Here is a 71504-nt window from a genome sequence, read left to right as displayed (position 1 = left end):
CAAGAAAAGGCGGAACAGGCTCAACTTAAGGTTGAGGGACGCTGCCTGATGCTGGAATATAGTGGTTCCCTGTTAAAGCGGGTGATGTTGTTGCTCTCTCTAGATGTAGATAAAACTCTAGGGGGGGTTCCCCGTTAAAGCGGGTGATGTTGTTGCTCTCTCTAGATGTAGATAAGACTCTAGGGGGGGTTCCCCGTTGAAGCGGGTGATGTTGTTGCTCTCTCTAGATGTAGATAAGACTCTAGAGGGGGGCCCTGTTAAGGCGGGGCATGATGTCGCTCTCGGGCGGCATAGTTGTTGACAGCTTATAGAAAGCTTCAACAAAGATTGTGTAAGTTGAAAGAATCAGAATCCCTCAATGTTGTTACTTTACTTGAGGGTATTCCTGTTGGGAAAAGGGTAGTCCTGTTAGAAAAAGGAACTAGAGTAGGATGACAGAGTGATAGTTGCACAAGTGTCATCACAGGCAGCTGCAGATAAATACCAACATGTAACAGAATCTGCAGCTGGTAAAATAAATGTACTGGAGGAAGTAGCTGGGGAAGAGGCTCCTGTGATGACACATTTTGGATTGTTATCAGTGGAGCAGGGAGCTTCTGTAAATAAAAGGAAGCCAAACTCTGCCACTGATCATTGCACAAGAAATAGGACAATGTGCATTGAACTGGAATTGGAAGTGTTTAGCACAAATGTATTTTGTTCCATTTGAAAAGATTAGGAATAGCTGGGAACTTTCTTTAGGTTGTTACTGCTGTTTTTGTCCCTCTTAAGGAAAACCCCATATTTTTAATGATAAAATATGGATGGGAAAAAGGGGCAGAGAGTAACCTGACAGTGAATCTCAGCTTTTACTACTACGGTTTTTAATACAGTCTGTGTCTTTGTTGGTAGATTTCGGAGTATAATCTTGGAGTGCTGTGTTTAAACTTGTAAAGCAAATTCCTTAAAGTGACAGTATCTGACTGCACTGGCAGAATTGAAATGGTAATATAATCTGGACAAGACAGGTGGGTTAACGTTGTTTCTAGTGAATGTTTTATATGGTGAATCCGTTATAGCGAGTCCTGATTAATCGTGTATTCATATGTCTGGTTTTTGTTTAATTGAATGCATAGAGGAATGTTTTTTAAAAAAAAATGCATTTGTGCACGGGAGGTGAGTGCTCCTAGGGAATGTGTGTGAGCCAGTGAGTGTTTGAGATGCTGCTCTCCTCAACTGGGGGTGCTTGGCAAGCATTATTTTTTTTCATTCAGGAGTACATGCTGTAAAAAAAATATTGACCTTTAACTCTTACTTCATGGGATATGCGTCTTGTTTGATAAAATAAATGGTTAAAGAGGTGAGAAATAGTAAAGCAACTTTCTTGTGTGTGTGTGCGTTGTGTGTTTGGTGCAGCACTGTGCGTTGTGCTGGGTTTTGCTAGAACTTCCAAATCCCTGCAAATGCTCATTTTTTTTTTTTTTTGGGTTACAGGGTTAAATGTGATTATGGTGTCACGGTGACATCTCTGCCAGCAATTTTTCCCCTGGTTTCTAGCTATAATTGTGCAGGAGTGAAATTGTTTACCTGTTGAGCTAAGAAAGCTAGATTAGATGAGACCGTGTGAAAGAAATAGAATTGTGAAGTCTATTATGGCAATGTAGAATGAAAATATTGCGTAATTAGACTGGAAAACCTTTTTATATAATATGCCAGTGTCTCTGCGTCTATTCAGAGTTTTGTTTTGTTTTTTTTAGCACTGCACATGTGCAGGGAGGGGCGCAGAAACACAGGGGAAAAGTTGAGGGAGGATAGGGCCAGAGGCGGCTAGCGTGTGCGCAACGGTGTATGAGGGCACGCGCGTGGCGGGTGCATGTGCACAGCGGGCACATGCATGCGCAGCGAAAGGCCTAGCTTGTTTTTTTTTTAAACGGGCTAAGGTCATTAGTTACTAAATGAGATTTGTTTGTCTTGCAGAGAAATGTCTGGTTTCTCTAGGGTTGAATGTTGTACTGATTAGCTGAATGGCGTGAAGTGGCAGAATGTGTTGATGATGAAGTGTGAATTGAGTTGTTTCTAATGAATTGTATGAAGTTTGCTTTGAGACCTTACTGATATAGTGTATTATATGTTTAAGAATACCTCTGTTAAAGATGCTAGAATGTATGCATATGCTAGTTTAGAATAATACAAACAAACTGTGAAGATGACAGATTTTTGTTTATACCAGAAACTAGCTGGTGGGGTGGTTAAAGTAGAAACGATTTCTTATTGAAAAATGCATAAGGATGCGGTAGCTCCATATAGGGGAAAACCTGTATCAGCTGGGTTGGATTTGCATGCTTTAGAAGTTGTTATCATTAACCCCTCACAGGTTACAACCATTCCCACAGGTATAGGATGTAAAATACCTGACTAACATTATGGGCAAATAGCTACCCAATTCAGTTTTGCTCAGAAAGGAGCTATAGTAATAGGAGGAGTAATTGACTCCGACTATCAAGAATAAATTAAAGTGATCATGATTAACCTGGGAAATAGTGAGTTAATTATTGGAAGAGGAGAGAGGATGGGTTAAAGTTTTTAGGGGAGGACACTGTGTATACACAGGCCAAAGAGTTGTATAGCCCAGGTTCTCCTGAGGGCCCTTTTACACTTGATGCGCTGGTATGCATTAGTAGTAGTACGCATACAATTTTGTTGTTGTTTGTTTTTTCTTGTTTTTTGTTGTTGTTGTTTTTTCCCCAATGGCAATGCACTGTGAAAAGATTTCAATGTTTTTTCAGTGTATGGTGTGAAAGAGGCCATAGGGGGACACGGACGCTGGACTGTACATCAGTTGTTATTTTTTGATTACAGTTAACAGCAGCTGATTAAGTGTAGAGGGACCCTAATTCCTTTATTTGTAGAGAGGGAAGCCCATCAGTAAAGGGTGATGAATATTTTGGTTCTACTAATACAGTAAAGGTTGGAGCTAAAATGTGGGTCAGAATCCCCAAGGACCGCCTCCTCCAGCAGATGTGATTGCAGTAAGCAAGGACCGAACTCTGCTGGTAATGAGGCCAGAACAGGAAAAGTGGGAATATATCCCACAGGAAAAATGTTATTTGCAAGAATAAGTCACACTTGTTTGGGTTTTTTTTGCAGATTGATCTCCATGTCTATGGCATTGTCCTTGGAATCCTTGGTATCGTGTGGTTGGAAAGCTGTGGCGTTAATGCATGGACTTCAGGTATTCGAGTAACCGATACAGGCGATCCACAGTGACTTTCGTGTGGGGAAATAAAACCAAGGGTTGTCTACAGAGAAACTTTACCTGTAATGCTAGGCAAGCATGTGACGTTCTCAATGCTACTTTCAATGGAACATGTCTCGGTGGGGCCTACTTTGATATTTGTGGATATGATGGATGCTAAAGTGGACCCTGGGCATATAAAGAGACTACCTTCCACTTGTGCAAAGGTGGGGCAACATGCCTAAAGGACTGTGATTCATGCACGTTTCCAGCTGCCATAAACTGTTCTAAACCACACTAAATATGGAGAGAGTGGTATGACACTTTGTTAGGAGGATATGGGACATTGACTGGAACTCTTAATAGTCTTGATATTGAAACATTAGCAAATAGATTGCATAACGCTGGAAGTAAAATAAATGATGTCTTAACTTTACAAGCTAAATAGATGCCAACTATATGGGCGCCATTTAAAATTACAAGCTAAAATAGATGATGATTTGCTTGACTTAATTAACGCAAGTGCCTCTGTTATGTATGAAACAGATGTTGATATAACTAGAATTGTAAACTGGACTATCTGTTCCATGCAAACCTTACAACATCAACAACAGAAAGGGTTATTTCAAACTATGTTGTTGACTGGATGTGAGGAGGTTTGGAGGACCGTGTTCAGTTCCATGATAAGAACTGATCACTGGATAGATATCAAAGCACCTAAAGTGATGTGCAATGATACACTTTGCATGGGACAATTAACACTTTACAATGTTACTAAAAGTAGTATAATATGTAAGTATGTTATTTTGCCATTATTAATTGGGCCAGAAGGTGATCAGCACTTCTGGGTACCTACGTTTTATGGACAGGTTATTGATGACAGCAACAGAACACATGATTTGACTTTTTGTGATAATACTTTAAACAGTAAAATATGTAAGTTACAGTCTACTGTATATGAACCTTGTTTGTTACAGAACACTGTAAACAAATGTGGGTGGACCATAATGCCTATAACATACCGCCGGATGGTGGAAATAACACCTCAAGTGGTATGTATAGTGACAGATCGTCAGGTGGTCCCTAAAATGAGGGTGCCTTTTGCAGGATGCATACACAATATCACTGTATTCCAATGGGAAAATGAAACTTTTATGTTGATGCCCGATATAGCGTTAACTACAAAGGTTTCCTGGCAAGGCCAAGGTTTGGAAGTTCCCAATTGGGATCTAAACCTGACTAAACTAAAGCGGATTGTTGAAAAATCTAACGGAAGTGAAAAAGTGCTATTAAAAAGTTGAATAGAAGTATAATCGTACACCAGCTCAGTACTACCGTGATTGCAAACAAAATTGTTAAAGTGGGCTCTGCCATAGCAGATGCCACCTCTCACCACTGGTGGGATGTATTTATGGGTTATTCGCCATCAGCAGAAACAATGATGAAGTGGATAGTTCATCCTATTTTTGATTGTAATGATTGTTATAGTTATCCTATCCAGATGGAACTGGTATGTGGCATATGGGATCTGTTGTAAGGGAAAAAAGTTGTCATGGTTTCATATGTTAATGGTCATCACTAAGGACCGAATGTGATACAAGTCTGAAGAGTCTGTGTGAATGACTGGCTGTTAGGTAAGAAACACATTAGCAAGCTAGTCAGTAGGTAGAGAGGACATATTTTGCATCTTTTAGTAGTGATGGACCATTCTCCATAGAAAATCATTGGCAAGAACACAAGGTTACTGCAAGTTATAAAAACATACGGCTGTGCGCTGCGGTCACGCAGTGGGCATGAGGGATGAATCATACTTCCAAGTTGTGGATAGGCTGATGGTCGACTATACCCTCTGCAAACAAGTACTGAGCATGCGTGGCACGTGATATGGTTATATAACATTGTGTTGCAATAAGCGCGTAACCCTGAATTAACTGTTTCAGGAATTGCACGTTCACACGGGACTTAACCAGAACTAGTCCTGTTCATGAGAATATTGACTATAAGTCATCCAATCATAGCAAGGCTCATGCCTGAGCATCCCCAGGATGCAATAGGGAAAATGGGTGGAGCTATGAGTATAAGAAAGAGAGATTTCCCTTGCTCTGATGGGACTCTCCACTACTGACGAGTTGTGTGATGTTGTGTATGCGCTGCCTCCTGACGATCGCTGGTCCCCCGATACGGAGTGATGATGCAATATCCGGTAATGTATTGATTCTTTACTCTATTACTTATCCATGATTCACTGCTATACCTGTAAATAATGTAAATAATTGAATAAATATCCTAATACAGTGTGAAGTCGTAAGCTATGTATTTACCTAGTCTGTGTGCTAGTGTGAGTCGAGTGTGAGGCCTTAGCAACGCCAAAAACATAGCATTACAATCCCACCCACCTGTGATGTATCCCACCCACCTGTGATGTCTCCCACCCACCTGTGATGTATCCCACCCACCTGTACCCCACCTGTGCTGTATCCCACCCACCTGTACCCCACCTGTGATGTATCCCACCCACCTGTGATGTATCCCACCCACCTGTGATGTATCCCACCCACCTGTACCCCACCTGTGATGTATCCCACCCACCTGTACCCCACCTGTGATGTATCCCACCCACCTGTACCCCACCTGTGCTGTATCCCACCCACCTGTACCCCACCTGTGATGTATCCCACCCACCTGTGATGTATCCCACCCACCTGTACCCCACCTGTGATGTACCCCACCTGTGCTGTATCCCACCCACCTGTGATGTCTCCCACCCACCTGCGATGTACCCCACCTGTGCACATAAAACATACACAATGACCAATTATTAAACATCAATTTATTGTAAAAAATTAAGACATTTAAAATCACTTAAAAACTTGAAACTCCAAAATAAACACATTTCAACAAAACATTAAAAACCAAACATTCACCCTCGTCCTGGTGGTGTGGTAAAATAAAGTCTCAGTTGGTCCCTGTTCCGCAGTGACACTACCCTTGGCCTGGTTGCATACCTCCGCAGGGGCATTAGTGGAAGCACATTCGGGGGTTCCGGAGTCTCTCTTTCCTCCTGCCGCACAAAGTTGTGGAGGATGCATGCTGCCTTCACCACGACAACTGCGTTGCCCGGTTTCAGCAGCATGGGCGTGTGGAACACCCTCCACTTTGACACCAGGATCCCAAATGTGCACTCCACCATTCTCCTTGCACGGCTCAACCGAGCATTGAAGTGTAGCTGGCTGGCATCAAGTCCCCTGTCTGGGTACGGACGCATTACATGGTCGGACAGGGCGAAGGCCTCGTCCCCCACAAACACATAGGGGTAGGCTGGTGCCCTTGTCCCAGGCCAGGGTCTGTCACGGGGGAGACGCAGTCTGCCTTCCTCCATCAGCCGGCAAAGGGTCGTACGCTGGAAAATTCCAGAGTCATTGGAACTACCGTACGACCCCACGTCCATGTACACAAACTTGTAGTCCGCATCTGCCACTGCCATTAGAACAATGCTGAAGTATTTTTTATAGTTGAAATAATGGCTGCCACTCCCCACGGGTTTCTGAATCCGGATGTGTTTCCCATCCAGTGTGCCAACACAATTAGGAAACTTGCACTCGGTCCAGAAGCCCTGGGCGATCTCCTCCCATTTCGTGGTGTCCGGCACAGGCATGTATCTGGCCCTCAGTCGCGTCCAAAGGATCCTCGAAGTCCTCACGACGATGCCTGCCACCGTGCTCTTCCCAATACGAAATGTGACATGTAGCGATGTATATGTTTGTCCAGTTGCGATGTACCTACAAGAGAAATAATCGAAATCAATTTTTCATGTCGTTACAGGAGAAAGGTTCAAGACAAGGTGGCGCAATATACGTGATGCATACGTGAAATGGCTACGGAAGAAAAAACTTGCCGAACGAAGTGGCAGTGGCGGGGGAAAGCGACAAAAAGACTACCAATTTGCCAAGCAATTGTCTTTCATCAATGCAAGCCTGGAACCTAGACTGTAAGTACCACTACTGTGGGCAGGAACTGAGAGCTCATTTTAGCAGACAACTACCATGACTTCGGCCATGTATTGCTATAAACTGGCCTCAATTCCCATGGCTAGCGAACTTTTCTCACAAGCTTTATCAAATGTTTGGTAGAAACGGTTGATAAAGTGTTTGCTAGTGTTTGCTAGCTCTGTGAATTGACGCCACATGCTGTTTGGCACACCAATAAATATTGTTTTTATCTACAGGACTGAAGACAATTTGGAGCAAGAGGAACCGACCCAGGAGGCACGGTTCAGCAGTGAGGAGAGCTTGGTGGATGATGACGTCGCCGATGTAACCTATGTCCCCGAGGAGAGGAGTAGGAGGAGGGAGTCCTTAGCTATCCCAGCTCTCTCCTTTGATGATGACTTGGGAGAAGAGAGCTTGGATGTTGAGGTTGCAGGACCGAGTGTGGATGAAGCTGCACCTCCACAATCGACCGCTATGGAAGCTCCCGGGGAACAAGAACAAAGTGAGGAGCACCGAGAGACTGCAGCACAACCAGCGCGCAGGGCAACCCCGACACAGGCCAGAGGACGGGAAGATGCTGCCACACCACCAGTGAGGACCACCACACCAGTGAGGCGTCGAGGTACCCTCCCCCCAACAAGGAGAGAGACAGAGTCCGAGATGTCCGGGGCTGTCTCCGGACTTCTCGGGATTCTTCAGAGCCACCAAACTCTCATAACCCGGCAGTTGCAAGATGAGGACAGGGGCCATATCATGGAGCAGTACAAGTCCCACATCACTTCACTGCAATGTGAGCTCGACGCTGTACATGGGCACTACAGGGACGAGCTTAAAATGATGCATGAGATGCACAGAGGAGAAATCGACCAACTGCGTGCGCAGCATCATCAGTCGGTGGGCCAGCTGCAGAACATGATGCAGCAAATGCATCAACAAAGCAAGCAACTACTGAAATTGCAGGCACACCCGTGTTTTCACACTGTGATGTCTCTAATACCATATTTGGAAAAGGTGCCTTCCCAAAACTTGATGGCGTGCCATTCCACTTTGCTGGAGGTGATCAAACAGCACATGGACACGCCATTATTGCAACCACCAATTTTTAGACCCCCACAACCAACAGCGGTGCCCACCTGGCAATCATCACAGATGTACACCGGCTACAGAGGCAGTCAATATGGGCCACCGCTGTCAGGGTCCAGCTCATCCACGACCAGCACCCAAGAGAGTCCAGATTTCCAGGCAGCAACTCCCACCTTTTCTAGTAGTGGTGCCGATACAATTTGAAAAAAAAAGTCAAATTGTTCCTGGACATGCTCCTCTGAATACCTCCGATCCTCGGAGGAAGGATACCATCACAGGGCTTTTTAGCCCAACCTTTTCCCTGCCCCATCTCCTTCAACCAAGGTTCAGAGGTGTTCAGATGACCATGTCAGGGAACTTTTGGTTTTGCTGGATTTGAACTTTAGGGCCTGGTGTCCCCGAAAGACACTACCTGGGTCACAACCTTGTGCCTTTTGCACTGCACCTGTAGTCATGCACCTGTCCCTTTGATTCCTCTTGTTCCTTACTTTGTTGTTCCTAATCACTTGCACAAGACCCTTGGAGCCATGGGTGAAGGACACCTTGACTGGTCGGTGAGAGGCCTAGCCTTTTCACTGACCTGTGTCCTTCATCCATGGCTCAGAGGGTCATGTGCCAGTGGTTAGGTTTTTAAAGCACTTCAATTTATTAGGGCCTGGTGTCCCCGAAAGACACTACCTGGGTCACAACCTTGTGCCTGTTGCACTGCACCTGTATTCATGCACCTCTGCCATCGGTTCCTCTTGTTCCTTACTTTGTTGTTCCTAATCACTTGCACAAGACCCTTGGAGCCATGGGTGAAGGACACCTTGACTGGTCGGTGAGAGGCCTAGCCTTTTCACTGACCTGTGTCCTTCATCCATGGCTCAGAGGGTCATGTGCCAGTGGTTAGGTTTTTAAAGCACTTCAATTTATTAGGGCCTGGTGTCCCCGAAAGACACTACCTGGGTCACAACCTTGTGCCTGTTGCACTGCACCTGTAGTCATGCACCTCTGCCATCGGTTCCTCTTGCTCCTCACTTTGTTGTTCCTAATCACTTGCACAAGACCCTTGGAGCCATGGGTGAAGGACACCTTGACTGGTCGGTGAGAGGCCTAGCCTTTTCACTGACCTGTGTCCTTCATCCATGGCTCAGAGGGTCATGTGCCAGTGGTTAGGTTTTTAAAGCACTTCAATTTATTAGGGCCTGGTGTCCCCGAAAGACACTACCTGGGTCACAACCTTGTGCCTGTTGCACTGCACCTGTAGTCATGCACCTCTGCCATCGGTTCCTCTTGCTCCTCACTTTGTTCTTGTTCCTAACCACTTGCACAAGACCCTTTGAACCATGGATGAAGGACACCTTGACTGGTCGGTGAGAGGCCTAGCCTTTTCACTGACCTGTGTCCTTCATCCATGGCTCAGAGGGTCCTGTGCCAGTGGTTAGGTTTTTGAAGCACTAATAATTTAGGGCCTTTTGTCCCCAAAAGACACTACCTGTAGTCATGCTCCTCTGCCATCGGTTCCTCTTGCTCCTCACTTTGTTCTTGTTCCTAACCACTTGCACAAGACCCTTGGAGCCATGGATGAAGGACACCTTGACTGGTCGGTGAGAGGCCTAGCCTTTTCACTGACCTGTGTCCTTCATCCATGGCTCAGAGGGTCATGTGCCAGTGGTTAGGTTTTTAAAGCACAAGCACTTCAATTTTAGGGCCTGGTGTCCCCGAAAGACACTACCTGGGTCACAACCTTGTGCCTGTTGCACTGCACCTGTAGTCATGCACCTCTGCCATCGGTTCCTCTTGCTCCTCACTTTGTTCTTGTTCCTAACCACTTGCACAAGACCCTTGGATCCATGGATGAAGGACACCTTGACTGGTCGGTGAGAGGCCTAGCCTTTTCACTGACCTGTGTCCTTCATCCATGGCTCAGAGGGTCATGTGCCAGTGGTTAGGTTTTTAAAGCACTTCAATTTTAGGGCCTGGTGTCCCCGAAAGACACTACCTGGGTCACAACCTTGTGCCTGTTGCACTGCACCTGTAGTCATGCACCTCTGCCATCGGTTCCTCTTGCTCCTCACTTTGTTCTTGTTCCTAACCACTTGCACAAGACCCTTTGAACCATGGATGAAGGACACCTTGACTGGTCGGTGAGAGGCCTAGCCTTTTCACTGACCTGTGTCCTTCATCCATGGCTCAGAGGGTCCTGTGCCAGTGGTTAGGTTTTTAAAGCACTTCAATTTTAGGGCCTGGTGTCCCTGAAAGACACTACCTGGGTCACAACCTTGTGCCTGTTGCACTGCACCTGTAGTCATGCACCTCTGCCATCGGTTCCTCTTGCTCCTCACTTTGTTCTTGTTCCTAACCACTTGCACAAGACCCTTGGAGCCATGGATGAAGGACACCTTGACTGGTCGGTGAGAGGCCTAGCCTTTTCACTGACCTGTGTCCTTCATCCATGGCTCAGAGGGTCATGTGCCAGTGGTTAGGTTTTTAAAGCACTTCAATTTTAGGGCCTGGTGTCCCCGAAAGACACTACCTGGGTCACAACCTTGTGCCTGTTGCACTGCACCTGTAGTCCTGCTCCTCTGCCATCGGTTCCTCTTGCTCCTCACTTTGTTCTTGTTCCTAACCACTTGCACAAGACCCTTGAAACCATGGATGAAGGACACCTACACTGGTCGGTGAGAGGCCTAGCCTTTTCACTGACCTGTGTCCTTCATCCATGGCTCAGAGGGTCCTGTGCCAGTGGTTAGGTTTTTGAAGCACTTCAATTTATTAGGGCCTGGTGTCCCCGAAAGACACTTGGGCAGCTATGCCCTGCAACTCTTCCAGCACAAAGTTGGTGGTTGGTGTTCCTTAAAACTGACCGGGCTATACCATAGATATGTTATTTTTTTGTCTTCCATGTTGGAAGAATGTTTCCATGTTGGAAAGTGGTTGTTTTTGCAATAAAAAAATTTGTTTTTACATACCTCAGTGTGATGAGTAGTTGTTCTTGTGGTGTGACTGCTCTCCTGAACGTGGTATCCTTCTTCCTAAGGTCATCCTTCACCATCTCCAAAAGGGTATCAAACCTGTCAGGAGATGTAAAGGAAGAAGCTGTAAAGTATGTTGTGGGACAAGGTGTTGGGTGGAGGATGGGGGAGGTGTGTTTACAGAGGTTTGGGAGTGTTGTGGAGGGTGGGGGTGTAGTGTATAGCTAGGTATACAGGGGTGTGGGGGTCAGGGTGGTGTGTTTAGCTAGGTATACAGGGATGAGGTGTTGTGGGGGTGAGGGTGGGGTGTTTAGGAATGGTGGGGGTTGGTGTATTTAGGCCTATATACTTACAGGGGAATAGACATCCGAGTGTAGCTGTAGAACTTCTGTGGGTGTCGTCTGAGGTCCCGGTAGAGGGCCTGGAACTCTCCCTTCCTCTGCCTCCTGGCTAGTAGAGGGTGCACCCACCATCTCCTGCGAGGAGCACGCCTTCTCCCCACATAGTAGTAGGTAAACAACAGGAAGGAGAGAATTCCCAGGTAATAAGCGTAAAAAATGACTGGATCCATGGTCCCAACTGCTGTCTCTGTATCCAAGGATGGTCTCCACACGTCCAGCTGTCTCCAACAATGACCCCAGAGCTTCTGCTGACCTCCCAGAACCCCAGGTATTTATACAGGTTGTTATCTCTTTAAGAATCCGGATCCGGACCGCAACCGTGTTCATACCGCACGGAAACCGTATGCAACCGGACCGGATCCGGACCGGATCCGGACAGGAACCGTACGGTTCAGGTCCGATCCGGCTCCGGTGCGGTCCGGACATCCGGTGTGGTTTTCGCAAAACCGCAAGTGTGAACGGGGCCTATATCGATTGATATGTACAGAGTGCTTGAGGGGGCCCAATGTAGAAACTTGCACTGGGGCCCAGAGCACCGGAGCTACGCTATTGGCCTCAGCTCTATGTAAAACTTCCTAAATATAACAATAGGGGATATCACTTTAACTACACAGGATAACAGCACTATGTAACAACACTGCACACCTGCTGCCACTCTTACTTCCCACATCCAGAAGTCTGTACAGTCACAGTAATTAGAAGTCCCTTATTAAATAGGCTGGATTCTACGTGTGTCATGCTGCTGGATTCTAAGTGTGTTATCCTTTAAATGACATTAGCCCTGCATCACTAAAACAAGATTAGTAAACTCACCTGGATTCCTTTTGTTTCAGGTCCAGGCTGAAAATTACCTTGGGAGCATTGCATTTACAAAAGAAACCTTTCAAGCCTCCTGATGTACTGCAGTGTTATCGGTTTTCTAGGCCTGATCATGCACTGCAGTATACTGCGTTCAAAACAAAAAAGAAAATACACCTGGATGACCAGCAGAGGGCAGCCTTCACAAGAGAGTGTTTACTTTGCACCTGCAAACAGCGCTGTGAAATGTCAAATAAGACTTTCTAATAAAATGTATGAATAGCATGTGCCAGAAGGAAATATTGCAGTCAGTAACCATTCAAAAGCTCAATCTAAACAAAATGAAGATCACTGTAGAACAGCTTCTATTCTAAACATCCTTGTTTATTTTCCTGGATTTTTCATAGTAGGGCCAAATGAAAATTGTAAAATCGCAATCACTGAGGTAGGGTCACACTTGCTACATTTGTATGCTTTTTATTGGCGTTTTTGCAGAAACAACTGCGAGGCCTCATTCACACCTCAAATCAAAAAACCCAAAAGTTTTGCGTTTTTGTGCACTTTTTCCCCCCCTCCCGGCGCTCCACTGCGCGCTGTGTTTCTGGTAAAAGTGCTCTTCTAAACGCTTTTCCGTAATAGTTTTGTAATTCACTCCCTGATGCAAGTCAGGAAGTGAAATCTTTGACCGGGAAAAGAATAAATACATTGTATTTATTCTTAAAAACGCAAACACAATCGCTGCACAAAACGATTTTGTGAGCGTTTACATTTTCCTATACCTTCCATTGAGGCAAAATCGCCCCCCAAAATAATACAGGCACAGTGCACAAACCGCGCTGATATGAACCTTCTCAGAGAGATTCATTGCACAAGCGTTTTGTGGGTGAATTTAAAAAACGCCTGCGCTTGAAAAAAGGCCGAAAAGGCCCCTAGTGTGAACGAGCCCTGAGGCAGGGAAAACACTTGTCTTTCAGTTTTCTGTGCACTTTTTTTGCACACCAAGTGTGTTTCTATGGAGGAAAACGCGCGCATTTTTTCACAGCAGCTGATGTAATTGATAGAGAAAACTGACAAAATGTGCAGTCATCATGCAGAATGTCTGCGGGCAAAAACATATAAAGTGTGAGCTAGCCCATTGATTAACATGAGTTCTCAGTTTTTGTGCAGCAAACATGCACGAAAATAGTCAAGTGTGTTCCCTGCCTGACCCTTGCCTGAGAGCTCTTTCTAGCAATGTTTGTGTTTGCCTGGTGCTTTTGAAGTTAGTTTTAATTTAATGCTAGTGATTGTGATTTAGGCCTGGAACCCACTACAAATCGCAATTGCTAGCGTTTTTAAGTAGCGTTTTGTAAACAATTTCATGTAAGCTTTTTGCCAGCGATTGTGTAGCGATTTACGATTAGCGATTTGAAATTTTTGTTGGTCCTTTCAATGTATCATCATTTTTTTTTGGCAGTTTACAGTAATTCATAATTGCACTCAAATCGCTATGTGTAGCAATTTCGGAGCGATTACGCCATCATTTATATACTTTACATTGAAATGCAAACATTCCTAAAATGCTGCTTGTCCTGTGGTTGCGATTTTGCTAAACGCAATTGCTCCAGTGGAATTTGGCATTTAGGGAAATCGCTAGCGTTTTGAATCGCTCACTGTAGAATGTACTCTAGCCTATGTTAACTTATTTCTAGGTTAATGACCAGACACTTGAGGTCGTTTCAAAGGGGTTAAATAAAAGGGGTTTATTTACAATTATACATATGTACAAGTTAGATCATACAAAGTATGTGTCTCACATAATGGCTCTATATACCCTATGCACAGTCACACACTTGCATTAGCTGAGCCCCTTTCAATCTCACAGTCCATTGCAGCAGCATTCCAAGAGAGAGAGAAGCTTTTCAAGCATTGTCTTATATCTGGATCCCACAGGTATAGAGACTCCTCCTCTGTGTTTGCCCTTAGAAGCTGGGGGGGAAGGAACTTGTAGCTAATCCCATGGACCATTGTTGACAAACCAGATAACTCAGTTTCCTCTCACCTTGGGTAGCCAGTTCCTCAATGGCCATTTGCGGGGGCTGGGGTCAGTGTCAGAGGCCATTGTCTTTGCTGTGTTATTTACTCATATGCAGATGTGTGTGGTTGTAAAAAGTCCTTTATGAAACACAGGCTTTGTGCAAGGCCCCAGCTGATCAACTAGATTCACTGTAAATCTCTCATAGCAACATAAATGTCCAGACATACTTTTCCATTAAGGCACACCTGGAAATACACAGTTTATACCGATAAAATACAACACTCACTAAACGTTAAAAAAAAAAGAAATCGCTCTAGTGAGTTCCAGCCCTTATTCTTTTTGTTATGGGTGGTAAATAGCTGCAAAATCACCTTTGTGAAGCATTGTGATATGCTCCTCACACTATGCATTAAACTAACATGAGCATGAATTAGGCCTTTACCCTTATTTTCATCAATTCAATAAACATAAACAGAAGTCCTTTTGTAATTTAATATTATTATGAATTATTGTTTTACTTAAACTGGCAGACAGCTTTGGTTCTCCTTTTCCTCACCCCATCCCTGGACCCTTAATGTCTTCCTATAGGGGTCTAGTTTTAGGTTACCGTATTTTTCGGATTATAAGACGCTCTCAACCATACGACGCATCTAGGTTTAGAGGACAAAAATATACTAAACCTGGTGCATCTATGGTGCAGGGGCATCTTGCGGATGTTCTCCCCCCAATTATTATATCCCCCTTGTCTTTTGTCGCCCTTTGTCTCCCTTGGTGTTCTCCTCTGCCCCCCCTTGGTGTCCTGTGTACTAGTGTCCTCCGTTTGTGTCCCCATCTGCTACTCCATTTGTGTCCCCCGTTTGTGTGACCCGTCTGTGCTCCTCTGCTACCCCCCGGTGAACAGTAATTGGCATCGGTGCCTTTCTCACCTGACCCGAGGGAGGCTACGGCGATCAGCTGCTTCTCCTCTTCCTCACTCTCCCCCTAGTTCTGGTCGGCTAATGACGCGATCAGCAGAAGCAAGCACTAGGGGGAGAGTGAGGAAGTGGTAATCCCCGTGGGCTCCCTCGGGTCAGGTGAGAGACGTGCCAATGCCAATTACTGTTCACCAGGGGAGTGGAGGAGGATGGGGAGAAGCAAAGGAGGACAGGGGGACAAAGCAGGGGGACAATGCAGGGAGTCGCTGTTTTTGGACTTTAAGATGGTAATCATGAGAGCAGACAAAAATCTATTTTTGCAAAAATCTGTTGAAAGCAAAAATTATTTTGTACAAAATTCTGCCTTAGAAGCATACATTGAAGTTAAATGTTACATAATGTATATAGTAAATTCTCACTGGAGTCAAGTGGATCTTCCATCATTTTGTTTCCCGTTCAAGCAAGGGATATGAGAGAATTTTTTTTTACTCTTGTTCCCACTGTTTTTCTTAACATCCCCTGCAAATTTGGTGTTTCTAGCTTTTAAGGGTGCTTTGCTAGTAGACGTTAAAGTTGGTGGGCAGACATTTTCCAAATGACAGCAAAGCAGGGATTAAAATGATAACGTTCAGGCAGGACAAAAAAAAAAAAGCAAGTTTTAAAACGATAAATTACGTTCAGAAGGTCTGCGCCATTTTTTAACCTTAAAAACGATAAATATCGTCCAACAATGCAAGTTAATGGGGCGCCATTTTTACACATCGGCGCTGTGCGCCATTTTTAACTGATCCGATTCAGAAGTAACACGTGTGTGTTACAAACACTCCCATTTGGTTGCATTATTTTTTTCACAAGCTTTTTTTTTTTCTATGGCGAGAGAAGGCTCTGGATCCTATTGACCCCCCCCCCCCCCCCCCAAAAAAAAAAATTAAAAATGAGCTGATAAATGTCTCTCGGGATGTAATTACAGAGGTGTGCTGCTGAATCAAAACTCAGTCAATATTGCACACAGAAGCTGCGCACTATCAACCTACTGTCCATACAACGTGGGCTATTAGGTGTTCCTATGGCTTAGGTTTCAGCTGACCAAAGAGAGTTCACCACCACCACACCCCAAGCAGTGGGCACTCACCGTTATTTTTTTGACCCTCTATTAGATGGGTCCTCAGTAGAGTTGGGCCGAACCTCCGATTTTCGGTTCGCGAACCGGGTTCGCGAACTTTCGCGAAAGGTTCGGTTCGCGTTAAAGTTCGCGAACCGCAATAGACTTCAATGGGGATGCGAACTTTGAAAAAAAAAAATAATTATGCTGGCCACAAAAGTGATGGAAAAGATGTTTCAAGGGGTCTAACACCTGGAGGGGGGGATGGCGGAGTGGGATACATGCCAAAAGTCCCCGGGAAAAATCTGGATTTGACGCAAAGCAGCGTTTTAAGGGCAGAAATCACATTGAATGCTAAATGACAGGCCTAAAGTGCTTTCAAACATCTTGCATGTGTATACATCAATCAGGTAGTGTAATTAAGGTACTGCTTCACACTGACACACCAAACTCATCGTGTAACGCACCGCAAACAGCTGTTTGTGTAGTGACGGCCGTGCTTTACTGGTGCGCACCATGGCGAGAGTGCAGGTTTTGGTGGCTTTACAGCCCATATTGGCTACACTGGGCCTGCTGACTGTGATGTAGAGGGTCAAAGTTGACCCTCCATGTGCATTATGGGGCGAACCGAACTTCCGCAAAGGTTCGCCTGCGGGACGCGAACGCGAACCACTGAAGTTCGCATGGAACCGTTCGCAGGCGAACCGTTCGGCCCAACTCTAGTCCTCAGCGCCTATGGGGTCATCTGGCCGCCCCCTGCCACACAAGGCTGTTACTCTGTCACTCTTCTCTGGCTACAGCAGAACCAGATCACCTCAAGAAATATAATCAAAAGGTTCCTGTAGCGTAAAAATGTAGCGTCACTTTATACAAATATCCCGCAGGAGACGGGAATAGAAGCAGTAAAGTATTACATGGAACAGAGTGATGATCTATGCACTGAACAGATAAGAGTTCTTATTGCAAGTTTTGAGGTTTGCACTACAAAATAATTATTTTTGGCACGGGGATACTATTAAAGACAAAGCCGAGGTTGTGCGATGGGGGTGGGATTTGCACCCAGCATCGCCAGAGAAACCAAATGGATATATTTATTGGATACACTTAAGCCTAGGGGGCATAATATAGACATTGATCTAATCTGCTTTTTGAGTAATGATTGAAGATGTAGAGTGAAGAGCAAACTGCCTTAACTGGTTTGTAGTAAGTAGGACATCATTTACACTGTTAAGAAACAACAAGGTCTTGTGGGGGAGGGGTATGTTTTGTGAGGGGTGAGCACAAATTTGAATTGGCACTGTGCATAGTATCTATTAGTCACTTTAATAATAGCTTAATCACTTTTGGCCGTTTGAAAGGCCTAAAAACACCCTACCGGCCTCGGCAGAAATGCTCTAATCTCAAAAAAAAAAAAAAAGAACTAATTGTAAACAAAGAGAACTAACTGTAAACTAGAAAGAACTATGCAAAATTGGGGATAGCAAGTCATGAGATGGTATCAAAAACAAGTTCGAGTGTGAAGACATATACAGTAAGGCAGTAACAGTCAATAGATGAATATGAGGCTGGTGGTGAGGCCATAAGATCGCATAACAAAATGATATATATGCTATTTGATGCGACCTAAAAGTCACATGGAAAATGATATGAATGTTATTTATTTGAAACATGAACTGATATCTGTATAGGGGAACCCATCTTAAAACTGACGATGTAGCATGCAAGGGCGTACCCCACACGTCCAAAGGAGAGGCATACTCGATAAGGACAATATAAAGGTTATGTATAATAGCAGAACCGTCTGTGTACAGGCTGGAGGAGGAGCGGTTGCCTTGGTTACAAGTAGTAACACAGAGAACGAGGGAGGAGTCTTACGGGAGGGGACTGAAAGTGGTTGGTCTCTTGATCGCAGACTACCCGGTGGAAGGGATAGATGGGAGATCACTAGGGGCGGAGGGTTGCCAGGTGACTAGATGCTAGGAGCACTTCCACATTATGGGGACCACGGTATGGGGCGGAGGGTTGCCTGGTGATGAGACACTGAATATACATCCGGTGAGAGCCTGTCCCCATTGGCTGGAATGAGTAACTTCCGGGTTAGGGAGGAAAGGAATGGGCGGGGAAGACTTGTCCATTAACAGTGTGGCCACGCATGCTTCTGAGGAGTCGCTTAAAGCGACAAAACTAATAAAGCTAGCGGGGCCTCCTTCCAAGGCAGACGTGGGAACTTGAGGACGAGCGGGGAAAAGGCAGGGAGGACAGCGCAACCTAGACGACCCGGCGGCCAACGTGTGGGGTAGAGCCCAAAAAAAACTATACCATTAACCACGTCAATGGTTGTGAGTGCAAATTATTTTTATTATTAAACTGGTTTTACATTTTTACGCTATAGGAACCTTTTGATTATATTTCTTGAGGTGATATGGTTCTGCTGTAGCCAGAGAAGAGTGACAGAGTAACAGCCTTGTGTGGCAGGGGGCGGCCAGATGACCCCATAGGCGCTGAGGACCCATCTAATAGAGGGTCAAAAAAATAACGGTGAGTGCCCACTGCTTGGGGTGTGGTGGTGGTGAACTCGCTTTGGTCAGCTGAAACCTAAGCCATAGGAAGACTCTGAACACCTAATAGCCCACGTTGTATGGACAGTAAAATCATAGTGCGCAGCTGCTGTGTGCAATATTGACTGGATCCTATTGAGCCTTCCCTGTCCCCTCATTTCAGCGCTGCCCCCCAGTGAAGCTAGGCTTCTTTTCCACGAACTGTTGAGCTGTGTGTGCGGCAAGCAGTTATCAGCCAGCAGTGAGCAGTTACCAGGCAGCAGTGAGCAGTTGTGAGAGTTTGAGAGGCATTTCACTGCCTATCAACAGTTCGTGGAAAAGAGGCCTTATGCTGTCTTTGTGAGCCCTTGGAGGGCTTTGGAGAGCACTTCTGTCACCAGGTGCTCCTGAAAACAGGCGGTTCCATACTCCACATGCTGGAATGTGCACTCACACATGTGCACTACGGAGCCACCGGTCTTCGGGAGCATGAGTACTTCTGAAGCCTTTTTAGAGTGCAGAGAAGTTTATTAAACCTGGTCCAATACCTGTAACAAGGGTGACAACGCTGGAACAAGAGGACAGGGACAGCTCAATAGGATCAGGAGCCTTCCCTCTCCATAGGTTACTGACTTTCTTCTTCCCTTGCTTCAGTTTTACTTTAATGATGAGACCCAGCAGCACTCCTGACTGTCCCCTACTGTGACCCACACAATCATACCACCGTGCGCATGCACAGAGGACTTGATGAAGCCAGGGCTGGCACTGCCATTAAGGCAAGGGAGGCAATTGCCCCAGGACCCCCTACTGCTGCCGGGTCCTAAAATGTGGTCTCCCCTCAAATGCTCCTGTGTCCCCTGCACTGTGTGGTTGCATTGTAATAGCTCCTGTCCTGGTGTGCTGCCCTGCCTGTGCACAGTCTGCAGCCACACTGCCTGCCTCTTCATGCGGTGCATGTTATGCATAAATAACCTGGGATGGGCCATGGAGAAGAGGCAGGCAGCAAGGCTGAAGACAGCAGTGTGCCAGAACAGGCGAGATAAAACAATGCAGCCACACGCTGTCTATGGGCCAGGAGAGCAGCTCTCCCCGCCACTTAAATCTGAATGAATAAATGAATGAATGAATGAATGAATGAATGAATGAATGAATGAATGAATGAAGCTACCCTCGCGCAAGCACAAGTGGCACATGATGTGGTCGATTTAGGGACATTAATGCTGCCAAGATGACTGCTGTGCTAAGTGATGGTGCAAATGATCTGTGGGTACTACAATAATAGAAAGAACAGTAAACACAAGAATTATTAATAAACATTTTAATGCAGAAACAAGTTACCAGGACAAGCTATGTGCGTTTAATAACCTATCAGCACTCCGGCACATCTGTCCCATACAGTTTCTGGATCATGTCCTTTAACATGCTGTTGCAGAGTGCAGCATATGGGTTAAGCAAGATCAGCTGCTGCTTGGCAAAGCCACTGCCCTGGTCAGCCGCTCTCTTGAAATCATTCCTGGCTTCTTCATCATTTCCTTGGAGTCGCATAATTAATCCTCGTTGTACCAGAGCCTGGCATCCTGCAACTCCTTTCCCTCTACTCAGCTCCACTGCACGGTTCAGATCCTTCAGGGCACCTGGACAAAACAGAGAACCATGGGGTTTAATATCAAGTATTCATTTCATTAAATATTGAACAATACCATGACCAAGCGATCAGTTGACAAGACAGTGAAAAGGAAAAGAAAGAAAACGGAGTTGCATTGTAATCCTACATAAAGGATACTTGAGACGGGCAAACGGACTAAAAACAATTTCCTTTATGTACCGAGCTTGCCCAGCAGTGAACTGCGCCAACCCCCCCCCCCAAACCCCCCCCCCCCCCGCCCCATACTCCCCGCAGCTCCCGCATGGGACAGACTGCAAAAGGTCCTGACCAGCCAAGTCAGGACCTGTTACGGAGCATTTTACAAGCAAACCGAGGAGTACGGGGAAACAGATTTAGATTGTAAGCCTCTGGCAGGGTCCTCCATTTCCTAGTGTAATCTACAGGATCATGTGCTCCTGTCCTATGACAGCCTGTACTTGTATTACTGGGCCTACCTAACCAGCCCATATCGCATGATCATGTATTTTGTACAATTTGCATGTATAACTTTGCTCTATGTTGTATAACCTTGTTATGTCTGTCATCCTTGTATCTGTCAGAATCCGTTCTGTTGGCCTTGATTCCCTGGACAGTTTGGTTTCCTATGCAGGTTGCATAGTTCAGTCCAGGGAAGAGAGGCCTTTTTGTCATTTTGCCAGGCTGACTGATTTGCATTCACTCATCTTGCAATCTGCTTGTCTGCTTCCTTTGAAGGTTTTTAGTATAAATGTCACTTCCTCCCAGAATTCCTTGCTCGTCATAGGTTTTGTTTGGTGAAGACTGACTTTAGAGCCTCAGCTTCTTTGTATCTTATTGCTGAATATTCTAGTGTAGTTAATTATTGGGGAGTGCACTTTGCATTCCTATTAGTGCTGTCAGATTTGTGTAATATTTGTACTGTCTAGTTTTGTCTTGTCCTGTACTTGCGATTACACTGTCTCCAGTGGTGGTTGATAGGGAATAGTTTAGTTAGTTTTGTCTAGAGTAAACGCTTGCTGTTGTCTGGTGTTAGGCAACCGATTAGCAAGCGTTTTCGCTATCTGTTTGTCTCTGTTTTCCATGTTCATTTGTTAGTTAGGGTTGGTACGCTTGTCACTGTTGCGCTTAACGTGCGGTGACAGTACTATTAACGCGCTTGTCACTGTTGCGCATATCGTGCAGTGACCGCGTTTAGTTAGTTCATTTGTTATTTTCCTTGGCGTTCAGATTGTGGTTGTTTGCTGTGTCTTTTATTTCTCATTCATGCTTTGTCTTTGCTTAGTCTTATGTTTCTGACAGCAATCGCCTCTCTTGCGGTTGGCTTTCTTACTCTGGTCTGTTCAGTTGTGATATGTCTACCGTCGCCGGGTGGCGACTAGATTTGTGGACATTCATACACTCTGTCTTTGTTCTTACTCGTCTTGTGTTGCTGATAACAATCGCCTCTCTTGTGATTGGCTTTCTCACTCTGGTCTGTTCTTTTGTCATAGGTCTACCGTCGCCGGGTGGCGACTAGATTGGTAGACATTCATATAGTCTGTCTCTGTTCTTGCTCTCTTCTGAGTTGCTACTTTGTTTATATTTCCCAGTGTTGCTTAAACGTGCAATTTCAATCTGGCATCTGTGGCTGTACAGAGGACTTGTTCCTCTGTACTCCACAGCTCCACCTGCTGGCTGGAAATCTCCTCTACAAATATATACTGGGTGCTCTGCTTCTGTGATTGTGGGGGTTTCCATCTGCTTCGGTGCACTCGCTGTGCGCTGACGGTGGAAAGCGCCCCCCAGATCATTACAGTATCATTGTATATATTTATTGTCCAGCGCTGCGTAATATGTTGGCGCTTTATAAATACAATAATAATAATGATTAATAATAATAATAATAATAATAGTCCTCCACTGCTGAACAAGCTGGATACATGGTAGTGTTTTTAGTCCGTTTGCCAGCTTCATGCATCCTTTAAGGCCCTATTTATACTTAATATGTTGCGTTAAAGAGACTCTAACAACATTTTCAGCCTTATTTCTTCTATCCTATAAGTTCCTACACCTGTTCTAATGTGGTCTGTCTTACTGCAGCCTTTCCTAGTTGCACAGTGGCTGTATTATCTCCGTTATATAATCTAATCTTCTTTCCTTTGACGGCTTTGTCGGGCTCAGGCACTCAGGCAGGAATGTGCTGCTCTGCTTGTGATAGGTAGAAGCTATAAACACCCTCTCCACGCCCCATGCAGGCTCTGTATGAGTCACAGACTGAGCTTCTCTCAGCCTATCACATGCTGGTTAGCAGCCATGTTTTTTGTTTGGAAACACTGCCTAAAACTGGCAATTAAAAGCCAGGATTGCAGCAGGGAGTGGCAGAAATAGCACAGAGGGGCCCAGGAGAACATAATGAATAGAATGGTATGCTTTTTATTGTAAGAATTTTAGAGTACAGATTCTCTTTAAGTTGCTTTGCATGATGCAAATGGGATGCAACGCAATGTGACTCAACACAACGCTATTAAGTGTAAATGGGGCGTTAAAGGATACCCGAGGTGACATGTGACATGATGAGATAGACATGGGTATGTACAGTGCCTAGTACCCAAATAACTATGCTGTGTTCCTTTTTTCTTTCTCTGCCTGAAAGAGTTAAATATCAGATATGTAAGTGGCTGACTCAGTCCTGACTCACACAGGAAGTGACTACAGTGTGACCCTCACTGATAAGAAATTCCAACTATAAAACACTTTCCTAGCAGAAAACAGCTTCTGAGAGCAGGAAATTAATAAAAAGAGTCAATAGTTCATAGATTTTAGCTCTGGCATGCTTCAATGAATGTGTAAATGAGCAAAAATAATAAACCAGTTAAAACCTAAAAAGTAGATTAAAACATAAAATAAAAACTGTGGAATGTCTTAAAAAGTCATTTTTAGGAGAAAGAAGATAGATACAATTGTTTATTTCATTTGTTTATTTTCGCCTAGGGTGTCCTTTAAGAGAATATATAACCAGTGATCAGGGCCGGGCCGAGGCATAGGCTGGAGAGGCTCCAGCCTCAGGGCGCAGTGTAGGAGGGGGCGCACAATTCATTCAGCTGTCATTCCTAATTGTGTATGAAGCAGAAACAAATAAGAAAAGGGGATACATAGCAGTGACTGCAAGCCAGATAACTAGATATTAAGGTGTTGGGAGGTTGTGGGCCCTGTGGCCCTCTCAGTCTAATAGCAATCAGTGTGTGACGGCTGGGGTGGGAGGGATGGAGGGGCACACTTTGGCATCTCAGCCTTGGGTGCTGGAGGACCCTGTCCCTGCTCTGCCAGTGATGAACATGAATTTTGCATCGCAATTCACAATCTATCCTTTGTTTTTGACTCTGGGAACTATCATCTGCTACTGCAAACCATGCTTTTTGTTGACAAACACAGGGCACTGCCGCCTCATGGGTCTTCTGATATGTATCAGATCAGTCCTTCGAGGCTTAAGCTGGCCATACATCTCTTGACTTGGCAGCCAATCGACCATCCGGCAATTTTATCAAATCGGATGAAAACCAGTGCCACAAAGTGTATGCCCAATCGACAACGAGATCAATTTTGGGTTGAAATTGGTCTCGTGTTGAATGGACATGCTGTAAGATGTCAGGCCGTCGTGGTTAGTTGGGTGCACGACGCTAATGGCGAGTGAGATCAGGACAAGCAACGAAAATGACTAAGCCCCTAGTGTATAAATGTACCCCTCCCCTGTGTGTGCATTTATTACCTGTCCTGTGTCACCCACCGCTCGGGGCCCCTCAGTCTTCTGAATCCCCCGCTCTTCCATTAGTGGTATACACGCAGCCAGCATATAGCACATGGTGCCTGTGACATCACATGTGACATGCCAACGGCCTGTATACCGCTTATGAAAGAGCGGGGAATTCTGAAAACGGATGGCACCACGCAGTGGGCGATAAAGGACAGGTAATGTATAAATGCACACATGGGGGGTGGGGTACATTTATACACTAGGGGGGCAGCAGCGACATGGTGGACTCTGACAATGGCGAGAAAATCATGCTGAACTCAATCAGGAATCGGCCTGCAATTTAAGGACAGCCAACAGATTAGAATCAATTAGAGAGAGATTTGTCGGTTGAATATGCCCATTATTGCAAGATGTATGGCTACCTTTAGTTCAGTGTTGCCTCTTCCTCTGCGTACACTTGGTCTGGGCACTCGTCATTTTGAGCCGAATTACAGAACGCCCTGCTGCCACACAAATTACAGGTGGCGCTAATTACTATTCCTCCTCCGGGTCATAGCAGCTCGGAGGGAGAAGTAATTGAGAGTCCGATGATCGCTGGATCCCCAAATTAATTGTACATGGGGTACGGACTATAGCATTGCTCTGCACGCCGAGAAGCCCTGTCTCACTTCCCTGCCTTCACCTCTTTCTGTCTGTTCTCCAATCTCGGTATGATCCTTGGGCTCATTCATGGTGATGAAGAAGCAGCAGTCACTTGGTGCAAGGTCTGTGCTATTAGTATGAAAATACAGTGACCTCATTTTAGCTTAGTTTAGCCTCGGTTCCCTGGCTGATGTGTGGCTGTGCTGTGCACGGTCATGAACTACCAACACATTCAATACTGTTTCCATTTTTGTGCCCCAGTTTTTGTAGGGATTCACAATGCTAATTGCAGGTGATGGTCACACCTTTTGGAATCAGTTCAATCATGACTATGCCTCTGTCCATATTTTGTCTCCTGCTGCAATGAGGTAGATACATAAATAACTCAGTAACCATTCCCGTACTTGTCGCCTCAGTGCTATTAGAGTAACCAACTTTCAGCATCCATCCTTTATCAAAGCCCTAATTTACTCCCTAAAAAAAATGTTTTTGCATTACAATGCTCAGCCATTACTCATGCTCATTATTGGTGGCTGAGGCACATGGAAGATGAGGTCACTGTACATGCTGAGGTGCACCAGGCAGACGCTGGACACAGGAAATGGAGGCTGAACATGATAGAGAGAGGCTGTTGTACATGCGATAGGGCGGTTGCTATACATGAAAGAGAAAGGCTGAGGTTTATGGAAGAGACGATATAAGTGACAGATAGCGCAGTAGTGGAAAATAGCATAGATCAAGCCCTAATTTACTCCCAACACTATATTGCAATCATTATATAACTATATATTGCCAACAATGTCCACAGCCCTTTATAGAGTCTATAGTCATGTCCTTACCATAGTCAGAGAATGATATCCCTACCCCAGTATAGGACCCATGATTTGGGGTAACCAATTAAAGTGGTCCTGAACTCTTGCACAGGACAGAAGTAAAACAGAGAAATGCACCCTGTATGTATTTAGAGAGTTTAGCCTGTTTAATTCCCCCTCATTTGTGAATAATCCCAACTGTAATTTGATCTCTCAGCTGTGTCTGCTCAGGATTTTTTTCTGCCATGGTAGAACTGCTTATTGGTAAACACAGGCTGTTAACCCCATGTCGGCTTCCATGAAAGCAGGTAGTAGAACCACTGCAGATTTATTACAGGATTTGTATCCGCTGTAACAAAGAAATGTTTTTCTTTGAAGGTTATTATGCTGTTGTGTGTCTTTTAGAGCAGAGAGGAAGTTCTGAGTTCAGGTCCGCTTTACCTTAGGAGTACGTTTTTGGGATGTGGGAAGAGACTAGAGTTCCCGTAGGAAACCCACACAAACATATGGAGTACATACATACTCCATGCAGATAGTGTTCCACAAATCAAACCTTGGATAAGCGAGTAGTCCTACTTAGGCACTGCAAGGGCCAGAAACAGGTCTGGCACAGGGGCGTAGCAATAGGGTTTGCAGAGGTTGTGACCGCATCGGGGCCCTTGGGCCAGAGGGGTACCGAAGGGCCCTCCCTCAACTACAGTATTAGCTCTCTATTGGTCCTATGCTCATAATAATCACTTCTATAGATACTTTGAATAGTGATAATCATTAACAAACTGTTCCCATTCCCTTCTTGCACCTCAGACACTGTAGTTACCATTGGCAGGTTTTGGTGCGCCGTATCAATTGCTATGTATTGAGTGCTTGGGGGGCCCCATTGTAAAACTTGCCTCAGGGCCCACAGGTCCTTAGCTACGCCACTGGTCTGGCACCAATGATACATTGAGATTCAGACATTTGGAGTATTTTTTTTTTTAACATATTGTATCATTGCTAGTCTAGCAGAAGAAGGAGGTGAAAGGGGCTTTCACCATTGTAGTGTTTATAATCAATACATAAACAGCAGTTTTGCAAGTGCAGCGTAGTACCGGTAAGGTTTCCCTGTAGACGTAAAGCTTGAGCACGGTTGTTGTATGCAGAGGCATGATCAGGGAGTAAAGCGATGGCCTTATTGAAGTTTTGCAGAGCTGTGTTCAGATCTCCAGATTCTGCAGCTTTAACGCCAAGCAATTCCAAGTTACGAGCTTCTTCCTTTAGCACATCTGGTAAACCACCATCTGTTAGAGAATAAACATTTCTGCATCCATTATCATAGTCATATACGTTGGACATGCACATGGATGCATGCACATAGGTCTAATATAAGGTTTGCACAACTGCGTAGATATATCTTATATCACTCTACAACAGATGCTACTATTATTAATTTACACACTTGAGTCACATTATAATGATCACAGTTTACCTCTGACCTAAGGGATACACAGCCAATGGATGAATGCACAGGTCACATGCAAACTTTGAGGGCATTTAAAGGTGGATGTCAGAGAGTTGCCAATATAGCAACTGTGACAGTCATTAGGGCAACGTGCAATTTATCAGACATTGAAAAAGGATGGATAACTGGCTACAGTGCGAAGGGTGGGAGAATTTCATAAATGGCTGAGTTTGTGAACTGTTCATAGGCTGTTGGTGGTTGGTGTGTACCATGACTGGACATAAACAGGATTATATGTAGAGCTAGTATCAGGCCCAGATTTACATTACAGGAGCCCATAGGCCCAGATGTCCTAGCACCCTAGACTTCGCCCTTCATACACCTACAAACTCCCTTACTGTCACTTCTCCCTTATTTCCCTTGCTCATCATAGGTAACTACAGGTGTCCCTTAATACAGAGGAGGGTACCTATGGCCGCCTAATGCTAAGTAGATAGTGGTCCTAACAGTATGAGACAAGCACCCAGGGAGGAAAGGCCAACGTGCTTTGACTTTCAGTGTCTCCGCACCCTCGGACACCACTCCAAATCTCCTCCAGTAGAGTCAGCACCATTGTTGTATTTAAAGCGCTTTATGGTTTTAAAATATCATGATAGTGACAGCAGCTGTCACTATCATGATATTTTGACACAAAGAGCTTTAAATACAACAATGGTGCGGACTCTTACTGGAGGAGATTCAGTAGCTAGTGGTGCCCCCGACTAAAGGGAGATCTGGTGAGTGGAATGCCGAAAGCTAAGTGAGTAACCACTTTTTTACTCTGCATAGGGAAGAAGGGAGGGAGGGACTTGGGAAGGGGATTGAGCCACCTTTCCATCATCATTTGCCTACAGTGCATTATGGTAAATCCGGCCCTGGCTAGTATAAGTGAGACTAGTAACATCCCATTGTAGGACTAGCTGTGAAATCAGCACAAACAAGTATGCCCCACCCTGGGATACAGTCATCAAAAAAATTAACTCACCATTTGTGAGAAACGTGTAGTTTATTATGGACTTATCCAGAAAAAAAAAACATTTAAAAATCTCGCCTAATACTAAACGTCATCAGAACTCTCAAAGTGCCGGTTACAGTTATAATATTGCATGAAACTGATACATTTTGGGTAAGCAATTTTGTGGCACATTAATAGTGATAAGATTGCAAACAATCATCAAAAAAGGTGTACTGTACAGTGGGACAAGTAGTATGCAAGCTGAAAAATGTTTATTGAAGCCCGATTAGGAATATAGATAATCAAAATAATTACTGTAAGTGCAAGGAAAATGCAATAGTGTAGAAGGGCCAAATCACTGCAGTATGCTCAGTTAGAGATTCCCTATCACACCTTTTCCTCTGTCTGTTATTGACTTGGGTTATTTCTAGAATTTTTGCTGCCTGAGGCAAACTTGTGAGGATGCGCCCTCCCCCCAATTTGGAATGATCGCACAGCACTCAACAATTTACTCTGCATTACTAATCACATGACTTGCTGCAGCTCAACACAATAGCACACTGGCTGGCTGTGAGTCTTGTGCGCTTCCTATTCTGACCAGGGCCGGATTTCTGGCAAGGCCACATAGGCCATGGCCTAGGGCACCAGAAGTTTAGGGGCGGCTCAGTGAGGAGCAGTAAAGCTGTTCTTTGCAGCCATCCTATCTACAAAGACAGCTTTAACCTTTGAACTCTCTGTCCTGTACTTGTGTAGGCCCTGCAAGACCTGTAAGCTCTATCCTGCCCGGTATACATCAGCCTAACTCTTATAGTGACACAATGGGTCCATCATTAATGAGATGGCAAACATAACATAAAAGTTCTTAAGCAAAACATAATTTATAATTGATACGCATATTACTAAAATAGTTATTGTCTGTGACATCCAATGATGGAAAGTAAGTAGAATTGTCATGGGGGCGGGCACGCAGAGATAACAACCATACAGACAGTATAGTTGGCCTTGGGCGGTAAAATGTACAAATCCGGCCCTGATTCTGACTACATTCTGTTAGTGTAAGCACAGTACAAAAATGCTCCCTCTAATCTCTGCTGCTTGATGCAAATGTTTCACCTTGCCTCATGATAGAGCCGGCCCTGGATATTTGATAGGACAAGAGCTAGAGAATGTTCTGGCATGTTCTCTAAAGCTGGAGGAAGGAGGCAGAAAAGCACATGGCAGGTAGAGAAGCACATGCCACATATGACAAGACCCAGGGCCGGCCTTTGACCTGAGCGGTCGCTCAGGGCGCCAGCTCTCAAGGGCGCATTCGCCCTGTCACACCTTGCCACCCCGCTGTCTCTCCCTGCGTCCCCTCCATCTGTAATTAGAGCAGGACTACAAGAACATGGTCGCTGATGTCCACAAATGCGTACAATCGGCGGCCATTTTCTTGTAGCCCTGCTCTAACTACAGATGGAGAGGAGGCGGGGAGAGAAGAGCGACGTCGGCACTGAAGCCTGGAAGTCGGGTGAGTCAGTCTCTGCCCGGCCCACTGCCGCAGAAGGGGGGGGGGGGGGGGGGAAGAGATTGACTGGGGGAAATTATGCTACTACACATGGGGCAATTATGCTACTACGCTGGGGGCATACTACCTACACTGGGGGCAACTATACTACCTATATGACGGGGGCAACTATACTACCTATATGGGGACAACTATGCTACTACACTGAGGGCAACTATACTACCCAACACTGGGGGCAACTATACTACCTACACTGGGGGCAACTATGCTACCTGTATGGGGCAACTATACTACCTAGACCGCACTGGAGGCAACTATGCTACCTATACCGGGACAACTATGCTACCTATATGGGGAAACTATACTACCTATAGTGGGGGCAACTATGCTACCTGTACTGGGGGAAACTATACTACGGGCTACTATACTAGCTACCTTTACTTGTGCCAACTATACTACCTATGCTTGGCTACCTACACTGAGGGCACCTACAGGATCTTCTCAAAAAATTAGCATATTGTGATAAAGTTCATTATTTTCTGTAATGTACTGATAAACATTAGACTTTCATATATTTTAGATTCATTACACTACAACTGAAGTAGTTCAAGCCTTTTATTGTTTTAATATTGATGATTTTGGCATACAGCTCATGAAAACCCAAATTTCCTATCTCAAAAAATTAGCATATTTCATCCGACCAATAAAAGAAAAGTGTTTTTAAAACAAAAAAAGTCAACCTTCAAATAATTATGTTCAGTTATGCACTCAATACTTGGTCGGGAATACTTTTGCAGAAATGACTGCTTCAATGCGGTGTGGCATGGAGGCAATCAGCCTGTGGCACTGCTCAGGTGTTATGGAGGCCCAGGATGCTTCGATAGCGGCCTTAAGCTCATCCAGAGTGTTGGGTCTTGTGTCTCTCAACTTTCTCTTCACAATATCCCACAGATTCTCTATGGGGTTCAGGTCAGGAGAGTTGGCAGGCCAATTGAGCACAGTAATACCATGGTCAGTAAACCATTTACCAGTGGTTTTGGCACTGTGAGCAGGTGCCAGGTCGTGCTGAAAAATGAAATCTTCATCTCCATAAAGCTTTTCATCAGATGGAAGCATGAACCCACTTTTGAACCAGAAACAGTGGCAGAAGCGCCTGACCTGGGCTACAGAGAAGCAGCACTGGACTGTTGCTCAGTGGTCCAAAGTACTTTTTTCGGATGAAAGCAACTTTTACATGTCATTCGGAAATCAAGGTGCCAGAGTCTGGAGGAAGACTGGGGAGAGGGAAATGCCAAAATGCCTGCAGTCCAGTGTCAAGTACCCACAGTCAGTGATAGTCTGGGGTGCCATGTCAGCTGCTGGTGTTGGTCCACAGTGTTTTATCAAGGGTAGGGTCAATGCAGCTAGCTATCAGGAGATTTTGGAGCACTTCATGCTTCCATCTGCTGAAAAGCTTTATGGAGATGAAGATTTCATTTTTCAGCACGACCTGGCATCTGCTCACAGTGCCAAAACCACTGGTAAATGGTCTACTGACCATGGTATTACTGTGCTCCATTGGTCTGCCAACTCTCCTGACCTGAACCCCATAGATAATCTGTGGGATATTGTGAAGAGAAAGTTGAGAGACACAAGACCCAACACTCTGGATGAGCTTAAGGCCGCTATCAAAGCATCCTGGGCCTCCATAACACCTGAGCAGTGCCACAGGCTGATTGCCTCCATGCCACGCCGCATTGAAGCAGTCATTTCTGCAAAAGGATTCCCGACCAAGTATTGAGTGCATAACTGAACATAATTATTTCAAGGTTGACTTTTTTGTTTTAAAAACACTTTTCTTTTATTGGTCGGATGAAATATGCTAATTTTTTGAGATAGGAAATTTGGGTTTTCATGAGCTGTATGCCAAAATCATCAATATTAAAACAATAAAAGGCTTGAACTACTTCAGTTGTGTGTATTTGAATCTAAAATATATGAAAGTATAATGTTTATCAGTACATTACAGAAAATAATGAACTTTATCACAATATGCTAATTTTTTGAGAAGATCCTGTACATGAGATCCTATACTAAGGGCACCTATACCTGGCTACCTACCTACCTATACTGAGTCTGAGGGCATTTTTTGGGGAGGGGGACACCACAGCTATAACGAGCGATGGAAATTCTTGGTGCTATATATGGGCCTGTGTGTGTGTGTGTGCGCGTGCAAAGAGGAGGGGGGGGGGGCACCAAAATCCGATTTCGCTCAGGGTGCAGTGAAACCTAAGGCCGGGCCTGACAAGACCTGCTGACAGACAGACAGTGTAGCTGCATCCACACCCATCTAGCACGCACAGGTATGTGTTTGCTGCATAGGACAAGAATAATTAAATACAGGCTTTTATTATCAGACAGGTACAAGACAATGGGGCAGATTTATCAACACAAGTGCATGCAAAATGCACCCCCCAATTTTATTTTATTTTTATTTTTTTGGGTTGTGATAAATCTGCTCCAATTAACGGATTCAGCTTGGTAAGTCCTGATCAGGTGTGCATATACAGTATATTTGTTCTCCCTGCTCAAAAGCCTTGTTCTAATCCTGATTTTCTCAATGAATTACCGTTTATTTTGCGGTTGAGCTTTTGTAAAGAAAAGATAATTTAGGGTGTATATACATATCCAATTTGGATTGGCCAATTATCTCCCATGTAGTATGAGGGATTACCTACTCAATTTGCTCAAAGTCATTACAGCCACACGACGCAAAGCCTCATCCACCTAATCGCACACACTAGTACCCACGTCATTGCAAGACTAGTTAATTTTGGCACATGTTTCTTCTCAAGCCTACATGTTTTTGCACAGGTGGATGTGCCAAGCACCTTCATTCAGCAGTAGCTCATCATTAACAAATAAAGGTTCTAACAGAAGGAATTGCTCTTTAGGTGCATACACACAATTTTGATTGGCCGATTTTGATTGGTCCTTATACATGCGTGCGCGCCCTTAAATCTGAAAATTATTTAAATGAGCCTGGACGCAGTGTCTATTCCTTGCAATTCATAGCAGCAGGGGTGGAAGTGTCACCATGGCAACCACAATGCATGCCCTGTAATTACATTAATGTAATATGTCTCCAACAAGTGTGCATTGCACTGGCCGGGGGGGACGGACACTTCCACTAGATGTAGTGTAGATGAGGAACAGCCTAAAGTAGACAGGGATGTGGGTGCTCTGCTATTTGTTGTTTGAGCAGGACTGTTAGGTCTCTTTTTTTTTTTTTAAAGAACAACTGTAACAACTAGGAAGTGGCGGCTGCTATTTTTATTTCCTTTTAAGCAATACCAGTTGCCTGACTATCCCGATTATCTTCTGCCTCTAATACATTTAGCCATAGACCCTGAACAAGAATGCAGCAGATCAGGCGTTTGACATTGTCAGATCTGACAAGATTAGTTAGCTGCATGCTTGTTTCCGGTGTGATTCAGACACTACTGCAGCCAAATAGACCAGCAGGGCTGCCAGGCAACTGGTATAGCTTAAAGGGAAATAAATATGGCAGCCTCCCTATTCTTCTGACTACAGTTGTCTTATAAATAAGAGTTAAAAAATAAAATCTTTAAAAAAGAAAAAAAAAAAAACACTTCTTTGGCTGCTGTTTTTTTTTTTTTTTTTTTTTTACAATTCAGGCCACTGCAGCTTTAAAAGACACCTGAGGTGAAAAACAAACCATTGTATCCATCTTCCTTCTCCTAAAAAATGACAAGATATTCCACAGTTTTAGTTTAAATCTACTTTTCAAGTTTTTACTGTTTTATTGTTTTTGCTCAATGACACATTCATTGAAGTATGCCAGAGCTAGAATCTATGAACTATTGACCCTTTTTATCTCTTTCCTGCTCTCAGAAGTAATTTTCTGCTAGGAAAGGGTTTTATAGTTGTAATTTCTTATCAGTGAGGGTTACACTGTTCATTTACTGTTTCAGTCAGGACTGAGTCAGCCACTTACATAACTGATTAACTCTTTCAGGCAGAGAAAGAAACAAAGGAACAGCACAGTTATTTGTGTGCTAGGCACTGTACATACCCATATCTCTCTCAAATCAAATTCACCTGAAAGCGGGTTGGGTGCGGGTAGCGGGGCTGCGGGTATGAAAAACTGGACCCGCAGGCATCTACCAGGGAGGCTTCCAGATGTGTCAAGAAAATGACTGAAGTGAACCCTGTTATGTAGGAGGCTTCAGAGCAGATTGCTGGTGACTGCACCAAGGATCATGAGGCTTCATTGCAAAAAAATAAAGCCCCCCCCCCCAATAGTTCCCCCTCATGAAAGTATGCATTACTCATTGACTCGCTTGTCCCAGTGGGTGGTGGCACAGTCTGTGTAGTCTTTAACCATGCTCAGGGCCGGATTTCTGGCAAGGCCACATAGGCCATGGCCTAGGGCACCAGAAATTTAGGGGCGGCTGAGTGAGGGACAGTGAAGCTGTTCTATGCAGCCATCCCTATCTACAAAGACAGCTTTAACCTTTGAACTCTCTGTCCTGTACTTGTATCGTCCCTGCAAGACCTGTAAGCTCTATCCTGCAGGTACACATCGGCCTAATTCTCATGGTGACACAATGGGTGCATCATTAATGAGATGGCAAACATAACATAAAAGTTCTTAAGGAAAACATAATTTATAATTTATATGCGTATTACTAAAATAAATATTGTCTTGTGGCATCCAATGATGGAAAGTAAGGAGAATTCTCAATGGGGCACGCAAAGATAACAACCATACAGACGGTATAGTTGGCCTTGGGCGGTAAAAAGTACAATCCGGCCCTGACCATGCTGCCTGCCTGTTCTCTGTCACGTGTTATGTGTAAACATGCATTGCATAGAGTAGAGGTGGACAGTGTGGTTGAAGGCTACCATGTAGCCACCACCCACCAGGTCCAGTGAGTATGCAGCTAATGTGCAGAGGCCCCGGGGAGCAGTGTGGGAGACCACTTGGCAGGGTCCAGCGGCCTCTGCAGAGGTAGGAGGCCCTGAGGCAATTGCCCCCCTTTGCCTCTATGGCAGCCCCGGCCACCACTAATTGTAAATGCACATAAATGTTACATTAATTGCAACAGTTAAAATAAACCATGTTACTCACCTGACTCTTGATCACTTGGTAGCTCTTCTTCAGGTTCATTTACATCACCGAATGGAATGGCAGGATTAATATGGCGTGCAGCACGGCTGCATCATTTGGAGTACTCATGATGGAGTTTGGAAGAAATGAACAGTAGGTGAAATAGTTCAGGCATTCTTATCTCACGGAAAGCAGAGAGGGGCAGAAGCATCCAATAGGATGGAGGGGTGGAAGTAACTTTGGCCAGATGCAATACAGCTGTCTGTGTTGAACTCAAAGGAAAACAGTATAAAATTAACAGAAGACAGATGGAAGTGAGGCAGATTGATTTTGCTGAATTTCAGCTACTTATTAGAAAGTAATACAATAGTTAGTTGAAGTCATTAATGAATGTACAAAGATTTGTGTGAAAGTACTTGTGACAGAGAGGGGTTAGTAAACGTAAAGGGAACCTAAACCGAGTAAAATTACTTGAAATAAACACATGCTGTCCCTGTAATGAATACTTCATACTTACCTCGCCGTCATTTCCTCTCAGAAGATCACCCTTTTCTTCTAGTTCAGACTAGATGTGGTCTGACCCTGGAAGCCTTAAGGTGGCCACACACACCATACAATTAAAAGATCCAATTTTCCACCAATTCAATAATTTAGATCGGTTGTCCTGAAAAAATGTAGAGTTTTTCCCCCCTTTTTTTTTTTACGTTTTTGGAGATTTGACATGTTGGAAATTTCAGACCAACTTTATCAAGAGTTGTATGGTGTGTGATGGATTGTCAATTACTCGATGTACAGTACCAATCAATCCCCCCCCCCCCCCCCCCCAAGCATGAATAAAATTGAAAGCTTAGAAAAAAAATTGAACATAGGGTGTAGCACATTGGTCAGATTTTTAAATTGATTGCTATCTTGAATGAACAGATATTTAAAAAAAATTGTATGGTGTGTGGCCACCTTTAGGCCTCTTTTACACTATATGCTGAAAAACTGATGCGTTAGCTTTCCTTAGCAGTGCATTGTGAAAAAGTTTTTCAGTTAAAACGCATATAGTGTGAACTGAGCCATAGGAAAACATGACATTACCTCGCACATCAGTTGGCCTTTCAGTTATAACAGAGCAACTGATTAAGTGTAAAAGGACCTTATGGGTCCTTTACTATGCAAGTTGCAGTGTAAAAGTAAAAACTATGATCGCACAACAACACACTGGTGTCCCATTCTCATTGTTACAATTGGTGCCTTAGTGTGTCAGGTTCCACTGTAATAAAGCGTTCTGAGCTGTGCGCTACTGGACAATACACACACATTACCAGGGCGGTTCTAGACTTTTTGCTGCCTGAGGCAAACTTGTGGGGATGTCCCCCCTCAATTTGGAATGATTGCACAGCATCAAACAATTTACTCTGCTTCATTTAATGTTCTCACATGACATGCAGCAGCTCTACACAATAGCACACTGGCTGGCTGCGTGTCTGTGACAAACTGCTCACCCTCAGCCACTCCATTCCTCCTCAGTCAGGACATCAGTGTCACCTCCTCCCTTCTGCTGTGCAAGTATATGAAAAACTGCTGCTCTCCTGCCTCCCCCCTCCTCACTCACTGTCAATCTGTTGTCATGTTCCGGATTTACATTTCGTCATAGTAAAATTTGCAATGGAAAGTGTTAGGCCACTTTTACACTGTATTGCAAGTGTGCGTTGCTCTACCCGTTTTACCGCAGGGTAGTGCAACAGCAAGTCAAGTCAATGGGGCCTTCTACACTTCCCTCACATTGTGCAGAAGTGTTTATCCCTCTACAATCCCGACACACAGCTTGCAGTAGGTTACCGCACAGTGCTTGGGATAATGGTCTTCAACGGGGGATGCAGTAAGTGTGAACCACAGAACACGGTGTGTTGTGGTGCGCATGAGAATCCTGGTGACCTACTTCCTGTCTAGCAAGGAGTACGTCACTGTGCGGCATGGCGCTATGCATAGGACTTTGTCAGTGTTTTCTGCTGCAGTGTTACAGATTTGTCATCCTTGTAGCATGATGCGGCAGGAGCCGCAAAAAGTGTGAAACGGCCTCAGTCTCCACTTACTAATTTTGGAAGGCAAGAAACTGGCAAAGCTAGCATTATAACCATGAAAAAGATGTACACATCAGGCATACCATTCTACATGATATTATTTATTCAGGCAGTCATTTTTAAAGGTATTACTAACAGTAGCACCATAGTAAAAACATATATATTTTATAACCCTTAAATTCAGATTCGATTGTCAAAGAACATAATATATATAGAAAATAAACAGAAAAAATATACATCGTATTTGGAAATGCTGTGTTATTAAGAACACACAGTTCTTATATATTCCTCAGGAGAGTAGATTGGCAGAAGTCCTCACATCCCAAACATCAACTCCATGAGTCCTGAAAATGCAAATATAATTTTTATACACCAGTAGAGCTGGATACAAATACCACAGGTATAGCTGGTCAAGAAAATACGACACAGAGAAAAAAAAAGGGTGGCCACGCTCCCCGTTGTGTACAAACAGCTGTACTGCGCAAGCTGAAGTCACTCATCCACGATCACCTCAGAGCAATTCTACAAGTGCGGCAGTATGGCTGCACTCATGCACAATGGGGAAGGTGGTCCCGGGCAATGGCAGGGGTCTTGTGACATGATGCTACAAAGCATTATGTACTCAGCATACCTGGCCTATTCATGCTCTTTCGTAGTACATGCACTAGCTCATCTGGTAAGGCTCGCATCTCCATGCGGAACTTCCTGCGACCCTGGCCCGTTAGCTTCCACAGGCAAGAACGCCGCTGTCCTCCATCAGCATTTTCCCACCCAGAGCTCTTTTCAAAGCTGCTACTGAAGCACAGGTTGTGGCGTACAGTGTTCTTCCAGCCATCCGGAGCAGCGCGGAAAAATGGAAAGTGCTCCCTGAGAAGAAAGGAGGACACATAGAACATGGTAATGTGGTGTAAGCAAATCCTCTCTGTTAATTCTGTAGAACACACATCTTTGGGCTCGCTACAGACTTACAGCCTTTAATCCTTCACATACACAGGGCCGGTTCTAGTCCTTTTTGCCGCCTGAGGCAAACTTGTGAGGATGCCCCCCCCAATAGGTAGTATAATTGCCCCCAGTATAGGTTGCCTGGAGGGGGTAGCAGCAATGGGGGGGGGGGAAGCAGCACAGTGAGGGGGGGGGGGGGGGAGAGGAGACAGAGTCTCCCCAGTCTGCACTCCCCCTCCAGCTATTAGCGCAGTGTAAAAGTATCAGGCAGTGGGTGGGAAAGTGATAACTCACCTCCTTCCACGTTTCAGCGCTGCATTCCACCGCTCATCACTTCCTGCAATGCCCACCTGCTTCTGCAAGTACAGTGGGCGGCATTGGAGGAAGTGATGAGCGGCAGAACGTAAGGAGGTGAGTCATTGCTTCCGCACCCCCTGCCTGATACTTGTACACTGCACTAATAGCTGGAGGAAAAGCGCAGCCCGGGGGGGATGCAGGTGAGGGGGGGGGGGCGGTCTGACCCCCCCCTCCCCATCGCTGTGCCCGCTGCCCCCCTTCCTGGCTGCTACCCCCTCCAGTTTTGGCAGCCCCCCACCCAAGGCGGGCGCTGCCCCCACTTCTGCTGTCTGAGGAACCTGCCTCACGGGCGGCCCAGGACTGCACATACATGAGGTGCGGCAGGCACCAACACCAGGAAAGCAGCAGGTCCTGATGGTGTCCAAGGAAGTGTGCTCCAGGCCTGCAATGGCCAACTAGTGGAAGTATTTACACACATATTTAACCTCTTTCTCTCTCCTTGGGTGTAGTCCCCTCATGTCTGAAATCCACAACCATTGGGCCAGTTCCAAGAAAACCCTAGGATATCCTAGACACATCAGACCATAGTCTTTGGAAAATGAAAGATCACAGACCAATTTTACCCCCTTCCATGTAGTATGAGAGCCATACTTACACAGTCTATTCTATGGAGCCAGGGCCGGATTTCTGGCAAGGCCACATAGGCCATGGCCTAGGGCACCAGAAGTTTAGGGGCGGCTCAGTGAGGAGCAGTAAAGCTGTTCTTTGCAGCCATCCTATCTACAAAGACAGCTTTAACCTTTGAACTCTCTGTCCTGTACTTGTGTAGGCCTGCAAGACCTGTAAGCTCTATCCTGCCCGGTATACATCAGCCTAACTCTTATAGTGACACAATGGGTCCATCATTAATGAGATGGCAAACATAACATAAAAGTTCTTAAGCAAAACATAATTTATAATTGATACGCATATTACTAAAATAGTTATTGTCTGTGACATCCAATGATGGAAAGTAAGTAGAATTGTCATGGGGGCGGGCACGCAGAGATAACAACCATACAGACAGTATAGTTGGCCTTGGGCGGTAAAATGTACAAATCCGCCCTGTATGGAGCTGAACTCCCCATCAGACAGAAATCTTTGCAAGATGCTGCACACAAAGATGCTGTAGACATTCAAAAGATCAGTATCTGCAAAAGATCTGTTCCTGCAAAAGATCCGTTTCTGCAAATGCATTCATAGCGTATGAGATCTGCAGATCATCATACACACCTTGTTTAACATACATTCATCTGCGGATTTTCAGATCTGCAGATGATTGTCTGATCTGCAGATGAATGTCAGTTAACCCCATTGCCATTCCAATTCTGACGGCAAGGGGCGGCGCAGCACTTTTTTTTTTGTAAATCATGTAGCGAGCCCAGGGCTCACTACAGGATAGTCGCTGACAAGCGGCATCCCCCTACCTAGTTTGATCGCTGCCGGCGATCTTTGCAAGCAGGAAATCCCGTTCAGAACGGAATTTCCTGCAGGGCTTCCCCTGTCACCATGGCGACGGGGCGGGATGATGTCACCGACGTCATGGACGTCAGAGGGAATAACGATCCACCCCTAAGCGCTGCCTGGCACTGATTGGCCAGGCTGCGCAAGGGGTCTGGAGGGGGTGGGGGGGGCGGCGAGCGGGATATGCACGCAGCTAGCAAAGTGCTAGCAGCGTGCAGTAAAAAAAAATAAAAAAAAAAATCGGCCCAGCGGGGCCGGAGAAATCCTTCTGCGCAGGTTACCCCGAGCTGAGCTCGAGATAACTGGCAAGAAGGTTAAACAAGGTGTGTATGATGATCTGCTAATCTCATAGACTATGAATGCAATTTGCAGGAATGGATCTTTGGCAGGAACAGATCTTTTGTAGATACTGATCTTTGTGTCTGTACAGCATCTGTGTGTGCAGCATCTTGCAAAGATTTTTTTCTGATGTGGAGTTCAGCTCCATAGAAAAGACTGTGAAGGTATAGATACTACATGGAAGGGGGTAAAATTGGGTCTGTGAACCTTTCATTTTCAAAGACTATGGTCTGATGTGTGTATGTGGCCTTAGGGCTGGTGCAAACGTAGAGAGCTTCTGAGCGCTTTTTAAAATGCTAGCGCTTATCCAATGCCTTTGTATGGAATGGATCACACCAGAGCAATGTGATTTTTTTCACAAACACAAACGCAGGTCCTGCAGCATTTCTGAAGCGATTCAGCCTCAATGTTAAGTATAGGGGAAAAAAATAAATAAATTGCTCTAAAAAAAAAAAAAAAAAAAAAAAAAAAAAAATGCTGAGCGAAACAAAGATTTAGTTTTTTTACAACGCTGTACACTTCCAGCTTTACTGTACAAAAAAATAAAAATTGCTACACAAAAACGCTCCAAATATCGCTAGACATAGTTAACTCAGACCGTCCTCTCTGCTCTAAAAGATACACAACAGCATATTAACCTTTAACTACCTAACGACCGCCTAACGCCAACTGTGTCAAGTCCTGAAGCTGTGGTTCCCAGGGAACGGCGGAGCGCATGCACGATCGTCCCCTGCCAGTTCACGGTGCAGAGCTCCGTGATTAGCCTGTTAGCCGCCGATCGTGGCTAACAGGCTGTTTGTAAACGAAAGGGGAAAGAAATCCCCTTTGTTTACATCCATACAGTGCTGCGGTCCTCCAGCAGCACTGTACGAGATCGGCGATCCCCGGCCTCTGATTGCCGGGGATCGCCATCCTCTCATATGAGAGGCGGAACAGGACGGATCGAGATCGGAGGGGAGGAGGGAAGGCGAGGGAGGGAGAGAGAAACAGCCTTATACAGGCTGAAGTAAAAAAATAAATAAATGAATAAAAAAAAAAAAAAACTGCCACAGCGATCGGACACCTCTGGCAGCATGCCCCCTTAGGGCCCATTTCCACTATTGCGAATTCGCATGCGTTTTTCGCATAGCAATACAAGTGAATGGGACTGTTTCCACTTGTCAGGATTCCTTTGCGTTTTTCTGTGCAGAAAAAAAATTTGCATGGCAGAGCCATCAGAATTCGCATACCGCTATGCGAATCGCATACAATGTATTTAATAGGAAATTCTCATGAGGTTTGGATATGCGAATTTTCATGCGAATTCGCATAGAAACAATGGAAAAGCACACCAGCACTGCTATGGTTAAATTCGCATACATCGTCACCCATGCGAATTTTTCATGCGAATTCGCATGAAAATTCGCATAGACCCGCATGCGAAATTCACATCCGCATGCAAATTTTTACAGCGGCGATTCGCACCGCACAAGTGGAAATGCAGCCTCAGGGACAAAAATAGGAGGAGAGTGATCGCTGGGCTCCTTAGCTGGGCTGTGCAGGAGTCTAAAAGCCTGCACAGCCCAGCAAAAAAAAAAAGGGCTGGACGTTAGGGGGGGGGGGGGGGGGGGGGGGGGGGTGTTTTAGTTTAGCACTGTAGTCCTCAAGTGGTTAAACAAAAAACATTTCTATGTTACAGCTGATACAAATCCTAAAATAAATCTGCACAGTTTCTACTTCCTGATTCATGGAAGCAGATATAACGTTAACATGCGGAGCTTTCATATTCGCTTATCTGCTGTGGCAGTCATGTGAAACGGGAGAGATCAAATTACAACTTGTGATTAGACACAACTGAGGGGGGGGGGGGGGGGGGGGGGGGGGGGGGGCAGGCTAAACTCTCTAAATGCATGCAGGGTGCATTTCTCTAGGTTTTCCTTCTGTCCTGTGCAAGAATCAGGTCCACTTTAACAATACAAGACAAGGTGGGTTACTTCTGATGCAGTAAATAAATAGACTACAGATTTTTACATATAGGTGGAAGATAGCTGTGCATAATACACAGCATTAAGAGACAGAAGGGGAAAGAGAGCCCTGACCAAAATGCGTTACAGTCTAAGGGATAGGACAGTAGGTGAAGGGAAGCGGTGTACGAGATGCTAAAAATGGTGGCCAGTGGCTGAAGTGCCCTAGTAGGAGAGTATACTTGCCTGAAAAGGGGAGTTTTCAGGTTGCGTCTAAAAAGGTTAAGTGTAGGTGAGTGGTGAATGTGTTGAGGAGGGGAGTTCCAGAGGAGGGGAGATGTTCGAGAAGTCTTGTAAGCGGGAGTGAGAAGAGGTGAACAGAGAAGAAGACAGGAGAATTTTGTTGCTGAAGTGGAGTTTGTGTGTAGGATGGTATCTATAAATTACAGTGTATGTTACATAAGGAGCTAGGTTGTAAAGAGCTTTGTAGGCAAAAGTCAGGATTTTCAAATGTATCCTTCATGTAACTGGCAGCCAGTGAACGGACTGACAGAGTGGGATAGGGCTGGAGAAGTGGGTGGAGATGTGGGAGGAGACGTCCTGCATCAACACAGAATTATTTGCATTTATTGCAAGGACAATTTTGTGGGGGAAACCAAATAACTTCCCAGTATTTTTGGTATAGGAAACCCTTAAACACTCAGAAATAACATACCAACTCCATGCAGCCATGAGTAGCTCCTGGTGTCAGGAACCGGCCCCGCGGCAAGCCTGCAGTTACGGTTCCCGACTGCGGGTTTGACCAGATCAAGCGGGGAGCAGGCTTATTCAAGCTAAAACAAGGCTGGGACCAGTCAGAACACTTCTCACTGCCACCACTAGCTGCCGCTAGACACTTCCACTCTGCTATCAAGTAATCTGCACGCAATCCGCGTTTTCCTATTCGGGTCAGCTTTGCACTTTAGGCCGATTACAAGAACGCCACGCACACACAGCACAATCATACATTAGCGAGACACAATCAGGCACTAAACTTTGTAACGCAAGTTACACTGTAGTCTCTTCTAGGCTATGAGTGTTGGCTTAGTACAGCAGAAGTCAAACTTATTAAATAAAATTTAATATTCCAGAAAAAAAGTGGAACAATGCAGAAAATAATATACCCGTGTATATACTCGCATATAAGCCGACCCGCATATAAGCCGACCCCCCAACTTTTCCCAGAAAAAGGAGGGGAAAATGATTAACTCCCATATAAGCCGGGGGTAGGAAATGCTGGATTAGTGCAGCCCCCCAGTGTGTCCCAGTATAGCTAGTATAGTGCCCAGTATAGGTAGGTAGTGTACAGTATAGCTAGTATAGTGCCCAGTATAGCTAGTAAAGTGCCCAGTATAGTGCCCAGTATGGGTAGGTAGTGCCTCAGTATAGCTAGTATAGTGACAGCTGGGCTGTCATGTGGACCAGTGTTTGTGATTTTAAATTTATTTTTTGCAGCTTCTAGGATGCGGTTGACAGGTGAGTGGTTAGGGAGGGGACCGTGTGGGAGATGTGCCTACACGGGGCGTCCCTGTAAACGACGCAATTCACGATTGCGTCCAACTGAAGCCTCCCACCTGAATGCTAATCTATGTAATTCCTGCTAGGTATGGTACAGCAGGCAAAGGGTGTATGACAGTGCACCTGATTGGCTGACTAGCGTCTGCTGGCCAGATAGAGGCAGGATATTGCTCTGACTGGAAGTTAGCAATTGTGTTTGTTGCAGTTGGCATTCAGTTTAGAGGTGGTGGGGTGAGTTCCCTGGAGGTGAGAGGTCCAGGGCTTGCCCGCACTTCCCTCTAGGTGTCGCATGGTGGTTTTGGGGCCCCAGTGAGTGAGAGAGACCTGGGGCCCCTGGGCTGTCATGTGGACCAGTGTTTGTGATTTTAGCTAGTATAGTGCCCAGTTTAGCTAGTATAGTGCCCCAGTATGGCTAGTATAGTGCCCCAGTATGGCTAGTATAGTGCCCAGTTTAGCCGGTATAATGCCCCAGTATGGGTAGTATAGTGCCCAAGTATGGCTAGTAAAGTGCCCAGTTTACCCAGTATAGTGCCCAGTATAGGTAGGTAGTGCTCCCCCCGCTCCCCGCTCCCCCCGCGGCCGCCGCTATTACCTGCTTAGGCAGCGGCCGATTCCTAATCCGCGTTCCTCTCTGAAGTTTCAGCGTGTATCACAGCAGCGCGCCCGGCGTGACGATGCAGAGTGCAGGAAAGAGCGCGGCTCCCTATAGCGGCGATCTGTATCGCCGTTACCAGGGGAACCTCCCTTTCCTGCCCCCTGCATCGTCACAGCAGCAGCGCCAGGTGTGCTGCTGTGATACACGCTGAATCTTCAGAGGGGAACGCGGATTAGGAAGCGGCCACTGCCTAAGCAGGTAATAGCAGCGGCGGCCGCGGGGGGAGCGGGGCGCGGACCACCCACCACTAGACTACCAGGGAAGACTCGCATACAAGCCAACCCCCGAACTTTTGACCCCCTTTTTGGGGGTCAAAAATTCGGCTTGTATGCGAGTATATACGGTATACAAAAGATTACAAAACAAAGTAAAAAGTTACAAAGATAAAAGTTACAACTATACACACAAGGATATTTGCATCAAAATAAAACGGGAATCAAAACGTTACCAACTTGAAGGTCTAAACATTGTTTGCGGGAGAACGCAGCTTCTGGTCAGACCAGGATAGCCCTAGCGTTTGCTATCTCCAAAGAGCTACAAGTTGTGACTATCCTAGGCCACTTATATAGTTCGTTGTGTGGCCCAGGGCCACTCAAATGTCCATATCCAGGAATAATACAATTTCCTACATAATGAGCGTCATATCCTTTCTGTGATATGCAACTTCAAAGCTTTCCTGTCTCAGCTTTTAAAGTTTGCAGAGATTTTAAAACCACTTCCAGCAGGCTGTCATATGTAAATTCCTGGCTCAGGCTGGTGTGGTCTGCAGCCAGTCTAGGCGACACATCTGAGACAGTATTTCACAGCAGATCAAAGGTGGGGACTTGACTGCTCTTGGCATAATAAGCCATTTCCTGGCCAGAAGCTAGTTAGCCAATTAGCAGTTCCTGCTTCTATTCACAATTGTTCACCTTCAGATGCAAATGTAGTTGTCATTGACATACAGACAATCCAAGCTTCCTTGAGCCAGGTGACAATACCTTCAAAAGCCAGCTGCCCGACTAGCCTCTTAACATACATACACATCTGAGGTAGTCCACAGTAGACAGAAAAATGAAAAAAATATGTTCCTGTATTATCCTTAACATCATAACTAACTGCTATCATGACACCTGGTACCCTAGAGGAAGAGTGCTAGATAAGTCTAAGCCAGGATCAAATATAAAAAGTTATCTGATCTTGGCACTATACCTTTAGAACGGTTTTGCTGTACACAAAGCGTCAGTAACTGGTGGGGAAATATGTACTCGCTTACCTAACAAAACTGTAAATTTGCTGCACATTCAGTCTCCCCTTTTCACTGTTCCTTAGTGCCACAGATATCAGGTTGCAGTAATTGATAGGTGGTCGGGGCCAGTTATTATGCTGAAGTATTCTTCTTTGTACTCTTATTTTCTGTCTAGTATGGCACCTCTGGACTACAGCTGCAGCTGGAATAGGGACATAGCAAGGATCGTCTTCTGCATACTGTGGAAGAACCCAGAAACCATCAACAGTGTCCAAAGAGAACCAACAATTACTTTACAATGCAACACTGGTCACAGGAATGTAAAATAAAACTTAAATAAAATATAAACCAAGGCAGGCTCTCCCCAGGGCTGATGAAACTTATCACTTAATGTATTGAAATTCCACCCACCAACGATTTATACAAAACATGAGCTGATATTAGAAGAATGCCATTTAGGTAAAAAGGAGGCTCAGGGTCAATGCTTTCGCACACCACTGCATCCCTGCAGCCAGGTGCTGCTTGGTATGAGAGTTTTCACCATTTCACTCAGTCCCTAGAGCATCCTCTTGGTTAGGCCATGTTCACAGTGGTGCGTTGCAGTGCGGTGTAACAGCCGCTTTGTAACTTGGCTTACCGCACTGTAGTGTGGTGGTAATAACAGCTTGCATCATTATAACGCACTGCATGCAGTACATTACCCCTGAACGCGCTTGTTAACAGTAGGCGTGCAGAATACTTTTCATTGACTGCATGTAGAATTTTTACTTGAGCTTAAGCCAAGAAATTCACTATACCTAACTATGTAGAGCAGTGGTTCTCAACATTTTTAGCACATTTTGTGTGTCATCCCTAAGCAAATGTACCACCTACCGAATGAAGCGGGCATGGCCATTACATGATGTGGGTGCACCCAAATACTAGCAAAATACAGGTAAAAAAAAAAAAAAAAAAAAGAGAAGGATAGGGACTGTGTCCATTCTTAACCTGAATTCATTCTCTTTTGTCCCCCTCACCGTACAGGTATCCAGGTATAGGTCCCCCAGTATAGTTAGCAAGGCATAGGTGCCCCCAGTATAGCTATCCAGCCATAGCTGCCCCAGTATAGGTTAGCAAGATACAGGTGCCCCCAGTATAGGTAGCAAGCTATAGGTGCCTCAGTATAAGAAGCCAGGTGCCATAGAGTAGGTAGCGAGCTATAGGTGCTCCAGTATAGATAGCCAGGAACAGGTGGTGCTCCAGTGTAGGTAGCAAGCCATAGGTGCCCCAGGATAGCCAGGTGGTGCCCCTACATAATCTTACATAGCCTCATTTCCGCGCGGACTCCTCTCGCCGGGCTTTCCTCCTCTTCGCGCTCTACTTTTTTTCGCAGTTTCCTCCCGCTATGGTTACGTCTGGCAGCACCTCTGACATCATGAGAGGCTGCCGGGTAACCATGGTGATAGGACGAGAGGAGAGCGTGGCGACAGGAGGAGATCCCAGCAAGAGGAGTCCTTGCAGGAATGGGGCTAAGCAAGTTACTGCCCCCCTTGCCACGGACACCGCCCACACTGCCTACCACTTCTCTCCTGGGGGCGAGATTCGCCATTTTGTCTTTGGCCCCTGGGGGACCCCCTGACAGGTGCCGATGTACCCCCAGGGGTCTGCGGACCCCAGGTTGAGAAACACTGATATACAGTATGTATACCCAGAATACAAGCTTTTTACCGGTTCACTGCCTGATGTTAGGTGGTCCTCTTCGGAATCTTCCGGAGTTGTATCGTCTGCAGTACGTACTGTCACATTCTCTGCAGTGGAATACTGTGATGGAGAAGTGACTGGTGACTCAGGACACAAAGGTCTGCACATAGAGTATGGTAAAACTATATTGGGATCTACTACAAGCCAAAGAGAGGCTTTAACGGAGGGCTCTGTAATAAAAGCAAAAAGTTGAATCACTTATAAGTTCTGTGTAAACAAGTATATTATATCAGTTTTAACCTACGACTTCTTTTACCGAACCAAGCAATACCCGTTCTCAAAACCTGAACGGAAGGTCCGGATCTGCTGCATTTTCACAGACCACAGATACACGGATGGGTAGTGAACAGCAATAAGAAAACACATCTCGAGCTCCACAGGCAAAATAGCAACAAAAAGTGATGAGAAAACGGATAGCCTGACATTTATTATTGGCCCCAAAAATCCTCCCACTCCTTCCTAATGATAGAGAGGTTTTGTGTCCGTGAAAAACTGAACGGAAACTGATGCACTTTGATCAGTTTGCAGTCCGGTGGTACTTCCCCTAATCTTCCCCTGATCCCAGACTGCAGTGTCCGTCCTGCAACCGTGCCTAGTGTGGACCTAGCCTTATTGCAGATCCCTAAATCACTGTTCCCAAGATCTATAATAAATGAGATTGTCATTCTGATGATTGATGACCTTTGGGAGCAATAGTTTCAAGACTATAATACAGCTCTAAATGTTCCTCTTTGGGTTGGCTCACACAGACCGCTCCCGAAGGCTGGTTTTGTTGCATCCAAACCGCTTTTCTGCTACCGCACAGAAAAAAGTGTTTAGGTGGCCACTCACCATACAATTAAAAAGATCAAATTTTTTACCAATTCGATAATTTCGATCGGTTGCCCCCCCCCCCCCCCCCCCAAAAAAAAAGAGAAATTGAAAGCTTTTCTTTGTTTTCGATCGATACATGTGATAGAATTTCCCTTTTTTTTTTTTCGATTTTTGGAGATTGGACATGTTGGAAATTTTAAATTTCAGACCAACTTTATCAAGAGTTGTATGGTGTGTGATGGATTGTCAGTTGCTTGATGTAGAGTTCAAATTTTTTTCTAAGCTTTCAATTATTTTATTCATGAATGGGTAAAAATTGAACATAGGTGTGTGGTACATTGTTCAGATTTTTTAATTGTTACAATCAGTCAGAAAAATTGATTGCTATTCTTGAATTGAACAGATACTTAAAAAAAAAAAATTGTATGGTGTGTTGCCACCTTTTGACTTTGTTGTCGTTGCGTCGGGCTTAGAGCCCTAGGGGATAGACTGTAACCGTGAACAACGCAGATTCCCAAAGCTACATGTAGTGTCCAGGATAGACTGTGGCGCTTGAGGGACGGCGAAGTGGCTTTCATGTGTCATCACGCAGCAACGGGGTGAGTGGAGAGAAGAAAGCTCTTGGCCAGCTCGATCCGCCCAGCAGATTACTGGCTGAGGCATTGGGGGCCGCTACACCCCCACACACACACACACGAGTTTAGTCTAGTGTGTGTTTGAGGCTTTGAAATGCTTATCACCCTAGCCCTCCTGTAGTGACCACTCACCTCCCCTAAATGTCAAAGACATGCTCCCCAGGTCCCCATAATCACAGTTTACCTCAAGGACCTTTGTAAGAACGGGCACCAAAAGTTTTGGCAATTGTAGCGAATGGTACTGTTGTCTTGTAGTGCTATGTCCCTGGTTAAAATTGAGCCAGGACACTATCTGTATGAAGTTTACATGTTCTCTCAATGTTTGCGTGGGTTTCCTCTGAGCACTCCAGTTTGCACCCATATTCTAGAAAGATAGGTTAATTGGCTTCCCTCAAACTGGCTTCAGACAATGATAGATATACTGTATAGGACTATGGTAGAGATGAGATTGTGAGCTTATCTGAGGGACAGCTAGTGACAAGACTGCTAACATTCAAATCTCTACACAATCTAGGCTCCAGATATCCGAAGAATTTGTTGAAAACTGCATCACACCTCCCACAACCACAGATCAACAGGCGCTAATATACTGACCAATCCCAGAGCCCAAATCACAACTTTTGAAGCCAGAGCCTTTTGTCATGCTGCCCCTACCCTGTACAATGCCTTGCCACACCCAATCAAGACAGCTCTAACCCTGGAGGGGTTAGACAAAAACGCCATCTATTTAGTCTGGCATTTGTGATCACATAACTTTCTCCTGTAACAAATCACAAACCGCAACTATGTACTGATCTAAGACAAGCCTGTGTGCTTTGGGTCCTGTGGGAGAAAAAGCACTTTCCAAATGGGTTGTTGTTGTAAATACTAAACAGATAAGAGTAGTAATGATCAAAGAGATGAAAATACTTCAGAGTTTATGCAAATGTATGTACATTTTTATGTAGTACAAGACACGAAGGAGGCTGGCACTGCAGTAAAGATAAGCTCTTTTATTCTGAAAAGTATAAAATCATGGGGCCATACGGCGACAGCCCGCTGTTTCAGGTGCGAATGCGTGGAAAGGCTTCACTTAACAAGTGCCAATGTTTTCTGAGAATGTTACCCACCTCTTGACTACTAGTACTGTAGGTGGATACGAAAGGGAGTCGGAATTGTCTATTGTTCTTGCGGGGTCTACATCTAGAACCTTCCTGTTGGAGAACCTGTCTGGGGTACCCTCTCGGTCTAAATTTAGTTTCCATATCTAGCTTGCGTGTTTGAAGACTAGCCTCATCCGACACTATTCTATTTAGCCTCATGAACTGTCCTTTAGGGATAGCATTCTTAACGTGTGGGGGGTGGAAACTATTATAGTGTAGAATTGAGTTACAATCAGTACTCTTAATAAAAAGATCAGACTTCAGACCTCCATCAATTATCTTAATACATGTGTCTAGAAAAGACACTTGATCAGAGCTGACATGACTAGTCAGTCTAATTTCACCACAGCATTGAGACAAATATATTTTTGACGCTGCGCGCTCTGATTGGCTCTCGGGCTGCCTGACCAATGGTACGCTTGGTGATGGAGCTGTGCGGGGAGCCTCGTTCTGACTTGGACAGCGTTGTGTTGTAGTCATATAACGTTTGGCTGTCATTTGCATGTCGGGCTGACAGTCTCCCACTGAGTCCGCCTGCACAAACTGGTAAGCTGATTGGCTGTTATGAAGTTTGATTTTATTGGCGCTACTGACACATTGACACTATTTAAGGGGTGTGTTTTGTGACGCATGTTATGGGCATTCTCGGCTTGAAAAAGGGTTGAGACCTGAAACAGCGGGCTGTCGCCGTAGGGCCCCATGATTTTATACTTTTCAGAATAAAAGAGCTTATCTTTACTGCAGTGCCAGCCTCCTTCGTGTCTTGTACTACATTGGGGACCAGGAGGTGCGGAGGTCCATTGAGGCTTGGGCACGCCTTCCATCTGAGAGAGTGCTACTCTTTTTATCACTTGGAAGTTTGGATTGTACATTTTTATGCAAATATATGCAGCTTGACATTGGACCAATCAGTTTAAACCTGGGTGGGAGCAATTTCAAGTAGCATATATTTGCATAAAAATGTACATACATTTGCATAAACTCTAAAGTATTTTCATCTCTTTGATCATCCCTAGCCACTACAACAATTCAGGATTGCAGGTTACTTTTTTCTTTTTAAAAATTCTTCTTAGTAAAACAGTAATGGTTTAAGAATGTACAGTAGTTTACAAAACAAAAATGGGCCCATCCCTTGTGTGGTTATTACAAATGCCCACGCCAAGGAGTACAACTGGTACTCCTGGTAGGCAGAATGTAAGCTGCTCTCCTCACCATGCATAGTTGCTTCCTTGGACACATCAGAAGTCTCCCCTAGGCTTCTCTTGCACATAACAGAGTATGAGTCCATCTTGCCATCAGAACCTAACAATATAAAATATGCAAATAATTTCCACAAAGAATATACATTTTAACTTTGGCATGGCAAATACCTATTCTGATTGGACCACTGTAAATGAACGGTGTCTGTGGCCGGACATAGGAAAGTCGTCTGAAGATATTACTATAGATCATAGGACCTTATCCAGGTAACATTCTCCTCTGGGTTTTCTCACAGAAGAGAATTTTCATCTTAACTTCTCAGCATTTAGCAATTGAAAACATATTTAACCTCTTGAGGACCGCGGTGTTAAACCCCCCTAGTGACCAGGCCATTTTTTTGTTAATAGGGCCACTGCAGCTTTAAGGCCAAGCTGCAGGGCCGCTCGACATAGCACACAAGTGATCCCCCCCCCTTTTCCCCCCACCAACAGGGCTTCCTGTTGGTGGGGTCTGATCATCACCTCCAGTGTTTTTTTTTTTTTTTTTAAATAATAATAATAAAAAAAAAAGTGTATATTTTTTTTCCTTTTTGAATACCCCCCCCCCCCCCACTGGCCAATCATTGTGATCGGATCACCGCCGACACTTTGGAGGGGACAGCTGTGTCACATGGCTGTCCCCAGTGCATTGCTGCCTTAGATAGCAGCGCTGTACTGCCCTAATAGATGGCAGTTTCGCCATCTAACTGTCTTACAAGCCAGCATACTGTCTATCATAAGCTGTGCTTAGCTTCAAACTGTATTGTGATTGAACTTACTATAGGATAGCTGTCTGTGTGGGTTATACACTGCATACAGGCCACAATCATTTGCCGCGGAGAGGACTGACATTTATGTCCTGAGAGTGTCAACTAATAACAACCCGTTGCGGCTTGTTGCGGTGCGTTAAACAGTGAGTTTGGTCTGTCAGTGTGAAGCAGTACACTACCTGATTGATGTATACACATACAAAATGTTTTAAAGCACTTTATGCCTCCAATTTAGGAAAGCAATGTGATTTCTGTCCGTTAGGGATTATAACCCTACTCTGTGTCAAATACGTAATTTTCTCAGGGACTTTTGGTATGTATCCCACATGCCTCCCTCCAGGTGTTAGACCTCTTGAAACAACTTTTCCATCACTTTTGTGGCTAGAAATAGACCCTGTATGTTTTAAAATTCGCCTGCCCATGGAAGTCTATGGCGGTTCGTGAACTTTTGCGGAAGTTTGCAAACCCAAAATCCGAAGTTCGGGCCATCTCTACTTAAATAGAGTCTTCAACCTTAAGCACTGTGTTTGCTTTTTTTTTCCCCATGGTTTCAGCATGCTTACTACACAATTACGCATGTTTCCCCAATTTTTTTTTTTCGAATTGTTCCCACGTGCGGAAAACATGCAGAAATATTTTTTAGTGAATGTGAGAAAAAAATGCAGAAATTACTACTACCGGTAATACAACAGTAAAAAACAAAACAAAACCCTTAGGCTGCTTTCACAGTTAGACGTTACAGGCGCACGTTAGTGCAGCCTGTAACCCAGCCCACCGCACAGCAATGAAAAATGAATGGGCTGTTCACAGTGCCCACGTTGCATTACAGTGTAACGCAGCAGGTAAAAACAAAGTACTGCATGCTGTGCGTTATAAGCGGCTAAGCCACGTTAGACTGTTTGCACATGCTCCGTGATGTTGGAGGAGGAGGTCTCCCCTCCTCCTCCTCGGCCAGCCACATGGCTAATTAATATTCACTGCATGGTGTGACGTGCAGGGTTTACTTCCTGGAGCGCCGCTCTGTGCGGCGATTGGCTGGCAGGAACACGTGATGCCGCATGCGTCCAAGAGTACGCATCACAGGACGCATGAAGAGCCGCTTAACGCGGCTCAATGTAACGTCCAGCTTCAATCCCACTATGCGTTGCGTTGTGTGACCTTAATGTGGCATCTTAATGCAACGTCTTAGTGGGAAAGAAGCCTTACTGCATGTGTGATTGTGAATAGAGCCCATTATGTACTATGCAATTGTATGTGGAACTAAACCAGGTGCATCTCCTGGAGCGTTAGGGCCAGCGTTAAGACCCTTCTCCCCCAAGCTGTCAAGTCTCCCTCCAGGACTCCAAACATCTCAGGAGGGGAGGGGGTTGGAAGGGGTGAGGCTGGGGTGCATGGGAAAAAGGGACTGAGGGCTGGAACCCACTAGACCGATTTTCTGAGCGGTTAGGGAGCGATTCAAAGAGCTAGCGATTTCCTTAAACGCTCAGCTAATGTTCATGGATGAGCCAAATTCCACTGGAGCGATTGCAATTACGAAATCGGAAAACGCAGGACATGCACCATTTTTAGATAAAAACAAGGAACACCAAGAGCCCCAATAGTGTAATATGTATTGGTAAATGGTTACTAGATAGAGTAAATATTAATACTCACAAACCAGGGTTACCATTAGGCAACCACTGTAAAGGCAGGTGGGGAGATTTTCCTGACCCCACTCAGGAATAAGAAGTCGCTTTCTGTAGATGAGAAAAAGGGGGTTCAACCCTCCACCCAGGGTGGACTTAATATTATGCAGGAGAACAGAGGCGCCAAAAGGATAAAAGGAAGCTAAATGAGCTTAAAAACCAAATTCTTGGTAAATAGAGGAGGTAGTGGTGGACTTACCTCCTCCAAGTAGACACACAACGACTGTAGTAAACACAGTTAATATATGCCTGGCTCTTCTACTGACCGCATACGCTATTGCTCCGTTGTTATTGCCTGATGAAGCGGGATCAAACCTGCGAAACGCGTTGCATATTTGGAGTTCATAAATAAAATATATTGACTGTGTTTACTACAGTCGTTGTGGGTCTACTTGGAGGAGGTAAGTCCACCACTACCTCCTCTATTTACCAAGAAATTGGTTTTTAAGCTCATTTAGCTTCCTTTTATCCTTTTGGCGCCTCTGTTCTCCTGCATACCATTTTTAGAGTTTCTGCAATGTAAGGTATATAAACGCTGGCATAATCGCTCATCAAAACCTATACAGAGCGATTTTGCTGGCATTTTGAAGTTACTGCACACTGTAAAAAAAATAAAATTAATTGAAAAGACCAATCAGAATTAAAAACTCTAATCGCTAAATAATCGCTGGCAAAAACCTTACACTTTTTAAAATCGCTACCAAAAACGCTCATACAAAAACGCTAGTGATTGCGATTAGGGATAGCGTTTTGTAGTGGGTTCCAGGCTTAAGGCCTCTTTTCCATGGACTGTTGAACTGTGTGCTCAGCAAGCAGTTACTAGGCAGCAGTGAGCAGTTGTGAGAGTTTGAAAGGCATTTCACTACCTATCAACACTCCGTGGGAAAGAGGCCTTAGGCCCCATTCACACTAGAGCGTTTTGCCGCGATTTTGGCAAAACGCTCAAACGCTAGCGCTTTTTGAAAGCGCTAGTGTAATTAAAGTCTATGGGCCTGTTCTTACTTGAGCGATTTGCGGGAATCGCAGCAAAACGCCCAGAAACGGCCAAAAACGGCAAACGCGTAGCCTGCACCATTTTCAGGCGATCGCGTTTCAGTGCTATAGAAGCGCTAAACGCGATTGCGGCAAAATCACCGCAGTGTTCAGTGATTTTTCCCGTGGGAAGTCGCGGAAAAATCACTCCTGCAAAACGTTTTGAAAACGCAGGAGTGAACAAAGCCTTAGAATTACCCCACGCCTTTTTCACACATATGCGTCCTCTACCTGGTAAGTAACTTTTTCTGCCCACAGATTGATGCAAATTTTTAGGCTTATGTCATACAGCTTGAAATTGACCAAATGGACCGTGGTGCGAATCCCTGACCCAGTTGTTGAAAATATGTCAAGCCACCTTCACAGTGGCCATTGTGTTGCCTGTGACAGCAAAGAAGCACTTTAGGTGTGCACCAGCCCTCAAACTCACAACTGCTTGCTGCAGCCTGGTAACTACTTGCTGAGCACACAGTTCAACTGCCTGTGGAAATGAGCCCTCAGTACTTTTTCAAGGTGCCTACATTTGCATAACCCTGTATTTGCAATTATTTTCATTTTATTGACCATCCCTGGTAAGAAAGCCTCTGTCCATGTGCAGCCAATTACTGCTGCAGCAGAGTGGGAATTTCTTGATAGTCTTGGGGTCTCTTTACAATGGTTGCTCTGGGGCACGTCATTATGCAAGTGACCCGCAGCGCACTATGGGCCCATTCGCACTTGCAAAACGCTAGCGCTTTTGCTAGCGTTTTGCTCTGGCGACTTTTGGCGATTAACGCAAAAACAATCACCATTCACACTTGCCATTTTTTTTCATGATCGCGTTTAGCACTAAATGCAATCGCGGGGAAATCGCCTGAAAATGGTGCAAGATACAAATTTTCTTTTGCCGATTTGCGTTAATCGCCGGCGAGAAGTGAGAACGGGCCCATAGGGTATTATGGCACTAGCGCTTTAACCTGCTGAGCGGTCTGGACGAGCTCAGCTCGTCCAACACCGCCAGAGGCTGCCGCTCAGGCCCTGCTGGGCCGATTTCCACCAAATAAAAAGCAGCACACGCAGCCGGCACTTTGCCAGCCACGTGTGCTGCCTGATCGCCGCTGCAGCGCGGCGATCCGCCGCGTGCAGCGGCGAAAGAGGGTCCCCCCAGCCGCCCGAGCCCAGCGTAGCCGGAACAAACAGTTCCGGCCAGCGCTAAGGGCTGGATCGGAGGCGGCTGACGTCAGGACGTCGGCTGACGTCCATGACGTCACTCCGCTCGTCGCCATGGCGACAAGGGAAGCGAAACACGGAGGGCCGCTCATTGCGGCCTTCCGTGTTATTTCTTGCCGCCGGAGGCGATCGGAAGATCGCCTCCGGAGCGCCCTCTAGTGGGCTTTCATGCAGCCAACTTTCAGTTGGCTGCATGAAATAGTTTTTTTTTTATTTAAAAAAAACCCTCCCGCAGCCACCCTGGCGATTTAATCAGAACGCCAGGGTGGTTAAAAAGCGCTAGCGCTTGATCGTTTTGCCTAAATTGTAAACAAAACCCTCAGATGCTAATTTGGATAAACGTTCTGTAGTGCAGTGCTGCATGCTTTTTAGTGTGCGTTGTGGACCCAATATATAGAAAAAGCAGATGAAAACTCACAGTAAAGGCACATACACACATCAGACCATAGTCTTTTGAAAATGAAAGATCACAGATCTGTTTTACCCCCTTCCATGTAGTATGAGAGCCATACTCTACACAGTCTATTCTATGGAGCTGAACTCCCCATCAGAAAAAAAACTTTGCAAGATGCTGCACACACAGATGCTGTACAGACACAAAAGATCAGTAGCTGCAAAAGATCTGTTCCTGCCAAAAATCCAACCCTGCAAATTGCAATGATAGTCTATGAGAACTGCAGATCATCGTACACACATGATTTAACTGACATTCATCTGCAGATCAGATCCACCAGGTTGGATTTTCAGATCTGCAGATCTGTCAGTTAAATCATGTGTGTATGATGATCTGCAGATCTCATAGACTATCATTGCAATTTGCAGGGTTGGATTTTTGGCAGGAACAGATCTTTTGCAGCTACTGATCTTTTGTGTCTGTACAGCATCTGTGTGTGCAGCATCTTGCAAAGTTTTTTTTCTGATGGGGAGTTCAGCTCCATAGAATATACTGTGTAGGTATGGCTCTCATACTACATGGAAGGGGGTAAAACTGGTCTGTGATCTTTCATTTTCCAAAGACCATGGTCTGATGTGTGTATGAGCCTTTACTGAATCAGCTAAAATGTATCAGGTTCTAATGTAGACCCAGCCTTGCAAAGATTTACATGAATTTTTTGCTGTATGAAAACCACAATGCTTTCCTATGGAGAATTGCAGGGAAGTGAGGGTAATGTTTGTTTTCCCGTTGTGGGGAAAAAAATGCTGGCGATTCCCTATTGCAAACATTTACGGTAGCTGCTGCCAGCCAAAGGTGTGCCAAGACTGCAGAATAGTCCGCAGCAAAACCCAGCCATTTACATGTACTCTAATCACTGTGCAGATTGCATTGCGATATGATCACAACGTTGCTGAAAAGTCACACTGCGGGTTAGATGTACGGTACGACTATACAATGAAGCGTACAATCAGGGCCAAATTTACCATGAGGCATTATAGTAACATGCCTACAGGCGCCTGAAGATGGAAAGGCGGCTCCCTCCCCTCCCCAGAGTCCTGAGCAGAGTGTAAATGAGAGGTTACTCACCCGGCCAGGCCCGGCCCTAGACTTTTTGCCGCCTGAGGCAAAATTCAAAAAAATCGCCGCCCCTCCCCCCCCCCAAGCCGTGTGTGTGTGGGGGGCCGCCCGAGCTGGAGGGGATAGCGGGCAGGAAGGGGGTATTGGGCCTAGCGGCGGGGAGGGGGGTCGGACCCCCCCCTCGCCTGGGTCCCCCGTCCTCCGCTCCCCTCCAGCTTTAGAAGTGAGGTCGCTGGCTGCAGCTATATTGTAAGAGGCAACGGGCGGGGATCACTCACCTCTTCCTCGTTCCAGCCCGAGCCTGCGCTCCAAGTGACGTCAGTGGAGCGCAGGCTCGGGCTGGAACGAGGAAGAGGTGAGTCCTCCCCGCCCGTTGCCTCTTACAATATAGCTGCAGCCAGCGACCTCACTTCTAAAGCTGGAGGGGAGCGGAGGACGGGGGACCCAGGCGAGGGGGGGGTCCGACCCCCCTCCCCGCCGCTAGGCCCAATACCCCCTTCCTGCCCGCTATCCCCTCCAGCTCGGGCGGCCCCCCACACACACAGACGGGCGGCTGCCGCCCCTCCAGAAGTGCCGCCTGAGGCAAAAGTTTCACCCCGCCTCATGGGCGGGCCGGCCCTGCACCCGGCCCTCGCATTCCACTGACCAGATCTCCCTTCAGTCGGGTGCACCACTAGCTAGTTAATATGGAGGTTCCTCTAGCAGCTACTTAACGCTAAGGGGCACCTGTAGCTACCTATGACAGGCAAGGAAAAGGGAGAAGTGACAGCTGGGTTAGCCGACACACTTGCGGTGCGGTTCAGCGGGGGATTGTAGTTTCATGGAGGGCAAAGTCTACGGTGCCAGGACATCTGGGCCTATAGGCAGGGGCGTAGCAATAGGGGGTGCAGAGGTAGCGACCGCATCGGGGCCCTTGGGCCAGAGGGGCCCCAAAGGGCCCTCCCTTAACTACAGTATTAGCTCTCTATTGGTCCTGTGCTCATAATAATCACTTCTATAGATACTTTGAAATGTGGTAATCATTAACAAACTGTTCCCCATCCCCCTGTTGCACCTCTGACACTGTAGTTGCCATTGGCAGGTTTTGGTGCGCCGTATCAATTGTTATGTATAGAGTGCTTGGGGGGCCCCATTGTAAAACTTGCATCAGGGCCCACAGCTCCTTAGCTACGCCACTGCCTATAGGCTCCAGTGATGTAAATCCAGGCCTGCATACAAAACAATAAGGTCTCTTTTCCAAAGTACATTTGAAATCAGCGCCGGTAGACTTGGGCACAGGATACAGCGGTATATAGCTGATCCTGCTTCTGCACAAGTCCGGGCCGTCTAATTACTATTCCCCCTCCAGGCCGCCATGGATAGTGGGGGAATGAAATAATTCGGCTTCCAGCGATTGCTGGAGGCCGAATTATTGTGTTTTTTAATCAACCTCAGAAGACGGAGCCGGCGTTACTCACTGAGCGCTGCAATAGGAATGATTCCTATTGTAGTCTATGGAGGCGCCGGCTGCGCCCAAATCTAGCTGCGCTAAAAAGCACTGCTCCGCCAACCCTGTCCTCAGGGCCCACCAACAGTACATGTTTTGCAGAAAACCACAAACATGCACAGGTGGGGTAATTAGTGTCTCAGCAAAGCTGATTAACTACCTTTCTGGATTTATACAAAACATGCTCTGTTGTTGGGCCTTGAGGACAGGGTTGTGGAACACTGCTGAGTCCTCCAATCACAGCACCCTCTGTGGGTGTGGTTTACTACAACCTATTGGAAACCTAGTAGTTTGAGAGGACGCTGTTCATCCAATCACATTAGTGGAATTTAACTATGAGGTTTCCTGCTGGGTCCTCTAAGGTCTCTTTTCCACGAACTGTTGAGCTGTGTGCTAGAGATGGGAAGTTCGGATCTTTTCAATGATCCGGATGATTCGAATCGGATCATTGAAGAGATCCGGATCTTTGATCCGAATCTCGGATCATTTTACTACCGGAAGCATTCGGGGGTGAAATGAACAGCAGGACAGGTCTGTGGACAGGAGAAGGGGAGGGGGGGTGGACACACAGAGAAGGGGAGAAGATGGACAGAGGGCAGGGAGTGGACAGAGAAGGGAGGAGGGACGAGCAGAGAGCAGAAATGTTTGCACGTAATACCCACATGCTGAAGTCATATGCTTTACATATATTTCACCTATATGTTCATCTGTACACTTTGAAAGAAAAGGTCGCACAGTGAAAGAAAGCATTCCCAGAAGATAAGTGCAGCTGTTTAGTGCCGAGTGCAGGAGGATTATATTGCCTTTCAATCACACTGTCTGCAAAGTTACTGAGCTGTGCTGAGCCAAAAGCTTCCCATGTGATCACTGTGCACAACTACGGAACAGCCAGCCTATAATGAGCAGCACATTGCAGCCAGTATGTGTGCTCTACACATATCTGGCAGTGGCACCCATGTCCCCTCTCTCTCATCTACCTGTCTCCCTGCAAGGCTGCCTCCCTTCCAACAGAGCGATCCATCTCAGCTCTGCTTTCAAGACCCCGCTGCCCGCTGAAAGGGGGCGTGTCGCTCCTGGCCCCGCCCCTTTTGCGATCCGAATCGTTCATTTTGATGATTCGGATGATCGACTCATAAAATAGATTCGGATCAAAGATCCGAATCGTTCATGATCCGGACAACACTACTGTGTGCTCAGCAAGCAGTTGTGAGAGTTTGAAAGGCATTTCACTGCCTGTAAACAGTTCATGGAAAAGAGGGTAGACTAGCGCCTATAGAAGCTTCACCTCCACTGTAAAGGCACGCATTACACAGTTAATGCACACAGTATGCTATGCATTACTGCATCAGAACCTGCTGCTTCATGTGAAAGCCTAATAGGAATATCATTGCATCATGTTACAGTGTGATGATATTTATATACTTAGTGTGAAAGGGTCCACATACAATAGAGATGATCAGGGGAATACAGGACATTTGAAAAACCAAACAGAGAACAAAAACCAGTATATGCTGCTCAAAAACTGCACTTTATTATAGATATTTAAAAAGGCACACACATATAGAGTCAAGACATGTCAGGAATTAACCTGTCATATACATTGTGTATTGTTAAATACAATACTATGTGCTGCAACTGTCAAGGACAGTAGGAGAAAGTCCCTATTGGATAGCAATATTCTCAAATTGTAGATCAGGTCACATCTAACTATCAAAAACTAATCAAAACAATTTGAGAATATTGCTATCCAATGAGCAGCATATACTGGTTTTTGTTCTCTGTTTGGTTTTTCATATTTTTGTTACCAGTGCTGGTACCTGCACATAAGGCTACACTTTACATTATTCAATTTCTGTTTTTTGAATACAGGACATTTGCATGCAAGCTTCAATTAGCATATTGCATGGAGCTTGAAATTGTCAGGAAGTGCATTTGATTGACCAATTGACCAATTCCAAGCTGCATGCAATGTGCATTAGGTTTGAATGCAAGACCAAAATATAAAAATCTCATTGGCCGTTTCTACATGGCAACTACTCTAATAAGGGCTTGGACCCACTAGGGCATTTTTGGATCGCTGACAATTGCCAGTGATTCCCAAAAACGCTTTGCCAATGTATTTGAGGGCCCACTTGAGCGCTTTGCCGCGATTTTGGCAAACCGCTCAAACGCTGGCGCTTTTTAAAAGCGCTAGTGTAATGAAACCCTATGGGCCAGTTCTTACCTGGGCGATTTGCGCTAATCGTCGCAAATCACCCAAAAATGCCAAACGCGTAGCCTGCACCATTTTTAGGCGATTTCCTGGCGATCGCGGTTCAGTGCTATAGAAGTGCTAAACAAATCGCCAAGTGTGAATGGCAATTTTTTTGCGTTAATCGAGAAAAATCGCTATAGCAAACGCTAGCAAAAGCGCTTGCATTTGCGATCAGCAAGTGTGAATGAGACTGAGCCCACTAGTAAGATTGGGGGTACTTATCCGTTAGCCGGGCGCATCCGGCAGGTGGCGCTAATTACTATTCCTCCTCCAGGCCGACATGGATAGTAGGGAAAGATGTAACTCTGGTGGAGTTTTGTCGCCACCTGCCGGATGCGCCCGGCTAACGGATAAGTACCAGATTGGGCTCTATTCACAATAAGCAGTTCGGTAAAAGCATTTTGGACAGTAAAATACCTCATGCTGTATTTTACACTTTTTTTTTTCCAAATTCACAAAAGTTTTCCCCCATGAGGCAGAAGTTCAGTAATTTACCGAACAAACATGCCTCAATTCACTAAGCCCTGGTTGGTAAGTGTCACTTACCAGCCTTCTAGCAGGGCAGCAGGCAGGCAGGCAGGGTACTGTGTGTGGAACTCAGAAGATTTCTGTCCTGTGCATACGGTCATCCCTTTAGATGTGCTGCAACCACCAGGGGAGCTCTTCTGTGTGCTAAAATACAAATATGCACATCTAAAGGGATGCAGCGTTGTCAGCTTGTCTCAGCTTTGCTACACTGAAAGACCCACCGGCATCCCTATTGCATCCAATCAGTGTGAGAAGCAGGCTGTGTGGCTCTCCCTATTGGCTGCCTGGCTCTCCCCAAAGGCTGTCTGTCAAGTTACCGCACAGAGACGCAGGGGGAGAGCTGGAGAAAAATTCCAAACACTTTTGGTCAGTAAGGCCTGCCCTTAGGCCTCTTTTCCATGTACTGTTGACATAGCTCCCAACTATCCCTTTTTCGGAGGGACAGTCCCTTTTGGGGAGCCCTGTCCCTTTGTCCCTCTTTCAGGACTTTGTCCCTCTTTCTATGTAAATGTATATATTTCTATACTAAAAATGTGTTTGACTCTAAACTTTATTCCCAACCTTTAAATTGATATATTACTAATTTTAAAATGTTACTATGAAGGAAAATGAACCAGGATAGAAAGGACCAGTGTGGTTTGAATTATAAAACAACATATGTGTCTTATTAAATCTTTATGGTATGCGTGACTAGAGGCATGGTGAGGGCGTGACCAGGGGGTGTGGCAGGGGCATGGCTTAAGTGTCCTTTTTTCTCATCTCAAAAAGTTGGGAGGTATGCTGTTGATAGGCAGTGAAATGCCTCTCAAACTTTCACACCTGCCTGCTGCTGTCTGGTAATTGCTTGCTGAGCACATAGCTCAGCAGTCCGTGGCAAAGAGGTCTCAATGACATGCAAAAAATTTACATTTCTAGAGGTAATTAACGCACAAGTTGGTAATTTGGCTCACTAGTCAGGAACAGGGATTTTATGTGCAGTGGTGGGTTTAGTGAATTGTAACTTGGAAAGGTGACCGGTAAAATCAGCTGTTTTGAGCATTAGGCCTCCTTTCCACAAACTGTTGAGCTGTGTGTTCAGCAAGCGGTTACCAGGCAGAAATAAGTAGTTATCATGCAGCAACAAGCAGTTACTAGGCAGCCGTGAGCAGTTGAGAGTTTGAGAGGCATTTCACTGCCTATCAGCAGTCTGTGGAAAGGAGACCCTACCAAACGTGGTAATGCTTTGTGAATAGAGCCCATTGTGATTAGCAATCGCAGAACATGCAGCATCATCCTCTGATTGGTTCTTTAGAAGCACCTATGACTTCTTCCTTTAGGGGGCGGTACTACAGAGGGAAGCTAAATACCTTGTGCGTATAATAAAATTTGTTAAGAAAAAAAAAATCTCTAATTGGAAGAGTTGTACAGTTTACTGTACATCGCTTCTACTCACCAAGAAACGCAATCTCCCTATGAAGCGTTGCGGCGATTTTAACACGCCACAGAGATTCCTAGTGGATGCCAACCCTAACAGAGTACAAAGAGTACTGGTATTAAAGCTGAAAAGAAATAACAGTGTTAATAGGTAGCCTGTTTTTTTTCAGTATGCCACTTACCAGCAGAGTATTGATCTATAGTTGTACACTGTTTAAACTCTTCCATCATACTCCAGTCTTCCAAAGCAGTTGATAAATGAAGATTTTCATACTTGCTTCTGTTAGTAAAGCGCAGATACATTATTGCTGCCCCTGTCTTTAGGTGTGGTAAGGTAGACTATCTGTGTTTTTAACAGGTGTTTTTAATGATTTATATCTAGACTACAGCTCTTTCTCTCAGATTTAAAGGGTCAGTGGGCCCTATTTATCAAGATTTGACTGTGAATCCTGGAACAAAAGTAGAGCATACGATCAAGCAGGGGTGATTCTTAGAGACTGTCTGTTCTCATCAGATATTTAAAACCTGAATAGTAAAACCTACAGAATACAAAAGAGATTAGCAAAAGACTCAATTGTTTTGCTTCTAATGGGGTGTCTTCTGTTCAGTCCCTCCTTCCCAATGTCACAAATGTAGAAGATGGAGGGTAAGGTTAAGTTCACAGTGGGAGCTGTCGCAAGCTATGCGACCATTACGTCACATGCAGTCAATGAAAAGTATGCTTCACTGCCAACATATACAAATGGGCTCTATTCTCAAAGAGCCAAAAGTACCGCAAAATTTTAGCGCTAAATTCCCGCCAGCGGTAAACTCCGCATTTTTTCAGCATTCACTAACATTTTCCGCATGTTTTCCGCATGCGGGAAAAAAGATGCGGAAACAGGCATTATTCATGCGGGAATCATGCGGTAAAAAGGTCGCATGAAAAAGTGTTTAAAAAAAAAAAGTTAAAGTCCACCAAGCACAGCCCTTAAGCCTCCACACTTCATTAAAGTCAATGGGATGCGGAATATATCACCTACTACTTGTAGGTGATAAAAATTCGGTAATTAACGAAGAAATGATGCGCCTGAACATCTTTGAGAATTGATCTTTTATTGCGGAAAATACCGACTTTTGTGGAAATTTTACCGCATGAATCCCGCACTTTTATCACACTTTTTCCGCATGCGGAAAAAACATGCGGAACATTTTGAGAATCCCAACTTGCCGGTATTTTGGGTGCAAACTTCCCGCATGTACTTTACCGCATGCGGGAAGTCTTTGAGAATAGAGCCCAATGGGCTCTATTCACAAAGATGCAAAAATACTGCAAAATTTCCGCCAGCGGTAATCTCCGCATTTTTTTCTGCATTCACTAAAATTTTCCGCATGTTTTCCGCATGCGGTAAAAAGAGTGTGGAAACAGCCATTAAACGTGCGGTAAACATGCGGTAAAAAGGTTACATGAAAATAGTTAACAAAAAAAGTCCAGCAAGCACAGCACCTAAGCCTCCAGATGTCATTAAAATCAATGGGATGCGAAATATATCACCTACTACTTGTAGGTGATAAAAAAAAAAAATCGGTAATTAACGCTGAAATAATGCGTTTGAAATGTTTTGTGAATGTGGATTTTTTGGCGGAAAATACCGACTTTTGCGGAACTTTTTCCGCATTACTACTGCACATTTACCGCATGCGGAAACATGTGGAAAATTTAGTGAATCTCAACATGGCGATGTTTTGGTCGCAAATTTCCCGCACTGACTTTACCGCATGCAGAAAGTCATTGAGAATAGAGCCCATTATATAGTAACACACTGCATGCTCTGCGTTGGAATACTGTAGTGTGTTGGATCGCATTGCACTGGATGCACACTGCATGTCAGTGTTGCATAGACTTAAGGCTCATACACACATCAGACCATAGGCCACATACACACATCAGACCATAGTCTTTTGAAAATGAAAGATCACAGACCAAATTTACTCCATTCCATGTAGTATGAGAGCCATACCTTCACAGTCTTTTCTATGGAGCTGAACTCCACATCAGAAAAAAATCTTTGCAAGATGCTGCACACACAGATGCTGTACAGACACAAAAGATCAGTATCTGCAAAAGATCTGTTCCTGCCAAAAATCCATTCCTGCAAATCGCAATGATAGTCTATGAGATCTGCAGATCATCATACAGACATGATTTAACTGACATTCATCTGCAGATCAAGCAATCATCTGCAGATCTGAAAATCCATCCTGGTGGATCTGATCTGCAGATGAATGTCAGTTAAATCATGTGTGTATGATGATCTGCAGATCTCATAGACTATCATTGCAATTTGCAGGAATGGATTTTTGTCAGGAACAGATCTGTTGCAGATACTGATCTTTTGTGTCTGTACAGCATCTGTGTGTGCAGCATCTTGCAAAGATTTCTATCTGATGGGGAGTTCAGCTCCATAGAAAAGACTGTGTAGAGTATGGCTCTCATACTACATGAAGGGTGGTAAGATTGGTCTGTGATCTTTCATTTTCAAAAGACTATGGTCTGATGTGTGTATGGGGCCTTAGTCTTTAGAAAATGAAAGATCACAGACCAATTTTACCCCCTTCCATGTAGTATGAGAGCCATACCTACACAGTCTATTCTATGGAGCTGAACTCTCCATCAGACAGAAATCTTTGCAAGATGCTGCACACAAAGATGCTGTAGACATTCAAAAGATCACCTCCTGCAAAATATCTGTTCCTGCAAAATGCAGTCATAGTCTATGATATCTGCAGATCATCATACACACCTTGTTTAACAGACATTCATCTGCAGATCAGATTCACCAGGATGGATTTTCAGATCTGCAGATGATTGTCTGATCTGCAGATGAATGTCAGTTAAACAAGGTGTGTATGATGATCTGCAGATCCCATAGACTATGAATGCAATTTGCAGGAACGGATCTTTGGCAGGAACAGATCTTTTGGTTGTGTCCGCTTTTTAGTTACACATCAATGTTACAGATGCTGAAAAGAGGACAGAAGTGGACACAACTGCGTTAGTGGTCTTAAAGAGAGTCTGAAGCAAGAATAAAACTTGCTTCAGCTCTTATATTCAGCAAGGGCATGTGTGCCTCTGCTAAAACGCCGCTATCCCGCGGCTGAACGGGGGTCCCTTACCTCCCAAATCCCCTCTGTTCTTTTTGGGGATCTCTTCCTGGTGAGGCAGGGCTAATGGCCGCAGCCCTGCCTCTCAGCGCGTCTATCAGCACGTATCTCCGCCTCTCGCCCGCCCCTCTCAGTCTTCCTTCACTGAGAGGGGCGGGGGAGAGGCGGAGATCCGCCGCTGATAGTCTCGCTGAGAGGCAGGGCTGCAGCTGTTAGCCCTGCCTCCAGCAGCAGCAAAATCTACGACCAAGTTGGTCGTAGATTTTGCAAGGGGGGATTTGGGGGGTAAGGGACCCCCGTTCAGCTGCGGGATATGCCCCTGCTGAATATAAGCTCTGAAGCGAGTTTTATTCTCGCTTCAGAGTCTCTTTCAGCTACGTACACACATGCGACAACGACCGTTCGTTGTGAATGACGAACGAACTTTTAATTGACGAAAGAAGAAACCTAAGTAAAGTTAATTTTTTAAAGTGTGTAACGATCTGATTGTTAGAACGAACGTTACATCACGTAAAGCAACTATTGCGCTTGCGCATAAAAATGAAAAGTTCCATGGAGAAATAGCGAAATGCGCATGTCAAGCCTAGTACGAACGACCATTTCCAACGATGTACTACTTTTGCAAACGATCGTCGTTGGAAAAAATCCGCCAAGCTAGATCGTTCGTTTTTACCGATCTAGCTCGTCCGTCGTTAGACTTAATGGTCGTTGGCTGCTTTTTTTTAATCGACCGTCGTTTGAAAATATCGGGGAAGGATAGTCGAAACAACTATAGTCGCATGTGTGTACTCACCTTTAGGCCCTTCCCGCAGTGGCAGTTTTCCTCTGAGCAGCTTTGTCAGCTGGTAAATCTCTCAGTTATAGGCCCCGGCCAGAGGAAGCCAGCGACCTTTGAACCAGATCTAGTTGGCTGTGGATGTGCAGTAGCTCAATGTCACCACTCTCTCCATGTGCCTGCAAAAGTAATATGGCACTGAGGTACTGCGCATGTGTGGCTGACAAGATCCAGTTCAAAGGTCGCTGACTTCCTCTGGCTGGGGCCTATACCAGATCGAATTACCAGTTGATGGAGCCACTCAGAGGAAAACCGCCACAGTGATATTGCTCAGGTACTTATGGCATACCTCTCAACTTTTTGAAATAAAAGGAACACTTAACCACTTGAGGACCGTGGGCTTTACCCCCCTTAAGGACCGGCCACTTTTTTTCCATTCAGACCACTGCAGCTTTCACGGTTTATTGCTCGCTCATACAACCTACCACCTAAATGAATTTTGGCTCCTTTTCTTGTCACTAATAAAGCTTTCTTTTGGTGCTATTTGATTGCTCCTGCGATTTTTACTTTTTATTATATTCATCAAAAAAGACATGAATTTTGGCAAAAAAAATGATTTTTTTAACTTTCTGTGCTGACATTTTTCAAATAAAGTAAAATTTCTGTATACATGCAGCACGAAAAATGTGGACAAACATGTTTTTGATAAAAAAAAACCCCATTCAGTGTATATTTATTGGTTTGGGTAAAAGTTATAGCGTTTACAAACTATGGTGCAAAAAGTGAATTTTCCCATTTTCCAGCATCTATGACTTTTCTGACCACCTGACATGTTTCATGAGGGGCTAGAATTCCAGGATAGTATAAATACCCCCCAAATGACCCCATTTTGGAAAGAAGACATCCCAAAGTATTCACTGAGAGGCATAGTGAGTTCATAGAAGATATTAATTTTTGTCACAAGTAAGCGGAAAATGACACTTTGTGGCAAAAAAAAAAAAAAGTTTCCATTTCTTCTAACTTGCGACAAAAAAATGAAATCTGCCATGGACTCACCATGCCCCTCTCTGAATACCTTGAAGTGTCTACTTTCCAAAATGGTGTCATTTGTGGGGTGTGTTTACTGTCCTATCATTTTGGGGGGTGCTAATTTGTAAGCACCCCTGTAAAGCCTAAAGGTGCTCATTGGACTTTGGGCCCCTTAGCGCAGTTAGGCTGCAAAAAAGTGCCACACATGTGGTATTGCCGTACTCAGGAGAAGTAGTATAATGTGTTTTGGGGTGTATTTTTACACATACCCATGCTGGGTGAGAGAAATATCGCTGTAAATGACAATTTTTTAAATTTTTTTTACACACAATTGTCCATTTACAGAGATCTTTCTCCCACTCAGCATGGGTATGTGTAAAAATACACCCCAAAACACATTATACTACTTCTCCTGAGTACGGCGATACCACATGTGTGGCACTTTTTTGCACCCTAACTGCGCTAAGGGGCCCAAAGTCCAATGAGTACCTTTAGGATTTCACAGGTCATTTTGAGAAATTTCGTTTCAAGACTACTCCTCACGGTTTAGGGCCCCTAAAATGCCAGGACAGTATAGGAACCCCACAAATGACCCCATTTTAGAAAGAAGACACCCCAAGGTATTCCGTTAGTGGTACGGTGAGTTCATAGAAGATTTTATTTTTTGTCACAAGTTAGCGGAAAATGACACTTTGTGAAAAAAAAACAATAAAAATCAATTTCCGCCAACTTGTGACAAAAAATAAAATCTTCTATGAACTCACCGTACTACTAACAGAATACCTTGGGGTGTCTTCTTTCTAAAATGGAGTCATTTGTGGGGAAGGTAACAGGCGGCACCGTTGTCTATTGATCTTCGATTGACCATTACATGCGTGCTAATCTTCTGGGGTTCCCTGTTTATGGGCCCCGTATGTGAGTTATCGTTTTTATGTCTACTGCCTTTTAAAGAAATTTTATCTAAATAAACGGGTTACGCTTAGATATTGCCGTTTTTGTTTTCCTATATAAACTCCTGAAACTTTACCTCCATACGGATGTCCACTGGATTTTCATGACGTCTGATGTTCCCTGGACGTTATCTGTGACATGAGCCATTTCACAACCTTATAATGTGGGTTGTTGGGAGCTGGTAAGCCTTTTCTAGTTTTGGTGTTTGGCGGATACCTACCTCTGAGCATTTGATATTTTGTGGTGAAGAATTTACCATTCCCTACATACAATGACTTTCTAAACCTGCGCTGACCTTTGATGTATTTTTACACATACCCATGCTGGGTGGGAGAAATATCTCTGTAAATGACAATTGTTTGATTTTTTTTACACACAATTGTCCATTTACAGAGAGATTTCTCCCACCCAGCATGGGTATGTGTAAAAATACACCCCAAAACACATTATACTACTTCTCCTGAGTACGGCGATACCACATGTGTGACACTTTTTTGCAGCCTAGGTGCGCTAAGGGGCCCAACGTCCTAATCACAGGTCATTTTGAGGCATTTGTTTTCTAGACTACTCCTCACGGTTTAGGGCCCCTAAAATGCCAGGGCAGTATAGGAACCCCACAAGTGACCCCATTTTAGAAAGAAGACACCCCAAGGTGTCTTCTTTCTAAATAAAGAAAAAAAATAAAATCTTCTATGAACTCGTCATACACCTAACAGAATACATTGGGGTGTCTTTTTTCTAAAATGGGGTCAGTTTGTGGGGTTCCTATACCGCCCTGGCATTTTACGGGCCCAAAACGGTGAGTAGTCTGGAAACCAAATGTCTCAAAATGACTGTTCAGGGGTATAAGCATCTGCAAATTTTGATGACAGGTGGTCTATGAGGGGGCGAATTTTGTGGAACCGGTCATATGCAGGGTGGCCTTTTAGATGACAGGTTGTATTGGGCCTGATCTGATGGATAGGAGTGCTAGGGGGGTGACAGGAGGTGATTGATGGGTGTCTCAGGGGGTGGTTAGAGGGGAAAATAGATGCAATCAATGCACTGGGGAGGTGATTGGAAGGGGGTCTGAGGGGGATCTGAGGGTTTGGCCGAGTGATCAGGAGCCCACACGGGGCAAATTAGGGCCTGATCTGATGGGTAGGTGTGCTAGGGGGTGACAGGAGGTGATTGATGGGTGTCTCAAGGTGTGATTAGAGGGGGGAATAGATGCAAGCAATGCACTGGCGAGGTGATCAGGGCTGGGGCCTGAGGGCATTCTGAGGGTGTGGGCGGGTGATTGAGTGCCCTAGGGGCAGATAGGGGTCTAATCTGATAGGTAGCAGGGACAGGGGGTGATTGATAGGTAATTAGTGGGTGTTTAGGGTAGAGAACAGATATAAACACTGCACTTGGGAGGTGATCTGACGTCGGATCTGCGGGCGAACTATTGGTGTGGGTGGGTGATCAGATTGCCCACAAGGGGCAGGTTAGGGGCTGATTGATGAGTGGCAGTGACAGGGGGTGATTGATGGGTGGCAGTGCCAGGGGGTGATTGATGGGTGGCAGTGACAGGGGGTGATTGATGGGTGATTGACAGGTGATCAGTGGGTTATTACAGGGAAGAACAGATGTAACTAATGCACTGGCGAATTGATAAGGGGGGGTCTGAGGGCAATCTGAGCGTGTAGGCGGGTGATTGGGTGCCCACAAGGGGCAGATTAGGGTCTGATCTGATGGGTAACAGTGACAGGTGGTGATAGGGGGTGATTGATGGGTAATTAGTGGGTGTTTAGGGTAGATAACAGATGTAAACACTGCACTTGGGAGGTGATCTGACGTCGGATCTGCGGGTGATCTATTGGTGTGGGTGGGTGATCAGATTGCCCGCAAGGGGCAGGTTAGGGGCTGATTGATGGGTGGCAGTGACAGGGGGTGATTGATGGGTGGCAGTGACAGGGGGTGATGGGTGATTGACAGGTGATTGACAGGTGATCAGTGGGTTATTACAGGGAAGGACAGATGTAAATAATGCCCTTGACGAATTGATAAGGGGGGGTCTGAGGGCAATCTGAGCGTGTAGGCGGGTGATTGGGTGCCCGCAAGGGGCAGATTAGGGTCTGATCTGATGGGTAACAGTGACAGGTGGTGATAGGGGGTCATTGATGGGTGATTGATGGGTAATTAGTGGGTGTTTAGAGGAGAGAATAGATGTAAACACTGCGCTTGGGTGGCGATCTGATGTCGGATCTGCGGGCGATCTATTGGTGTGGGTGGGTGATCAGGTTGCCCGCAAGGGGCAGGTTAGGGGCTGATTGATGGGTGGCAGTGACAGGGGGTGATTGATGGGTGATTGACAGGTGATCAGGGGGGATAGATGCATACAGTACACAGGGGGGGGGGGTCTGGGGAGAATCTGAGGGGTGGGGGGGGGGGGTGATCAGGAGGGGGCAGGGGGGGGGGGGTAAAAAAAAAATAGCGTTGACAGATAGTGACAGGGAGTGATTGATGGGTGATTAGGGGGGTGATTGGGTGCAAACAGGGGTCTGGGGGGTGGGCAGGGGGGGGGGGGTCTGAGGGGTGCTGTGGGCGATCTGGGGCAGGGGGGGGAGAAATCAGTGTGCTTGGGTGCGACATAGGGTGGCTGCAGCCTGCCCTGGTGGTCCCTCGGACATTGGGACCACCAGGGCAGGAGGCAGCCTGTATAATACACTTTGTAAACATTACAAAGTGTATTATACACTTTGTATGCGGCGATCGCGG

General features: G+C 45.3%; 4 protein-coding genes and 2 long non-coding RNA genes across 7 annotated transcripts in view; 3 read left to right on the top strand and 3 right to left on the bottom strand.

The window, feature by feature from the left end:
• The window catches only part of LOC137521490 (uncharacterized), a 6940-nt gene extending 1429 nt beyond the window's left edge, over nucleotides 1–5511 (top strand). The window contains exons 1-2 of the long non-coding RNA XR_011022139.1: nucleotides 1–1007; nucleotides 3127–5511. The exon at nucleotides 1–1007 is cut by the window's left edge and continues 1429 nt beyond it. This is a non-coding gene — a long non-coding RNA (uncharacterized lncRNA). The remainder of the gene's footprint in view (nucleotides 1008–3126) is intronic.
• Nucleotides 1–12605, bottom strand: part of TMEM25 (transmembrane protein 25) — a 43181-nt gene extending 30576 nt beyond the window's left edge. For both annotated transcript variants that reach the window (XM_068242802.1, XM_068242803.1), the window contains exon 1: nucleotides 12458–12605. The gene's annotated coding sequence lies outside the window, so the exon portion shown is untranslated. The remainder of the gene's footprint in view (nucleotides 1–12457) is intronic.
• Nucleotides 1–12871, top strand: part of LOC137522742 (uncharacterized) — a 29474-nt gene extending 16603 nt beyond the window's left edge. The window contains exon 3 of the long non-coding RNA XR_011022425.1: nucleotides 12478–12871. This is a non-coding gene — a long non-coding RNA (uncharacterized lncRNA). The remainder of the gene's footprint in view (nucleotides 1–12477) is intronic.
• LOC137522740 (uncharacterized) lies at nucleotides 7040–9089 on the top strand. The gene is made up of 2 exons (XM_068242801.1): nucleotides 7040–7202; nucleotides 7440–9089. The coding sequence occupies exon 2, from the start codon at nucleotides 7678–7680 to the stop codon at nucleotides 8488–8490; it is 813 nt and encodes a 270-aa protein (XP_068098902.1). The 5' UTR covers nucleotides 7040–7202; nucleotides 7440–7677; the 3' UTR covers nucleotides 8491–9089.
• A 7444-nt stretch (nucleotides 12872–20315) lies between the features above and the next one.
• Nucleotides 20316–35001, bottom strand: TTC36 (tetratricopeptide repeat domain 36). Its single transcript, XM_068242799.1, is given in 4 exon segments — nucleotides 20316–20646; nucleotides 26909–27097; nucleotides 34894–34962; nucleotides 34965–35001. Coding segments are annotated over 4 exon segments (561 nt in total). The 3' UTR covers nucleotides 20316–20380.
• A 2140-nt stretch (nucleotides 35002–37141) lies between these two features.
• FOXR1 (forkhead box R1) lies at nucleotides 37142–63166 on the bottom strand. Its single transcript, XM_068240813.1, has 6 exons — nucleotides 63046–63166; nucleotides 50948–51037; nucleotides 47113–47315; nucleotides 45433–45644; nucleotides 37573–37808; nucleotides 37142–37285 (listed from the first exon to the last, which is right to left on the bottom strand). Exons 1-6 carry the CDS (start codon nucleotides 63164–63166, stop codon nucleotides 37257–37259), a joined length of 891 nt encoding a protein of 296 aa, XP_068096914.1. The 3' UTR covers nucleotides 37142–37256.
• Between the last annotated feature and the right edge of the window lie 8338 nt (nucleotides 63167–71504).

The sequence above is a fragment of the Hyperolius riggenbachi genome, chromosome 6, assembly GCF_040937935.1.
Source record: "Hyperolius riggenbachi isolate aHypRig1 chromosome 6, aHypRig1.pri, whole genome shotgun sequence".
Lineage (NCBI taxonomy): Eukaryota > Metazoa > Chordata > Amphibia > Anura > Hyperoliidae > Hyperolius > Hyperolius riggenbachi.
This window is presented reverse-complemented; position numbering and strand designations above follow the sequence as displayed.

Bases quoted from the DNA above. Each gene is read 5' to 3' on its own strand.
- LOC137522740 (XM_068242801.1), top strand. From the start codon at position 7,678: ATGGAAGCTCCCGGGGAACAAGAACAAAGTGAGGAGCACCGAGAGACT.
- FOXR1 (XM_068240813.1), bottom strand. From the start codon at position 63,166: ATGTATCTGCGCTTTACTAACAGAAGCAAGTATGAAAATCTTCATTTA. The intron at 47,316-50,947 runs GTGAGGAGAGCA...CTTTTATTACAG, and splicing joins CAAGGAAGCAACTATGCATG to AGCCCTCCGTTAAAGCCTCT. The intron at 37,809-45,432 runs GTAAGCGAGTAC...CTTTCTTCTCAG, and splicing joins CAAATTTACAGTTTTGTTAG to GGAGCACTTTCCATTTTTCC.